This window comes from Rhinolophus sinicus, linkage group LG13 (assembly GCF_036562045.2).
Source record: "Rhinolophus sinicus isolate RSC01 linkage group LG13, ASM3656204v1, whole genome shotgun sequence".
Classification (NCBI taxonomy): Eukaryota; Metazoa; Chordata; class Mammalia; order Chiroptera; family Rhinolophidae; genus Rhinolophus; species Rhinolophus sinicus.
Window position 1 is genome coordinate 20,706,052 of NC_133762.1, and position 70,836 is coordinate 20,776,887.

The 70,836-nt window shown below is 46.8% G+C and overlaps 2 protein-coding genes and 1 long non-coding RNA gene across 4 annotated transcripts; 1 reads left to right on the forward strand and 2 right to left on the reverse strand.

Annotated features, from left to right (window-relative positions):
• Positions 1-1,600: 1,600 nt before the first annotated feature.
• On the reverse strand, positions 1,601-7,032 carry PCK1 (phosphoenolpyruvate carboxykinase 1). The gene is made up of 10 exons (XM_019748578.2): positions 6,880-7,032; positions 6,448-6,704; positions 5,768-5,949; positions 5,117-5,320; positions 4,809-4,996; positions 4,284-4,446; positions 3,629-3,853; positions 3,403-3,534; positions 2,937-3,032; positions 1,601-2,676 (listed from the first exon to the last, which is right to left on the reverse strand). The coding sequence occupies exons 1-10, from the start codon at positions 7,012-7,014 to the stop codon at positions 2,222-2,224; spliced, it is 2,037 nt and encodes a 678-aa protein (XP_019604137.2). The 5' UTR covers positions 7,015-7,032; the 3' UTR covers positions 1,601-2,221.
• Positions 7,033-8,416: 1,384 nt separating this feature from the next.
• LOC141568228 (uncharacterized) lies at positions 8,417-17,327 on the reverse strand. The gene is made up of 3 exons (XR_012491296.1): positions 16,069-17,327; positions 11,048-11,307; positions 8,417-9,124 (listed from the first exon to the last, which is right to left on the reverse strand). It is a non-coding gene; the product is annotated as an uncharacterized LOC141568228 (long non-coding RNA).
• Positions 17,328-28,182: 10,855 nt separating this feature from the next.
• On the forward strand, positions 28,183-44,209 carry CTCFL (CCCTC-binding factor like). 2 transcript variants are annotated; one of them, XM_074317769.1, is made up of 12 exons: positions 28,183-29,190; positions 29,725-29,882; positions 30,192-30,296; positions 30,745-30,961; positions 32,060-32,227; positions 32,526-32,659; positions 35,058-35,178; positions 35,857-36,006; positions 36,378-36,538; positions 39,416-39,598; positions 42,726-42,849; positions 44,030-44,209. In XM_074317769.1, the coding sequence occupies exons 1-12, from the start codon at positions 28,761-28,763 to the stop codon at positions 44,176-44,178; spliced, it is 2,100 nt and encodes a 699-aa protein (XP_074173870.1). In that variant the 5' UTR covers positions 28,183-28,760; the 3' UTR covers positions 44,179-44,209. The 2 variants fall into 2 exon arrangements, with proteins under 2 accessions (XP_074173870.1, XP_074173869.1); XM_074317768.1 differs by having other exon boundaries at positions 29,725-30,296.
• Positions 44,210-70,836: the final 26,627 nt, after the last annotated feature.

The window sequence follows — 70,836 nt, forward strand, 5'->3', positions numbered from 1 at the left end:
ACTTGGAGGTGGACAGAACACTCAGCTGGCACAGTTTGGGGAAACTGAGGCAGGAGCCAATGGCAAGTGTTGAGTCCTTTCGGTCCCCTGAAAACCCTTATTCTGTTTAAGGCACCTCCTCGAGGCTGTCCCCCAGGCTTCCAGGGTCTGGTGGCAACATGGTCAGTTGCAAGCCTACTGGGTGGGAGGGAGCTGCTGTGCAGGAGTGTAAGGAATTCCGAGATGGCCAGCTTTGCCTGCAAAGGGACAAAACCTGCTGAGGACCTAGACTAGGACACCAGGCCCGGAGCATGCATTTTAAAAATGGTGCCTAAACTCTGTCCTGGAAGCCTCTCTCAGGGCTCCAAGGAACTGCCTCTAAGGCCACCAGGGTATGGAGAAACGGAAGCCAGCTGGCCCCGGCCCCCCACTGCCCCCACCCAGCCTCAGGCTGGCGGCCTCCTGATTTGTCTCCCTCAGACATTCAGTTTCTGAGTCAGAGTCCATGCCAACCAAGTGTTCTGCGGAGAAAAGAAGGAACCAGTTTGAAAGCCACTGATTTAAATGAACACAGCCGATAGCACTGAATTCCATTCAACAGCTTTTCCAGCTCAGCGGTCTTGCTATTAGAACAGGACACTTTGTGAGGAGAGCCAGGGCAGCTCTCAGTTCCTTAAAGGGAAAGAAAATTCTGGCTGCTATTTCCCAGCCCCGTCAGGCACTCCTGGCCTCAGTTTCCCCATTGATAAGAGTGGAGTGATCTCAGCATCATCTTTTAGTTGAAGGGTGCAGAGGAGTTTAGGGGGATGAGCAGTTGTGAAAGAAAAGCTGAGGTGTCATGATGAATGTGAGAACAGGTCTCCAGCTGGCCTGTGGTGAGGGGTGGAGCCATTTGAATGGCCTTAGCCCAGAAAAGAAAACCACCTGAGGAATTCATGCTTATCTACAGAATGAATGTGCCCCCGTCAAGTTTATGGCTTCTCTGGATTGTTTCCCAACACCCGATAAATGCTGGGAGCTGAGGGACCAGGTGAGGGCTTGAGGCCGATACCAGGAGCTGCCCACAGACCTGCAGTGACATGCAGAAGACACCCAGTTAATGCTCAGGCCATGGAGATCCCCTCGGCTGTTCCTTCCAAAGGGTACTTTTCTCTCTACTCTCCTCCCCTGTGGATGACATTGAGAAAAGCGTTGCTCGAAAAAGAGGTTATTGACAAAAGCCTGTGAAACTGACTACAATATAATTCTAATGGAAGGCCAAGCCCCCAGACCCAAATTGTTGTCAAAAAGCACACTTTCAACTCTCCTGTTCCAGTTACAGAAGACCCACCTTTAAAGGTTTGTAGAATTATTATAGAACACTAACTAGAGACTTCTATACGCCCACTAGTGGTTAATTCAGAAAACCCACAGCGTGACGCCTTGTCACCTCTTGGTAACATTCTCTGCTCACACCTCCCGGTCAGACTCCTTTCTATTTTCTCCACCCCCCAAATCACACCTCCTTAAGGGTCATCCTGATGTTCCCACATGCTTCCTATGGCATTTGAATCACTACGTGTTTCATCAAAGGTCCCCTCTTCTTGGTGGATCAAAAAAAAAAGAAAAACAAACAAACCCATCTTTTCTATAAAAGTTTATTTTGTAATTTTACAAGAAGTGTTAAGGGAAAAAAATTGAAATTATGTAAAGGTGAGGAACAGTGGTATACAAAAATAATTTAAACACACATATTAATAATAACGCAACATTTCTTTCTAGCAATAACTAGTAAGTAATCTTGCCCAAGATTTTTCCAAAGCTATTAAATATATTTTAGATAATAGTACATAAACACACGTGCACAAATACACCACACACAGACACACACAGACACACACACACACACTCATATATACAGCTCAAGTACTTTTTCTGTGCATTCCAGCTAACTGATATAGCTAAAGTGAAAAAAACAAAAAGACTAAATGCCTGAGTGTCCTTAAGATTGAATACATGTGCACTGGATCGTGAATTTTGGAGACATACTGCGATTTCCCCTCCTAATCGTGTTAGTTACTAGCCTGTATTCTGGGGTCTTATCTAACAATTAAAGTGTGTCGTTCAGATCTGCTCAAGGGTGTGGTCGTCGTGGGGCTGCAAGTGGTGTCAGTTCAGGAAACTTCTACTCTCTCTTGCTCCCAGTAAGCACATCGACACAGATCAGAAAGGGGGTGATTTTAAGGGTGAGCTCCGGGCCTGATTACATCTGGCTGACTCTCTGCTTCAGAGCCAAGACCTCTCTCTCGATTTCATAGGGGAGGTCGGAGTTCACTTGCTCTTCCAGGTACGTCTGGATGTCTTCCACCTCCTTTTCCCAGAACTCCTTGGAGATATCAAAGAGCTCCTTCATGTTGATGTGCCCCAGGCCTTTCAGGTTCAGGGCCCCCTCCTCAGGGACGTAGCCGATGGCCGTGAGCTTGGCGCCGCCTTTCCCGTTGACCCGGTTGAACATCCACTCCAGCACCCGGGAGTTCTCTCCAAACCCGGGCCACAGGAATTTGCCTTCCTTGTCCTTCCGGAACCAGTTGACATGGAAGATCTTGGGCAGCTTGGCTGCTGGGCGCTGGGCCATGCTGAGCCAGTGGGCCAGGTATTTGCCGAAGTTGTAGCCAAAGAATGGCCGCATGGCAAAGGGGTCATGCATGATGACTTTGCCTGTTAACAGAGGGGGGAGGGGGACTCCGTTGGTAAATGATGCTCTCACAGGACACCATTGGTGCAGTTAGTGCTGACATAAGCCTGCTGGGTTTCCTCTTTCTCTCTACACAGAGAGAGATAGAGAGACAGAGACAGACGGAGAGAATGACAGAGAGATAGAGAGACAGAGATAGGAGAGACAGAGAGAGGCACAGAGACAGAGTGACAGAGAGCACCGGTCACCCTTCCTGTGGTTTCAGATCGAGACTTTAATTTACCTTTGTATTCGGCAGCCGCGGTGGCCTCCGATCTCATGGCCGCCCCCACAAACACTCCATGCTGCCAGCTGAGCGCTTCATAGACGAGAGGGACACCTGTAGCAGGAAAAAAGAAATATTCCTTAAAAGCTTTGACACTCAGACCCTTTGGCTGGTGATGTCATCTCACAGAAATGGAAAGACACGGCAGAACAGCATCGTTCTCATTCCGCTAATTTTTCATTCCCAAAGCTACAGGGCAGAAGACTGTCAAGGTTCCACCACCGAGGCCGCACAGCCAAAAGGAAAATGGATAAAGCATTGTTAGCTCCAGGGCCCACAGAGGCTCGAGGCGGCCCTACATTTGAGCTAATTATCCTGGATGTTTAGAAAGGAGGCTGGGCTCTTTAGCAACCTCTGACGAGATCACAGAAAAGGAGTGATTTCATGCCCCCGGCCCCCCCGCCTGGATGAAGGGGAGCCTCACCAGCAGGTCGGCGCCCTCCGAAGATGATGCCTTCAATGGGCACCCCCTCGGGGGCCTCCCAGGCAGGGTCCATGATGGGGCACTGGCTGGCAGGAGTGCAGAACCGCGAGTTGGGGTGGGCACAAGGTTCCCCTACAGACAGCAAGAGAGGAGAGGCCCCTTAGCGTCTGGCCCAGACATGTAGCCCCCACCAGCTGGAGGACCGCGGCCCTCAGAGGGGGCTTACCATCCTCGGGGGTCCACTCCTTGTTCTTCCATGAAGTGAGCTTGACGCCCGAGGCCAGCGGCTGGTCGATGCCTTCCCAGTAAACGCCCCCGTCACTGGTCTCAGCCACGTTGGTGAAGATGGTATTCTTCTGGATGGTCTTGATGGCATTGGGGTTTGTCTTCACCGAGGTGCCCGGGGCGACACCAAAAAATCCATTTTCTGGGTTGATAGCCCTTAAGTTACCTGGAAAAGTTTCAGCCAAAGAACCAGATGTGAACACTGAGCAAAGCATAACATATACTCTGATATCTTGCCAGGCTCACTGTGGTCCCAAATTCTCACATCTTTTTGGGTTTTTTTCTCTCCTCTTTCTCTTCCCACGATTCTATTTACAGCTCTTTCTTCCTCATCAGTTTCCCACCAACACTACTCGAACAAATTTATTGGGTAAATAAACAGCCAGCCACACAGGGCCCCGTTTCAGTCCAGATTTGATATGAAATGAAAGAATGCTTATTATATAGAATACGTATTTCTTAGACTTTGCAAGATCTGAAATAACAGGATTAAAAATCCCAACAGTGTGGATCTGGGAGAATTGGGCATGTTTTGAAAGCAGGAAGTTCATGTAGATCCCGTGATTATCAGCAACAGTTGGGCCTAAAAGAGTCACCTTGTTGGTCAAATTTCATCCAGGCGATGTCGTCCCCCACACACTCTATCTTCCACCCCGGGAGGGTGGGGTTCATCATAGCCAGGTTGGTCTTCCCGCAGGCGCTGGGGAACGCTGCCGCAAAGTATTTCTTCTGGCCCTCGGGGTTGGTGATGCCCAGAATCTGTAGGACACAAGATTCCTCCTTAAACTCTTCCTGCCTTTCTTTCCCAGCGGTCAGGACTTCAGCCTAGAAGTGTTCCTGGAAGCCCCCAAAAGTTGGGTCCCCCACATCTATTTCTTCGGGTATCAAAACAAATATATTGAAGGCTAACATCCAAAGGCTCTCTATCAGTCTGGCTGTGTTTGAAATCCTTGAGATGGGGCATCCAGAGCGTGCTAATAATTATTGATGGCATTTCCAAGTCTGTCCTGGGGGCATGTTGGGTCTTGCCTAAGGCGAACTGTAATGCGGTCTGTATTTGCCAGCACTCCGCCCCAGCCTGCAGCCCTCCACCGCGCACACTCCGAATTCCTGCGTCTTACCAGCATGTGCTCTGCCAGCCACCCCTCCTCCTTGGCCAGCCGGCTGGCAATCCTGAGGGCAAAGCACTTCTTCCCGAGGAGCGAGTTCCCGCCGTACCCACTCCCGAAGGAGATGATTTCTCTGCGGTCAGGCAGGTGGGCGATGAGCGTCAGCTCTGGGTTACAGGCCCAGTTGTTAACCAAAGGCTCTGCACAGAAGGACACATCGCACGTTAGTGTGGTCCAACCCCTGCCGGGGATGCCCGGGATTTAAGCCTAAGCTTACTTTGAAAACTTCTTGCTTTCGATTTTGGAAATAATGTACTTACTTTTTAAAGGCAGAGGGCACCCCACGGAATGGAGGCACTTGATGAATTCCCCGTCCCCCAGAGCTTCCAGGACCGGTGTGCCCATTCGCGTCATGATACGCATGCTGGCCACCACGTAGGGCGAATCTGACAGCTCAATGCCAATCTTGGACAGAGGTGAGCCCAGGGGTCCCATGCTGAATGGGATGACGTACATGGTGCGACCTGTGGGGTCAGCGGGGGGGGGGGGGGGAAGTGGTGAGAAACGACCTTGGACTCACAAACGACCAACATTGTTTTCCCAGGTGGACCCATTCTCATGGGACCCTCTAACGACATCATGCTCTACTTGCCACCAGCCCCCTGATTTACAAGAGTCCACTGGAAAGGGAACAGAACCCCAAAATGAAGGGGTTTTCAGAAATGTGCAATTGGGTTCCACCAATCTGTCTTATATCCACATGTGTAGAAATAGTTTTCATGTTCCTCTAAGACAATCTGTAAAACCCAAACCGAGATGTACATTTCCAACACATTGCCAACTTCACATACGGAATTTAAAGATCTCTGAGGGCATGAGAGTTCCCATTACTGTTACAATTACCATCAGGCTAGACACCATCATAGAAGGCTTGTTGATCTTTTGCCCAACCAAATACATGTTTTATTTACCTTTCATGCACCCTGGAAACCGGGCATTGAATGCTTTCTCGAAGTCCTCCTCAGACATCCAGCGACCCAGTTGGCTTTGGCCACTTTTGGGGATGGGCACCGTATCTCTTTGCTCTTGGGTAACGATGACCGTCTTGCTTTCAATTCTGGCCACATCCCTGGGGTCCGTGAGAGCCAACCAGCTGTAAAAATCAAAGACACACAGGTGGGATTGGAGAGGGAAGTGCTGTGACTGTGTGTGGCATCTGTGTCCTGGGGTCTGTTGCTCCGCTAAGCATCATTTAGGAGTGGACCGGTTCGTTCTTTATCACGTCCTTCCCACACTTCGCAGGTGCTGAGCGCACTGGTGATGTTCTATAGGTGTGGACAGCCACACCAGCAGGGACACAGTCGGGGAGACATTCACTAGACGGTGAGCTAGTCTTTGAGGACAGGGATTGTCTGACTTTCATTCTTATCAGGGGTCTAGTTTGCAAAGAGCGTTTGTTTGTTGTGGCCCTCAGTGAAGACTTGGGCTCTACGAATGTCATTAAATTAAAGTCTATATGGCTCTGGCCATTTTATTAAGGTTCATAAGAGTCTGCAAGCCCCCACCCCTGAGAGGTCTTCACCACCTCTTTCCACCAACACCGTGTTGGCAAAGGGGAGGCACGGAAGCTGGGGTTGGAGGCTGCACTCACCAGTTGTCATATTTCTTCAGCCTCTTGATGGTCCCCTCTTTCTCCATTTGGTCCAGCAGCTGCCGGTTCTCCTTCTCGGACCCATCGCAGATGTGGATGTGGTCGGGCTGGCACAACTTGACATTGTGCTCGACAAACTCTCTCACTGCCGCGGGCAGGCTATCCAGGGTTCCCTGGACGACTTTGGCGGAGAAGTTGAGGCCGTTGTGCAGCTGAGGAGGCATTTCTGTCGGGTGGTATTGAGGATCCAAGGTTCCCTGAAACAGAAAGCACAGGCTTCCTGAACAAAAACAACAGATGCCCGCCAAGAAACTCGATGTGCTTTGTTTGGGTGGCACACCCCCAGGCAGTTGTGGCTCTAAGGAGAAAAAGAAAGTGAGTTTGTGTGATCTCTGTCATTGTTCGAAAGGCAAATTGCAAAGCTCTACCTACCGTTCTTCCCTCTGGATGCTCTCGGTGAGCGATCCAAGCCTTCGTTTCAGACTCTTCCCTCTGGTGAGCGTCTTTTCCCAGTGGGAAGGCTGTGCCTGGTGTTTGGTGGCAGAACCTCCTGCCTTTAAATGCCATGGATGAGAAAGGTCCTGCCCCTGGCCCCACCCAGGAGGCTCGTCTCTGACGTCAGGGGCAGGTCTTTGGCTCACAGCCACAGTCAGTTATACTTTGGGCCAGCTCACCACAATAAACTCCAGGGAGATAATCATTGAACAGCTAGTTGTGGGTAAATTCTGGGAGGCCTCCAACCCCTGGAGCAGCCATAGCAAGTCCTCACACAACTTTTGATTGACTAAACTTTGACCCAGTTCACTGCTGATACAAAACACGTGGCCCTTCCGTTGACAGGCGGGAGGGATCGCGCACAGGCTGATGGGACGACCTCCTGGACAAGGGTTGTTGGCAGCACACTGTGTTTACTGATGGCTGCTGGTTGGCAGGACGCTATGGTGGTGAAGTGTCACCTCGAAGTGTCAAAGGCCCATGGGAAGAATGTGCCCAAATGCTGGCGAACAGGTGACTTATTGACAAAGGTCTGACCTAACTGGGAGCTAATAACCTTATTGAGTGTCCACTGTGTGTCCCCACTCCCTCCCACCCCAATTATGAGGGCTGGAATTTCTGCCTATTTTGCTTACTTTTGTAGGTACAGTTCCTGGCACATAATAGGTACTGAATGAGTAAATGGCGAGCATTGTTCTAAGTGCTTTCTATCACCTAACTCATTACCACCTTCTGAGGTGGAGCCCATGTACAATCCTATGCACAGACAAGGAAACTGAGGCATGGAGAAGCTGAGTAGCTACTCCCAGCTCCCTGGGTGGTGGGCAGCAGAGGGAAGATCAGAGTATGAGTGTGCTGGGCTCTGGAGCACCACACCAGACTGCCCCTTGTGAGGTGCCAGTGCCTTTTCTGGAACCTTCCATGTATTCTCCAAGTAGTTCTGTCTGGGTGCAGTTACTCCTAGAATCGACTATCCCTTTTTGTTGCCCTTGCAAGTCTGAGCATCTGGGGAATAGAGGGGGCTTGGCGGTTTTGCTAGATTACACTTGAGCAATGAGACCTTTATAACAGCGCTAAAAAACAAAAAAAAAAGAATTTGCTTTGCAAGCCATCAGAGCTTCAGTCCAAGTTAATGAACCATGGAGCTATTACTGGTGCATTGAGAACACCGGGTGAGAAGTCAGGAGAAGGGGGCCAGGCCCCGACTTCAACAGCCAGCCAGATGGCTCAGGGGGAGCCCCCTCCCTCCAATGAAGCCGGTTGGGGACTTGCCCAGCTCCCCCATGGGATGTGTGCTGATGTAATTCTGTGACTATGTCTGTAAGGAGCTGAGGCAAGTAGTAGACATTAGGAATGGCAACCTCAGGCCAAGAGTATTTAGAGGACTGTCCTGCAGAACTTCTTTCCAATTGCAATGTTACGTTAGGTGTACACGTCACCAACTTGCAGCAAAACTATCAACACACTGCTATGTTTCATTTATTCAGGTTTTTATTCAGCCAATTGAAGCTTTCAGTATAAATACAGATGTTTTGTTTAGTTTAAAATTATCTCCCATTTAGGGCACTAGAATTCATTATTAGTGGCATTGTCAGCCACACACAAGTTCGTGTCCCGTCTGAATTCACCACGATGTAATGCTTAGGTACTGAGGGACTTTCTTAGCATCTGATGTCAGTGAAATGAGCCATTCCAATGCACGACCATAAAGATGCAAGACACACATTTACACGAGCGTGGCTCATCTCGCCAAACAGGTAGAGATGCCTGTTTTGCTGATAAAACTGCAATAGGTTTGATTCCCTCGGAGAGCACATAGGTAGAAAACAAAAATGAGAAATGTTTTGCAGTTCTAAACATTACCCATCAATTCAAGGTGTTTCTGTTCTGAGTCCTCCAGGACAGAAACAACTAGTTCAATTAAAACGTAGGCACTGCGAGTCACCACCGCCCTTCATGTCATCTTCTAATTACCGTGCAGAATGGAGCAGTCAGGACAGCAGCCTGGAAACATGGGTGGGGCCTGCCGAGACTCAAAAGGTGCCAGCAGGTGAGGCGAAGAGGTGGGGAACAGCTGCCCTCCAGGTGAGCAGTGGGAAACAAAGCCATGAACCTGGAAGGTGTCTCACAGAGGATTCTGAGGACAGTTTGATGGTGACACACATGAACATTTCTTGGGTTCCTGAAAGCCAATTAAAAAAGCAGAAATTCACAGATGGTGAACAGAAGGGTCAAAGACCATCAACACCAGTGCTTGGAGTTCCTGTAGAGTTTAGATCGGTGGTTTCCACACTGTGGCCTAGGGCCTGGGGGACCCCAATGAGCCTCCTCACGGAGGAGGGGGGAAGGCTGAGTGAGACGTGCTCCGAGCCCGCCTCACCCACAGCACGTCTGACTTTACTTGTGGTGTATATTGGATCTTTGAACAAGGGATTTCACAGCCTGAAAAAGCTGGAAATCCACCAATCACAGCCAACTCTTCCATTGGAGAAGTGACATAGCTGAGACCCAGACAGAGCCAATAGGCCATTTCCCCAAGCTAAGGCTCTTAACTGTAAGCTCATGACCCTCACCCCCACCCCACCCCACTAAGGATAAGGGTGATGGGATAGGCTCATTCCACCCAGGGAGCGACCACAAAAATGCCCCTCCGTTCAGGAATCTGAATTCATAAGAAAGCATAACCTTTTCCCAGTAAAGAGAAAAGGGACAGTGTTTTCCAGAAGGTGATAAGAAAGTAACAATGTAAATGCCACATCTGGTCCAGGAGCCAAAGGCATGTGCGCAAATCAAATCAACTCTGAGTCTCCACTGCCAGGGAGGTGACTCCAGGGGAGCCCGACTGGCCTGGCCGTGGAAGTTTCCAACGCTCCTGACTGTGCAGTGACCGGCCATGGAATCACCCGTCCTGGCAGTTCTGCTCATCCACCCCCTTGTGTTTGCCAGGGACAAATATTTAGATGTTCTACATGTATGGGGTAATCTTTAATGCCTTTACAGTCTGGAGGGTATTTGTACAGAATTGAACGTGTTGATTTCCTGCTGTGGAGCCACAGAATTATATGACGGAAGGGGTCCTTAAAAGAGTGTGTTCATCTAGCTTAATGGTAGGGAGGTCTCCTTCGGGGGTGATAAACTGTTTTGGAAGTAGATAGAGGGGGTGGTTGCCTAATACCACGAATGTGCTCAATGCCACTGAAATATACACTGTAAAATGGTTAATTTCATGTTATGTGAGTTTTATCTCAATTGAAAAGGAAAAGAGACTATGAGGTCCAGTGTGTTATTTTGAAGGTGAGGGGAAAATGTCAAAGTGTGGAGGCAGGAATGTTGTGGAGGGGGCTTTTCCACAGCCCACTCCAGGATGCTGGCAGGTCTGCAGCGCTCCCCCCGCCCCCCGCCCCGATCCCTCCTCTTTCCACTTCTCTCAATAGCCTCTTAATGTTTTAAGACATTAATGTTGGGCTGAATGTATTCTCACCCAGCAGAGAAGACAATTTCTATCATTAGGGAATCTTCCCCCAGGAGGGGCACGATTTTGTTTGTTTGCATATTCTTTCCACAATGAAGAAATCAAAACGAACCTAGAAGTAAACCACTTCGCTTCACGCGTGTTAATCAAGTATGATTTTTGCTGCCAAGATGTACACAGAAACTGTTAAATGAATCCTGACAGCCAAGGTGTTAGAACCTTTCTAGAGGGCTGGCTGTCTCCTGTTACAGTCACTAATGACCCATGGAAACAACGAATCCATAGGGTCTTATTAATTTTCTTAGAAGATTTCTCCATCGGGCTGATGGAGAGGCATGAAGGAACGGCGGCCATGCATGACGGAAGGGGTGCACGTGTTGGAGTGGAACGTCACACGCATCCGTCCGGTGAATGACTGTGCCCTTCAGAGACCAGTACCACTGCTGGGGGATGCCAACCATTAGCTAATATGGAGGCTGTGATACAGGGCGATGGTGGGAGAATCGTCTAAACCATTTTGAGTTGGGTGACCTGTGGTTTGCTGCCCAAAGCATCCTAACTACAAGATGCCATACCCCGGAACCAGTGGGTTCCGGTCCCAGGTCCCCCAGAAACTTGTGTCACGCGCCTCACCTCTGCAGGGTGAAAGTGGATGAGATGCGTGCCGTGCTTCCCTCCGTGCAGTCCTGTCGATTTATCACTGCACACGCTCACTGCCGTGAGGATTTGAAGGTCACGGTGGGTTTGGTTTTGGTCTGATTTCCCTGTCACCTACTGTGGATGACTGGTGACACTGTGTTTGCTGAGCCTTTCTTCTTGTTGGGCTGGGACGTCCCGGTTTCCATGCGACACGTGCATGTTGAAGGGGAAGGTGACTTCAGAGTACAACTACACTGGGTGGAAAGGGACTGCAAATCAGGATAAAACAAGATAAAAAACCTCGCATTTGCCCTAATTTTATAAACCTTCTTTAGGTTGGTGGGGTAGATAGTATACCCAGCTTCTAGCCCAAATCACCAGTGTTCCACCATGCCCCTCTGCTTGCCTGCGACTTTCCGTGTTGAGGGCACTGGCTGCACGGTGGGGCTGAGAGTGCGGTGTCACCTGTGGTCTACACATTTTCTATGACCAACCGAAGAATGGCAGACTGCCTGGCGCTGAATGTCCTCGGATGGGTCACTTGTCCTCTATGGTCTCAGCGTCCTCATCTCTACACTGAGACGGGCCTTCCAACGTGAGGCGCCCTGGATTTTAAGTGCTCCAGAGTGAGCAAGTCCATTTTCTGAGGGAGTTTGAGGCAAACAGAGTGAGCCTGGATTTGCCACCAAATACTGTTCCAAACACACATACAAATAAGATAGCAGCCCCAGGCACACATAGGGCAAAACGAACCCGCATGGTTACCACAAAAACAACCAGTGGGCTTATTTTTCAGCGAGAAAATGGGTCCACTTTGTGGTGCCATTAATTCTAGTGGAAACAACAGTAATGGCTCGGGAACTGACACTCCCCTCCCTTGCGTGCCCAGTAAGTGTGCAACTTCCCCACTCCCTGTAAAGTCACAAGTCAGAACAAAAATGTCTTTGCTGATCCGAATACTGGTAAACACCTCTAGTGGGAGATGCGTCGTGACAGCTCTGATGAATGGTCAGGTTCCTTTTCCACCTGGCCCCACGCGTCCCAATCACAAGCTGCTGAAAACACCTTTTTTACACTCGCCCTTTGCTAAGTGCTGAGTCACGAACAAAAGCCCATCCCCGGGCCGGGTACCTAATTTTTATTAATAGTATCTTCCCTCTATCAATCATTGTTAGCTAATGGGTACATGTGAAAAAATTAATTGAAACATGGCAGCTCATGGCACGTCCCCTCCCCAATGAGTTCTATGGCTCTGGTTGCATCACAGATCTGCCCAGTGACTCGGGCTGGCCAGACTCAACTTGCTGTGACAGAGGACACTTGCTCCTTCAGAGGGCTGTTCCCTATGCTAGCAAAGGTTTCTTAATTGTTTCCTGACACCTCATCTTGTTCCCCAGAAGCGTTGGGGTGGCTGCAGGCTGCTGATGATGTGGCTGCCCAGGCTGGTCCATGGGCCAGGGTGAGCTGCCCTGTCTCAAGAATTCACGTGGCACCGAGTTATGGCTCCGTGGGCTCTTCCTGCGAGGCAGGCCACTGTGTTTTCACCCAAGCGTGTGGGCAAAGGAAGAGAAAAATGAGTCCAGGGAAAGGGCGAGCTCTGGAGCAGGCTCTTCTCCCTCGAGTCCCGCGTACCTTTCCCACAGAGCTGCTACATGAACCCAACCTGAACGCTGCAAACCCAAAGCCCGACATTTGTCCCCACTGGACCAGCAGCATCTTGGGAACTAGATGGCCGGCCACAGACCGGTCCTTTGGGGGTTCCTGTTTATTTCTACTCAGCAAACTACAATTTTCAGGATAAACATTTAAAGAGAACTGCACAAGCGTTCTGAACGCCGAGCACTTCTTTAAAAACTTCATGCTGGACCACAGACCAGCGTGGTTGGATTTTCAGTGAGCTGCCCTGTGGTGGTAGATAAAATGTTCAGGGGTTTGGGGGGTCAAAGCATGTTTTTAACACTTGTGCATTTCAGACGCCTCTGCATACTGGCTGAATGCGTGAAGCCCATATGAGCAGACTTAAGGCTTTGTTTTTTGGTTTGTGTTTTTTTCTTTTAGGTGAAAATCCCCGGTGTCCTTTATGTTAAAATGAGTTTTCACATTTGCAGAGAGAGAGAAACAAAGAGAGAGAGAGAGAGAGAGAGAGAGAGAGAGAGAGAGAGAGAGATTCAGTAATTGCATTCAGTAAACGACCACATATAAAGGAGCTCGTGAATTATTGAGGATAAATTCTTTGGGAAACAAAAGAAACTTTTTGGACTTTCTTTGTTGTACTTTTAACAATCAAATGTGGTGCTCATCAGACATCTTCCTGCGAGCTGTCACATTAGCTAAATGAGCGCACAGCTGACATTTCCAGAGGAGCCTGCTCGGTAAGTTCTGCAAAGGGAATATTGTGTGCTGCTTTAATGGGCGCCGTTTGGGTTTTTCAAAATAAAGGTTTTGAGCACTTTAATTTCGGAGCGACTTGCTATAGTTCAACACAGAGATTTAGAGTGCTGTCAACTGCTTTGGAGAAGAACAGTGAAAAAAGTTTTGTGCTTCTCTACAAACAGAGGAACACTCCACAAGTGACATTTGAAAGGCACTGATGGTAGATAATAACTACTCAAAATATACTTAGAAATGCTTAGCTCCTCATTGTTCTTTATGTATCTAATTATTCCAGGTATTGCCATGTCAAAAAAAAGTTTCACGTGACATACATTGATCCTTTAAAAAAAAAAAGTCTAAGTCAGAGATGAAATCAAACTTTCCAAGGGAAATCGAGGCCTGCATGGAGCATGACCAGCCGCATGGGGACGTCGTCATCTCTGGCTGCAGGCGCTTGCATTTTAACAAAAAGGCATTTATTTGTTGCACGTTTGCCCCCTGCTGCTCCAGTGCACTTTCTGCCATGCCTGGGACACTTATGAACGCATGTCTAAGTGCAATCCATAGGCCAGACATTATGCTAATGCTCTGAGGGGTGAGACGGCAATGGGAAGGTACGGAGAGCAACCAGAAGAGTCCTGAAAATTCAGCCCGTTGTTTTATAACTTATTCCATCTGCTAACTTCACCCTCCGTATCAGACTGTGGTCAGCCCTTGGGAGCTCCAAGGATCTCCTCAGAACACCAAAATCAGCTGCCTTTTGTGAGTTAAACTCCGTCACCTTCATTCCTGCCTCAGGGCCTTTGCACGTGCTCTGCTGCCTGCCTGGAGCACTCCTGGTTTGTGCATGGGCCAGCCTTCTTGTCACTCAGCATTTCTTGGCACCCACCAACCCATCGTCCCCTCTTGTGTTTCCTTCCTGACATTTATTCTTATTTGATACTAGCATCTTTATTTGTCTGCGTTTTAAATCCTGTTGTCCATGACTCAAATGTGAGCTCTGTGCTAGACAAACACTTTGTCAGTCTTTCACTGCCCCAGCCCCGGCCATAGTAAGTGCTCAGTAATAGTGGATTCAGTTTACCTAATCAACCCCTTTGCTTGAATTCCCTAGTCTTGAGCTGTGAGGTTCTAATTTGCTTTCAGAAGGCCATGGGGTCCCAGCCCAGCTCTGGTTCCCTACAGATTAGCACACTGGCTTTCTTACTCTAGAGATTAGCCTCACGTGTGGGTAAGAGGAGCCCACCTCTGGGAACCATGTACTTCCGGTTGCTCACAGTGTTGGGTTTAAGGATGGAAGCTTGGGGTCATAACACTGGGGTATGGAAAACTCAGCCGGGAGGAAATGGCCCCCTCGATGAATCTGGGGGGCAGCCCTGGGACCTTGCCCCAGGCTGTCTCCCCTGCCCCTCTTATACCTTGTTTGGAATTCTAACAAATCATCAGGAAGTTCCCAGGTTTTATTTATATGGGATATACTTTACCTCTCTCCTTTTCTGAGACCCCAGAGCCTATTCATACGATAATTCTTTTAGAAAACAAAATTTGAAAACAAGTGTCTTGCCAGGAATAAACAACAACAGCACTAAAATTCGACTCATTGTAAGTTAGCCGGGTGACCGCTATGAGAGACACACATGGGCATCCAGCTACATATGCACACAGCTTCTCTGAGAGCTTGGCAGAATCGGACTTTCTTGAACACATTCTCCACCAAGGGCAGAACGTGTTCACCCCTACTTGCCCCGGGGCTGCCTTCGGAAATGTGTGGAGTTTGGGGGGGTTCTCATAGCAATAGGGAAGCATGACAGGCATTTAGTGGGTGGGAGCCAGGGGCACTCTGTGTTGTGCAAAGTGCCGGACAGGGCTACATGCTTGTCCAGCCCCAACGCCTACAGTTCGGGAGGGGGTCACTGAGGGTGCACCCCTCTGGCACGTGTAGGCATTCTGCGTCCGCATGGCTCATAGAGGAAGGTGATGTCTTCCGTCAGGCATGCCAACTTGTTCCAAGCCCCATGGCTTTGAAATCTCAGTACTGTGCCATGAGTCATTGGAGATAGAAAAGCGTGAAGCAAAGGTACACTTTATATTAGTGATTCATTTATGTTTTTGAAATTAAACAATAATTTCCCTCCTGCTCTGCTCATTTATATAACCATGCAGTGAAAACTCTTATGAGTCAGGAAGGAGAGAGTTGGCGGGGGGAACTTAAGTTCATCTTTTATCATGGGACAGTCAGTCACTATTCACCAAATGTCAGCCAAGAACCCCCAAACTCACACTGCTTACTGGGACCTTTCTCTGGTCATTATTAATACATTTGTTCATTTGTTCATCAAAACTTTCAGGGTAATTTACTGTCTGAAAAGAGAGATGATGGCAGAAATATAGGTTTGTTGCAGAAGATCTATAATATAAGCATGAATGAGCCACATTAGAAAATATTTAAAAGTTTTTCAATAGTGAAAGTATAAAAATTAAGGGACGAAAAGAGTAAAGTTTGTGGTGGTAAATTATAATATGCTAATAATATATAGGAAAGGAAATGAACTATTCGTCACTTTCAGTAAAATGGTTATTATACTAGTATGGTATTATAAAATTGATAGGGTTATTATAAAATAATAGGGAATCTATCTTACCTTTTGTTGCATTAAGATATAACAAAATAACACTCCGAAAACAAATTATGCCTCCTTTGATCCTCATGAAACATTAGCTAGGGCTGGGCGGTCCACTAGAAACTTCCTTTGTTTTGTCGTGTGTTTCTTTTAGTGAGGATCTGCCCAGAAACTGCTTGTCCACAGGCTTTGCCCAAGGTCCTGCCCCAGGACAGACAGAAAGACAAATGTTGGGGTCTGAGCTGGTTCTTACACAGGAAGTGCACAGGCCCGCTTGGAGTATGCTGGCTGAGAAGCGGGCATCGGTTTCGACGTCGACATTCCTTTCTTCATCTGGTCATGACATTTGAGGACCTTCTGGAAAGAGACTGAATCCGTCCTCAACCTGTAGAGGTCACAGTGGCCGAGCATGGCGGCACGACTGGGCGTGCGCACTGAGAAAGGAGCCTTGTCTCTCTAAATCCCACTCTTGCCAAGACACCAGGGCTGAGCTGCTCTGTGAACCCATCTGGTTAGCCATTTCCGGTGTTTGAGTGGGGCAGGAACAAACTTCCTGAGTTTGTTCCCAAGACACACGAAGGCACGCTTTTTAAGATATTGTTTTGACTGAGAGCCTGATAAAGCCATTGCCAGTGGAGAGAAGAGAAAGGCCACCGAATGCCAAAGAAGACAGAATGTTCAGAGTGGCCCCGTCTGTTTCCTTTCTGGTGATAGGACAAATGATATCAATGTCATCCAAGTTGTCTAGGTGGTCCCCGAAAACCTTTCCCTGTGTCTGGGCCACCCTCCGGCCCTCCCTGGGAGAGGCACGTTTAGCCATTTATGCAGCGGCTTCAGAAGAACGTGCCCAGAGAGGGAGACACGGGGAGGTCCGAGCATAGCGTCCTGGCTGTGTGTGCTCAAGCAGGCTGCCTCCGTGGCCCTTCTGACATGGAGGAATAAGAACAGTACCTACTACCTAGTGCCATGTGAAAATCAAATCAGATCCTCCATGGCAGCCCACAGCTGGGTGCTCAGAGCCCCTCACTCACGTTAGCTGTCTTTATCTACTATTCCCTTTCTGAACAGGAAAATCAAGGGCATCCAGCAAAACCCCAACACCACCCTGGCCCCGCACTCCATTGACAGCTGCAAACTTTGGCAAGTCCCAACTATCCCCCTCAGAGAGGGCAACCCACAGAACCCTCCGGTGCCACTCAGCACCCCCACCCCCAGGAGCGCCAATCTCAGACCGTCTGATTGTATTTCCAGATGAAAGCACACTTATCATTTGTCTGGCTTCTTAATTTCTCCTAAGACAAAGTGACAGGCTCCTCTGTTCTCCCCTCTGTGTTGGCTTTTTATTATTTCTTCCTTTATTTTTCCATCTCGCCCACTCTTCTCCGCTGTTCAGCCCCCTGCTGTATTCGATTGTCACCTCACTATTAGCCCACTGTCTGCCTGGCAACCCACTATTATGTACTTATTTTATTACTTGGTTTCCTACCCTGATCTTGTGATTCATTTCTAACCTTTACTGACTGTAACACAACTCCTTTGCCTTCTTTCTTTCCTCCTCACCAGCCTCCTCAACCTTTAACTTTCAGATGTCAGTTTCAGTTAGAGCCTGGTGTCGTCATCGCCCTGGAAAACAGTCTTATCTGCACCTCCACACTGACAGTCTTGTTTTTCACTCAGAGCAATCGGTTTAATCAAATGAAGTGCTGTACTTGATGTTTTCAAATCCCTTCACATATGAGCAGGAGAGATAAACAGGAATCAAGACGGGAAATAAAGTGATATTTTGGTCCCACAGGCAGATATTGGACCCAAGACAAAAGTCAAGACACTCCTCTTTTAACCTGAACTTGGTGATTGTGTAACCAGAGGTTACATAAAAATAGGTCAATGGTCACAATTCTGATGATCCATGCATGGGGGGGTCAAGTATTTTTAGACGTGCATGGGACAGTTTAAGAAGAATTAGGAGCTTCTTGTTTTAAGGATGCCACAGTCCAAGGAAACCCAATGTATGAAACATCCAAAGTCATATAACACAAACGTTCTCTTCATGTAAGTACTGGCAAGGAGATGTCAGAGTGGAATTTCCTGGGGTGATGCTTGGAAAGAAAGCAGACAGCAGGAGAACCTTGGAAATCGTAAGATCTTTAGAATTGGAAAGGAACACACGAGTCATTTTACCGAACTCTCTAATATTTAGATGAGGAAACTGAGGCCCTGGGAGAGGTTGAGAGACTTGCCCAAGGACTAGCGCCAGGTCTCAACTCTGAAACCCAAACTCTTTCCAGCAACTCAGCATCTGGAAGTAGAGTTTGTGTTAAAAGAAATAATGATTTTTTAAAAATCCTGTCCCAGGTTTTTATGATCATGACCTCCTATGCACTCACTCTCTTCCTCTCTCTCCCCCTCCATAACAGCTTTGTTGAGATACAATTCACGCAGCCTAAAATTCACCCTTTCAAAGTATACAATTCAGCGGTTTGCAATATATTCACAGATTTGTGCAACCAACACCCAATCACTTTTAGAACATTTCATCAACCCCAAAAGAAACCACTTACCCCTTAGCAGTCACTTTCTATTCCCACCTTCCCCTTGGCAACCACCAATCTATTTCCCATCTCCTAATTTTGCCTGTATGCCCTCAGACGTGGTGTAACCAGACACCAAACATCGCTGGGCCGACCCTATCCTGCTCAACAGACACTGCATCTCCTGCCTTAAACTTGACATTATCTCTAAATGGCAACATGTTTTGTGAAATGTCCCTCATGACATTTCCGCTTTCCTACACAGCTCCCTTTCTGTACAGTCTCTTAAAGACCTTTTCAGAACTCTGATATGCCAACCCATCCATTTTCATTTTGCAGACCTAAGAGACCCTGTTGATAGTTTTTTGTATGAAACATTTCTGCTTTCAGTCTTTAGACACCCCCACCACGCCTCTCAAATTCAATCTTTGTAACTGTGATAGGTAGGAAAACGAAAAATTGTTGAAAAATAATGAAACTGGACATTGAAGAAATTAACATAGCTTGTTAAAGCCAGAAACTGAATCTGGCCCAGGTCTGGTGGTGTCTAGTCCTGCGAGCTTTCTAGTAGACCACATGGCAATGTTTCGACTTACTAGAAAAACACAGGCAGTTGGTGCATGTGAACACGAATTCAGATTTCCTGTTACAATGATTTATTTTCCAATTAGAAAAAAACAAACAGGTAAAACAGGACAGTTAAAATTGGGTACCCCAAATTAAATTGTATGGTGCATCTATAAAAAGTGTCATGCTGTGGACATTACATATCTGAGAAATGTAGAACGATTGCTCTAGTAAGTACGACAAAAGGAAGTGAGCTAAGCAAACCTCGTCCATTCTATATGTCTAATAGGAATTCTGACAAAGGCTGGATTCGAGTTTATCTTTTAAGATCTTTGAAGGATGCCTTTGCTAAGTAAACGGACAGTGTCAATAAGATTTCTGGTGACTGTTGAAACTACGGAAGAACACAAGCTATTTTCAAACACATTAAGCAGAGCAGCGCTTGTGTATGTGCTTACCTCTCGGTGGGGCTTGGAGATGGACCTAAAATGAGTAACCAATAGAGAGCTCACAAAATGAAGTTCCGAGTCATTCTTATCTGTTTATTTAATATTTCCCTAAAGAAGTTTATTAAGTCATAGATTCCGTAGCCCGGTTCTTGCTCACCTTGAAAGCAATACAATATCTTTTTTTAATTGGAAAATAATTTGAACTTTTACTCAGTCAGCCAGGCCTTCCCAGACATTGGTCCAAATTACAATGGGACAAACGATTCTGGTCATGATATAGAGATTTACAAACTGCTGAGTTCCGCTGGCAAGGAACATTTTAAATTGGACAGTAATGCAGACAAATATAGGCGTTGGGATCATGGACCAGAAAACGGAAGCTCAGGGACATTAAGTTAAGCTCTGTCCTTAAAAACTACTTTGTGGTAAACTTCAAGAGGCCGGGTGAGGTGCGTCTGTAATTTGGAACAATGTTGTCATGGGAAAGGAGAGAGACGAGGAAAGAACCTGCAGAATCTCAGTTAATCTGCTTGCAAGCACCACTTGGGGAATATATCAGTCTCCATTTTGCAGAGGATTCTGTGATCCAGTGTGGTTAATACATGTCCCCAAAGTTATAATGCTAGCGAATATCAGGGGCGTCTGCCCAAGGAAAAAGATGAGCCCTCGAAAGAAGCAATTCCATGCAGAAAAGGTTTGTCCCTGCAGGGCCAAGAAGTGTCCTGCTCCAGGCTGCACTGAGGTTCAGGAAGCTGTGATTTACTCAATCAATGGCAGTGTGACGCCTGTGAACGAGGAAAGGATGACAGGCAGAGGCGGAAGTCGAAGGCTAGGGGGTTGTCTCTGAGGGCAGAGGCCAAGGCTTGTTCTCCAGTAGATTATCCCCCCAGACACTCGGTTCCTAATAGCCACTTGGTATATGTCATCAAATGGAGAAAAGAGAGCATAGAATAAGTCTAGCAAAGGGAGAACCAAAGCAAAATGTTGGGCCAGTGGGAGTTTGCAAAGGCTTCTCCATGGTCCGGGTGACATGGTCTGCTACACCAGAGCTTCTCAAGTGGGGGAGTCCACCCCCTGCCCTGGGGACATTTGGCACTGTCCAGAGATATCTTTCGTTGTCACAGATGGGTGGTGTATTGGCATCTAATGGGTGTGGGCCGGAGATACTGCTAAGCACCTTCCAGTGAAAAGGACAGTCCCACGAGAGAATCATTCAGCCCTAAGAAGCAGCAGGACCAGGGTTGAGCAGTTCTGTACTAGACAGGCCACCCCTTCATTCAATTTCCTGCTTGCTAAACGACCGTCACCTCCTGGGTGTTTTGCTTTTGTTGCTGGTCGTGCCACCATAGGTGCAACTATTTCTGCCACCACAACCACTCATATTCCGAGTAACAAGGGCAGCTTCCATTCATTTGAGCCCTCACGATATCCAGGTACCACGATCACCGCGCTACCTGCTTTCTAATATGATATCTCACTCAATACGACAACACGTCTATGAGTTAGACAACGTTCTGATCCCAGTTTGTAGATGGGGACATGAAATCTCAGCAAAATGAAGCGACTTGTTTCAGATGACTGCAGCCAGGGTCAGAATCCGTGCACCGACTCCATTGCATTTGGCTGTGTCATTAAAATCATTCGGAGCTTCTTCTTGGACCCAGCAGTTTACATGTGTATTCTTTACTCTTCACAACTACCCTGAGAGTAGGAGGCAGGATGGCTATCTTACAAATGAGGAAACTGAGGCTTAGAAAGTTTCGGGCTTGTCTGAGGTCATTCAGGGAGCTGGGATCCAGTACTAGGTCTGTCTTTCCACGCTGTCATGGTTGTCTTTCATCACGGTAGCTGCTGGGAATGGGGTACCCTGGATGACAGAGTCAGGGTCTGTTTCCCTAGAAAGGTAGTGTTTGGGCTGTAAATTAAGAAATTGGCACCCTGGTTGATAGGGCAGTGCCTTCTGAGTCTGGTTAGTTCCCCTGTGGAGTTCTAACAGAATCAAATTTCTGGGCCTTCAAGGCTGTAAATCAGGCCCGGAGGCCGTGCAACAGCTCCAAGGCAACCAACCCCCACATCTTCAGGAACATTGGTCCCCCTGTGCCATCAACCCATGACAAAATGCAGCAATTAACAAAATGTCACACTAACAATTGCAGAAAAAACACAAATGCCACCTTATCCGTATTAGTGTGTATTAGTCTGACATTTTTGCAGATAGCAGCTGTACAGAGAAACTTCCACACGCAGATGAAAGGACTTATGAAAAATGCCCGGTGATATCTTTAGGCATTATTATCTAGAACAGGCATCGCTCGCTATTACATCCTTACCGTTTGTACTAACAATTCAGACTCAGGAGTGTTCCATCAAATAGAGATGAACATTCCGATATTGCTAAGAACACAGACGTCCTTGAAGCAGGTCCTTTCATCAGTTCTGCTGGCTTGACTTCCACGGCCAGCCCTGTTTGAACTCCATTCTCTCACAGCCAAACTCTGCCCACCACTAGCCTCACATTAGCAGAAGAAGCAGAAAACGAATTGGTTTCTCAGCTGCTGAGTCCCGACATCCATCACTAAGCTACAACCACCAGCTCCTGACTGAGCAAAGGCCCGTTCATGCCAAGGCAAAGCGGCAGCAGTCTTTTGTCTTGGTTTATTTGACGACGGCTGGTAATTGGAAAATTGCCTCTAAATTCATCTTCCAAAAAAAAAACAGCTGAAGTCCACTCTAATTGCTGAAGAGTGCTTAGTCTATAAGTTCCTGGCAGATTGCTGGAAAGAGGCCAGAGAAAATTCTCAGGAAGAAAGCAGGCACACGGTGCTAAAGCCAACGGGAGGAGGAAAGGTGCATTGATACACATTAAAGACGGAGCCCTCCACCTTGATTCTCGGAACTACTCCCTGTCCCTGTCCTAGAGAGTCGGTGCGCAAGAACTAAACGCTTGCACAGGGATAATGACTGAAGAGACTGAGCTTGGGGCGTTCGGTCTGCTGAGTTTGCTGCAAGAGTTACAAGTGCATCGACATTTGGAGTCTTCAGGTTCATTCAGCAGAGAAATGCCAGAACATGCTCAAGGCTCTGAGGGCAGAGGAGAACCAGAGAGCCCTGCTGTCCTGGACTTACGTCCTCAGAGGAAACTGACAACATACAGGCAAACATTTAACAAGGAGTCAGAGGAAAGAGATAAGGAAACAGGAGATTGCAATAGAAATCATGTGTCGGGGCAGAGAGTACTCTAGATAGTAGTTAATGGGAGAAAGTACGGGTTACGTCTGAGGGAGGAGATCCCTGAAGAGACCCCTATGTGTTTGGCATTTATGAGGCAGGCTGGCGTGTGGGACAATGGGGGCAGGAGGGAGGAGAAACTGCTGACAAGGGCTGGCGTGGATAGCTACTGCAAACCAGGTAAAGTGTTCCAATCTGAAACGAAGGAACCCACACCTGCGCCCCCTTCTAGATCACATTTTCAGGGTCAACAAACAGACAGCTAATGTCTTTATGCTTCAGCCCAGGCTGTTTAAAACAATAACGACAAAACAGGCCCCCAAGTGAGCGTCACCATGAACAAACAGTAACCTGAGGAGGAAAAGGTTTCAGCAGCCGTAATGTGTGTGTCATTCAAGGGCGAGAGATGAGGGTGAGCTGGGCCATGTCTGTGAACTTCACAGTTGTGAGAAAATAATTATGGCTTCCTCAGAAGCCCAGCTACAGACAGCGGCTTGCCTCCCCTGCAGCTGAGGTGTGTTTAAGAGTGGTGAGAAAAAATTTCTACAGGGGACAGAGGGGGTTAGGTTCTGAAACGGTTAAAATGATAGTGTACATTCCATATGAAAGTCCTGCAAGAAGTTGAAATAACTCCTCAATGTCAACACTGCAGGCCCAACATCGCCAGCTTTTCCTTCTAAGTTGTTTAGTTCACAAGAAGACTTAAACATTTTTTTTAATTAGTTGCCACTGTTTAAAACTCAGGAAAATTTACTAATACACCCCGATCCTGGCTTCTCCAGAAACGTGAGATGACAAGGTATATCTATCAGCAATATTTCAGCCCTTTGCTGCAGTATTGTTTGGCCATTTCTTTCCCGCCCTTCCCTCTCCACTCTGGGCCTTCCTAGCCCCACTCCTTCAAAAACAAACACAATTTTAAAAATAAAAAGGATAGGCTGGAGGGAGAAGGAAGGTCTAAGGACTGTGCCCTGGGACCCCTGACTCTCACTAAAGGATAGGGGGAGGAGGAGGAAGCAGCAGCAGCATGAGGAAGGAGAGGCCAGAGGTGTGGGGCTCCAGCGGGCAAGTCCTGTTAGTTTCTTGTTGCTGTTGTAACAAATTGCCTCAACTGGGTGGCTTAACGCAACATGTATTTATCCTCTGTCAGTTCTGGAGGCCAGAGGCCTCAAATGGGTCAGCTGGGCTATGTTCCTTCTGGGGACTGCAGGGAGAATCTGGCCGTTTCCAGCTTCCGGAGGTTGCTGCACGCCTTGGCTCGTGGCCCTTTCCTCCATCGTCAAAGCCGGCAGCGTGGCATTTTCCAATCTCTTTTTCTGCTTCCATCATATCATTGTCCCTTTCTGACTCTCTCTTATAAGGACCCTTGTGATTACATTGGGTTCACCCAGATAACGCAGGAAAATCTCCCCATCTCAGCATCCTTACCTTAGTCACATCTGCAATGTAACCTTTTGCCATGTAACCTAACATAGTCACAGGTTCCAAGGAGTAAGATGGAGACTTATTTGACAGGGGAGCTGGGAGGGAGAAGAGGGAAAGGGACACTATTCTGCCCACCACACAGGTGAAGAAAGTATATGAAAGAGGAGTGAGTGACCAACAGCATCAAACGTCCCTGTAAGGTCGAATAAGAAGAGTACTGAGAACTGAACATGAAGCCATCAACGTGGGGTTACCATTGACCTTGATGAGAACAAGAAAGGAGTAGCTTCTGCAAAAAGCAGCACCTCCAAAGTGTTCTCAGTCCTGGACAATACCGAACATCACTCCTCTTAGGTTTTTAGAGTAAAATTGTCAGCCTCTAATTAGCATCTAATTAGGTATGATCTAACCATGCCACCGAATTTAGCCCTTTTTTTTTAATGCTAAACTTACTTGAGAAATATAAAACCGTAAAATAATATCTTTTTATCCATTCTCTGATATAGGGATGTCATTTTTTAAAAAGCAGATTTAATTTTAGAACTAGCAAAAGAAATCTAAAAAGTGAACTGCAAAAAGACTTGCAGAATGCCAGCGACATTAAATAATTTTATTATAAATAGCAACTGTTAGCCTAAGTGAGTGAAAATAATAGCAAAATAGCTAGCATTTATTTTCCAGCTACTGTCTCCCAAGCACTGTTATTTTTAAGCATTTGACACAGATTATTTCATTGATTCTTCACAATAATAAAATGAGGAGGTTCTATTATTAGGCTCAAGTTATAGATGAGGAAATAGAGACTCAGAGAGGGTGAGTAACCTGTTGAAGGCCACACAGCCAGGAAGCTGTGTGCCACTATTACTGCGATGGCATGCTGCCTCCAGGTGCTAAATGACAGCTAGAAGCTCAGGATGCAGATACAAAAGGGACACAGTTCATAGCTCCTCAGAATTTACTTTAGATTTCTGATCCTCCAATATTTTTTTCCCAACAACAAAAAAGTAGATCACCTTTTCTTCTGCACTAGCTATGTCTACTGTTTAAAGGAATTATGCAGAGTCCTTCACGCTGGCCCCTTCAGCCCCCAGCCCCCAAATTAACTACCGTGAATGGGTCGAAGTACACATTTCCAGCTTTTTGCCCCAAGAAGCTTGTTTTCAGATTACATTTAATCAGACTAAGTGTCATAAGCTTTTATTATGTATTTATCTATTTATGTAACCAATGTTTCTTCATGTATAAACAGGACAAGGTAGAGTTTCTAATGATCACGTTCTGGAGAGTTCTAGAACACCTAGTACACTTTTACATAACAGTCCGATTCCCATGCTTGCACTCGGCCTCTTCCCATCTCGTAAACTTTCCAAGTGGTTTGAAGAATTCTCTCCTGGGCCTCATTTGTCCCCAACCTCCCCACCCCTATGGCCACGCCCACAAACAGCGCTGAATTGCTCATTAAATAAAAGCACATTCTCTCTGTGTTCATACCAAAGTTCAAAGTGTAACGATCCAACAACGTTTGCCGCACAGGTTACCTGGAATGTTCAAAAATGGACACCCCTTTGCAACCCATTGGCTGAAATCAGAGTGATAGCAATATCACTTTAGGCAGAAGACCTAGGCTGTTTATGTACTTTTTGGGTACAAGTTATCTTCTTGACACTAATCACATAAGACTGGATTAAATAATAGTTTACGTACCAGTTGCTAGTCAGGCTTCAGAGTAATATAAACAAATAAATGCAGAAACAACCAACCACGCAGAAGAAAAACTCGGTGTCAACTCTCTCATTCTAATATTCGACAAAGCCGTCGATAACTTTCTGGCTTTTTCTCCTTAGAATCGAGATGATTACCGTAGCACTCGGGGTACCTCCTAGCCTATTACATGTTAACTTCTCTTTACCTTAGGCAGGCCCATAGCCCATCTTGGGAGACAGCACAACCCATGTGACAGTTGGAAATTCTAGGTGCCAGATTACCTTTCAGAAGGCCCTCTGAGCACCCCATTTCCCAACAATGGAGCTACCTGAGTGCATTATAAATACCTACTGCATGAAGGAATAAAGGTTGAATAAAGTAAAAAGTCTCAAAAGGGTTTCTTAAAACGAAGAGGTCAGAGATGTCATTCAATTGTTCAGGTAAATATCACTGAGGAAAAACAAGAGAAAACTACCGTGACATTTCTTTATGTAAGACTCCAAGATATAAAAATCAAGGTCACGCTTCCTGTATGCTAAGGAGACAGTAAAAAAGAATGGTCAAGGGCGACGGACTCCAACATTCAACTGTTCCAGACAGATGTTGAGGGCCCTCTCTGTCCCAGGGCCTTTGAACTTTCTTATCATAGATAGTGTGTTCCCTCAGGTGTCAATAAACAAAAAGCATAATAAATAGCAAATTATGCTGTTTAACACAGAGGTGCTCAGTCCCCAGCACTTGAGCAAGTTTCTGAACCTTCCCAATTCTTTCATGGTGAAAGGGGGATTACCATACTACGCCCTCCTAATGTTGTACGCCCCCCACCTCCAGCTTCTGAAAAAGGGTTCCCTCAGGGGCTCCAGAGTGACACACTCTTCAGTGGCAGGTTCCTCAGCCGGTTCCCCTCAGTGACTCCCAGGAATGTTTGACAAGAGCAAAGAAAAGCAATAGATCTTCGATGTGACTTCCCACTTTAGGAGAAAAGCTTAGAAAATTGCTGATTTGTCTTCCCTGCTTTATCACCTTCTGGTTCCCTTCCCCCATGTCACCTTTCCCTCCTCTTCAAGGCCCCTCCCCTCCCATGTCTTTCTCCTCTGGAAGCCCCTAAGGTTTCCCCTCAAAGGCTCCCTCAGTTTCCCCCTTCCACATCCCTCCTCCCACTGGCCTTATCCCTCCTTTCAAAATTGTGTTTTTAATTGGTAGCTGCAATTTCTATACACCAATTTATAATGTAACTACTGGCAAAACTTTCTAGCTGCCTGAGTGTTAGAGCAAGAATGCAAAATTACCTGAGAAGGCACTAAGTAAGTGGTGACTGCTCAAGCAGAGAAACTCATTTAAGTGATTTAAAAGAAGTTATTACAAGACACTGTTTTCCTAGTGACCTTCAAATATTTATCTTCTCTGTACAGTCTACATACTGTAATAGACACCCAGACACAATGTCAAAACCAGCGAGCCAAACATCTAACCGACAAGTGCATGACTGTTGGTACATAAGTTTCTTTTAAAAGTGAATTCAGTTCCATCCTTTGTATCAAAAATGAAAAAAATATATATTTAATATATATTTGAGAACATACCATGCATAAGAATGTGAAATAAAATTCAAACAGCTACAAGAAGGGGCTGTTGGAGAATAAATGGACAGACACATAGAAAGCCCTTTTATGGATATAGAGTTCTCTGACTGTGGATGGGAGAAAAATTATTTGTTGATATGCTCAAATAAAAGCAGACCAGATGAAAGCCCTTTCTCCATGAGGTTTTGGGGCCCCGTCCCAACCTCTTCCTCAAGTTTCTGCTTTTCCTCGGAGTTGTTTGGGTTGTTCCCCCAGCACCCAAATATATTTATTCACAATCAGCAAACAAGAAAATTCCATTACAATTTTACGAAAATCCTGAAAACAAATTGAAAAGTGAAAACAAAATAGAATGGTTTCCTGGAATGTTGTAAATTGTGCTTTGAAAAAACACCAGCGCACTGCAAACGATTTAAATCCTTCCTTGGCTCCAAACTTGTACTTATTTTGTACCTAGCTGGAGAAACGAACCAGGCTTCTCTGGAGACCATCAGAATGATTAACCTCTATTAAAAAGAATTTAAGGTGAAGTTCACAGGAGAGCAACCCCTTTAGAGTGAACAGTTCGGTGGCACGTGGTGCTTTCACATCCTGTGGCTCCTTTGCTTTTTTAAGTGTCTGCGTGCTGCCTCTCCCCTCCTTCTCCACTCGACTTCACTTGCCCTCACCGTCCCATCTGCCTTAGAGGTGTTCTGGACAGAATTCAATCAAGTCTAAAGAGCTGGGAAAGACTTAAACCACCACGGGCGTCCAGCCCCCTCTGGCCTTCTGCCTCAGGCCTTCCTTGGCCCTCTCTGCTCCCATCTCCCCACCCCTTCTCTGCTGGACGTCCCCACACTCCTTTCCTCCCCCTTGCTTCCCCGTGTCTCCTCCATAATGCACTTTTACCCCTCAACTTCTTTCATTCCATTGACTTCCATCCCCCCTATGTCTTGGGTTCCCTCCTGTTCTCCATCAGGACCCCCATCTTCCTCTCCTGCCTCCCTGTCTCTACCCCCGCACCCCCCAATCCTCTCTGGAGCTTCCTACAGATTCCCTCCTCCCCTTCCCCTGTCCATCCACGCCCGCCTGCTCTATCCATCCACCCTGCCCCATATTTCCAAACTCCGTTTAGTGCTCCTCCCTTCACTCCCCCACCTTGCCCATCTTCCCACTCCAAGCCTCTGGGGGCGGGCCCTGAGGGTCCCTCCTTCCCCTTCCACTTCCATCCTCATCCTCCTGCCCTCATGTCACAGCGCCTCCTGCTGGTCTCCTCTCCACTTGCAACCTCATCCTTCTTCCCCCAGGTCTCAGCGCCTCCTGCTGGTCCCCCTCCACTTGCAACCTCATCCATCGCCCCGCCCCGCACCCCCCCCCACGCCAGGTTTCTCAGCGCCCCCTTCAGGTCCTCTTCTATTGCCCCTCCTCATCCATTCCCCACCCCCAGCTCTCAGTACGCCCTGAAGGTACATCCCCCATCGTCCGTCAACCCCCTCCCCCACATGGCTCCGCCCCTTGCACGCCACCCCACCCCCCTTTTTCCGCCCTGCGCCTGCGCACAGCCGTCCTGGATCCTCGTGCTCAGGGGGCCTCTGGCGGGCAGTGGCCTGCTGCAGGCAGCTAGAGACCGAACCTACCAGGACAGGGTGGGTCAGGCACCAAGGCCACGCCTCCCAGGTGAAGGGCGCTGCAGGGGGCAAGCCTCCGGTCTGCGTGTGTGGGTGGGTGGGAGGGATGGCGGGAAAGGCCAAATCGGCTACGCAGAGGGGCCGGGCCAGGGAGGGGCTGGGAGTGGGGTTCGCCCCAAGCCTGAAAAGTGCACGTGCCTGGCCTCGGAGTTGCTCAGGCAAGTGATCCTGGGCTAGAGGTTCTAGTTCCGAAGCCTGCGTGGCTCAAACGGTGCTCAGTCTGGAATTGTGCAGTGGTGGAAAGCTTGCTCGGGCCCCACCTTGCTGCTAGGCCTAGAATGTGCGCGTGTGGAAAGCATGCCCAAGCCCAAATCTGTTGGTTCCAGAATCTTCTGAACCACCTGCTTTAGCCTAAATCCTGCTTAAGCTCAGCCCCTCTCAGTGAATCAACTTAGCCTTCACCCCTACGAGGCCTAAAGCCTGCTGAGGCCAGAACCTCTTCAGACCTTGATCAGCCCCAAAGCCTGGTAGGCCCAAACCCCACAGTGCCCTTGTCAAGACCGCTTGCTTCTTTCTCAAACAGGGCAAGTCAGAATGGCAGGGACAGAGGTCTCTGATCCTTTGAAGCAGTTCACCAAAATCAAAGAACTGGAGATCACGCCAGAAAAAGCCCCTGAGGAGGAGGAAGAGAAGGAAAAGGACGGAGTGTGCAGAGTGAAGGAACACCCAAGCCCTGGAGAGGTGGAGGCCGGATGCACCCATGGGGCCCTGCAGACTGGGATCCCGGAGGGAGGGCAGGAGCTGGTGCTCGCCACCACGGAGGACAGTGAGAAGCACGTGCTGGCCCTGCAGGCAGTGCACCTCAGTTCCGAGGATGTGGGGTTGCAGGAGGTGGGCTGGCTGCCGCCACAGCACCAAGAAGGGGTGCAGGCTGTGATGCCGCAGACCAGCAGTGGGCTGCAGTCGCTGCTGTGGCTTGGGGACGGGTCCCAGCAGAGCCTGCACCAGTGCGTGGCCATTAACCTGCACGATGAGATGTACTCGCTGCAGGAGATGGAGCTGATGGAGTTTCATGTTCTGGAGGAGCACGTGGCTGTGGCCGGTGAGGACAGTAAATCTGCAGCGAGCCCTGACGAAGGCATGGGATTGAAGAAGGTACTGCTGGTTTTTAAAAATGGACCTCTTCCATGGGGGAAAAAAACAAAAACAAACGGAAAGTGATTTTCCTTTTAAGTTGCCCTCAATGCGATATAATATATGGACAAGCAGTTTAAAGTTAAACACTGTTAAAATAATTCCCAGGAAAATCCTGGGGGACCTCGTGTTCTTTTTTTAAGAGTTTAACAAGTTACGCTAATTAGAATACATACTATAAGGTGCATTGTGGGTGTTTTGGTCTTTTTTTTAAATAGTGCTTTTCACCACGAAAACCATTGATGCTTAATAATTACGGTTTACACGTATCAGGTACAGTGGACAATCTTCTGGGCTACTTGAACTTTTTTGTTCTTTCTGTGTTTGTCAGTTTCATCCAGGCCAAGAGTAGAATCAGATTGTAATTCATAGTGTTGTGTTTGTTTGAATACTCGTTTTTGTTTATTAGTTTGAGAGAGGCCAGGAGGAAATCCAGCCGCTGGCTGAAGGACGAGGTGATGAAAAGCAATTCTTCCTAGTGGAAGCAAGGCCGGGAGATGAAAGAAGAAATGAGATCGTCCTGACAATTTCAAACTTAAACATTGAAGAACCAGAAGACAAACCTGCATCCAGTCAACCACATGTGGGAAAAGACAACTCTGCAAAAATTCAAAATAAGACCCAGGGTAGGCCAGTTTATTTTGGGTGAGACACCGTGCCCGGAATGGGGCGGGTGCGTATGTTTAAGGGCAGGAAATGGTCACTACAGTTTTAAGTGGTTGACTTTTAGTTGCTTTTGAAATACCAGACCACGGGAGATATTTTAAACCGTGTTCTGTGTTGTGAAGCAAATCCAAAAGAGTTTTGCATTTTGCACACACATGTTTTGAAAATATAGTAAAAATGTTCCTGCAAAGCACTGTGCTTGTAAAGAAGGTTGGGCCCTGATCTTCCTAGTTGGCAGCCCCATTTTTTTTTTTTTTTTGATGGGGGGTGGAGGATTGGGGACAAGAGCAAATTCTTCAGGACAAGAAGGAAGGGACGTGTAGGCCAGGAAATAGGACTCAGAAACCAGTAAGAGGTGCGATCACAGTCCCAGGCAGCAGGACGTGTCCTGTGGGTGTAGCTTCCTAATGAGGGTGACGGCACCAATGTGTTGTGAGAACCACATGGCTGGGTGTTCAAAGAGGGACCTCAGGCCAGATTAAAGAAGGACCTTGAAGTTATATTAAAGCCATGTTACAATTTAGATTAAATGTCGGCAGCCCACAGGATGAATTTGACCCTCAAATTATTTGTTCGGCTTTAAAAAAAAAAAAAGTTTCTCACTTGTTTAAATCAAGAGAGTTCACACACACACACACACACACACACACACACACCCATCTCAGTTTCTAGCTCTTTTTTAAAAAGCCATGTCTGGCAACACTTGGCTCTGTTTCCTCCTTCCAGCAACGGGTGGCCGGGGCTGGGAAGGGACTCAGTTTAGAAAGTCACACTGCTCCCACTGTCCCTTCTTACATGTGGTCAAAGCCGTTCATTTAGGGTATTGCCTCTGGCTACAATAGGTGGTTGAGTTTGAAACCCTTGCTATGCAGTAGTTTCTCATATATTTAAAACGAGAGATTATACCCCCAAATCCCCAATTCCTAGCTCATTTCCAGGTTTTTAATATATTCACAAGTTTGTGCAACCATTCCAGAAGGTTTTCATCACCCCCCAAATGGAATTCGAACATTTAAAGAAAGGTTTTTATGAATAAACTCTGTATCTCCTTCCTGCAGGAAAACGAAGTTTCCACTGTGATGTGTGCATGTTCACCTCTTCCAGAATTTCAAGTTTAAATCGTCATATGAAAACACACAGCACTGAAAAGCCCCACATGTGTCACCTTTGTCTGAAAGCTTTCCGCACTGTTACTCTTCTCAGGAACCACCTCAATACCCACACAGGTAAATCCACTGCGAAGGCGGTTTCCTTGAATGATGTGTGTCCAGACTTTAAGAATGTGAATAATCCAACTATGTCTACGTTATTGTTTCAGACTTTAGTTTTGTCTTCTTCCCTTTCAGTTAAAAACATTGACTCTTACAAAGATTTTTCTCACCTTTACCAGGGGCAGTTATGCTTTAAAGAGCCTCTTCTCCATTTTTAAAGCATTTTGAGACTGAGTGTAATTTATAAAATTAAACGTTTTTAGGGAAATTTGTAGTTAATTCTTGTTTAAAAAGATAAACTGTGATTTTACAGGAACCAGGCCCTACAAGTGTGCTGATTGCGACATGGCGTTTGTTACCAGTGGAGAGCTTGTCCGACACAGACGTTATAAACACACTCATGAGAAACCCTTTAAATGTTCCATGTGCAAGTATGCGAGCGTAGAAGTAAGTCCAACTCTTGTACATAAAGCTTCGTGGCGTCTTACTAAGAAATTGCAGTAAAAGTTATGTGAAGTCAAATTCACAGTAGAATCTCTTACAAAATAGGTTTTATTAAAGATGTTATTCATACAAAATCTATGCAGGAAATAAGACTCATTCTGTTTTCTAAATTGAAAATAGAAATTGGATTTTTTTTCTTTGATTACCGTCTAGTGAAAGCAATAGGTAAGGGTGTACAAATTACAAATGAAACCACATGGGTACTTGTGAAATAATTCTCCAATTGTGTTCAGAGTTCTACCTAGCCTTTTATGTGGCGCTTCGTTCCACAGAATCAAAATGTATTTACTCTAGCATGGAACACAGACCCAGTCTGAATTAGCTTACCTCAGTGGCACTCGATGAGATACAAAGCAACTTGCTTGAAGATTTAGACATACCGTGTTTCCCCGAAAATAAGACCTAGCTGGACAATCGGCTCTAATGTGTCTTTATTAGAGCCGATTGTCAGACTAGGTCTTATTTTCAGAGAAACACGATAGTCATTTGTGTTCTTCTTACAGAGAAACCACCTTTTTCAGACTTCAGGTATGTGTCCTGGTCATTTCAACTAGATTGTTTTCTTTAGCCCTTCTAGCAGCTTTAGCAGCTCTAAGTGAAAGAACAGAACATTACAATTACTGTTAGTGTCAGTTTTCGACAGTTATTTTTGAGGTCTCCACTGTCTGTCAGGATGTTTGCTGGGCCCTGATTCTGAAACCAGTTGGGACAGGATAATACACTCAAGCGGAATTAAGCTAAAGGGCACACAGACTCAAGTTTAAATACAGTAATGATGCAACCGCATTTCATAAACGAGGACATTTCATGGACTGGGTTAGAATCTGATTCCAAGAATTCTTTTCTGCTCTTCACTATTTTTAAAAAGTATTTCTCATCTGAGTTAAAGGTGGTGGGTGTAGTTTGAAAACAGAAAATGAAGGTTTCAAGGGGCAAAGCCATCTCAGACGCCTAAGCTCGAAGTGGGCTTTTTGTTGGTGTCCTGCCAGCTTTCAGAGTAAACTTCCGAGGTCCACTGAGACCCTCCTCCAGGGTCAGCAGTCCGCATGCAGCCAGTGGACTGGTTGACCTCAGCATACGGACCCTCCACGGCTGCCATGACACCACCCCCCTTTTTGCAGTTTCCAAGTGCTGCCATGCTGGTCTGCTTTAAAGGGGGACAGCCTAAGTTCCCGGCACCCCCACACCATTTCTTTATACATATGCTAGCAGGAACACATCGGAGCTGTGGTACAGATAACACAGGCTTGTGAAAGTTTGAGAACTCCCTTCCTCCCCTCATCTTCCCTGCAAAGCCGTCCAGGGAAGGTTTACACACGGCCTTCTTATCACTCATCAAACTTTTCATGCTATAATTTTAAAAATTATTTTTGTTTTGCTCTCTGATCTACTTGAAGATATCCACTTTTCTTCTAAAAATCTAAATTTTCCCATTTGGATCTTGGTTTCCATTCTAAGTCTTTTATTCTTGAATGTTCTTCGGGCTTATGCGCTTGTCACATGTTGGGGGACCAGACCAAGTGTAGCCATCCTGAGATCACAGGCAGGGCTGCTGTGGGCTCTCTAACATCTGTAGCCCAAGTGCAGTGGAAGCCTTCTGTTCAGCTGAGGGGAGATAGATAACGGCCTACAGGTAGTGAGCCCAGAATAAGGACAGTTCTGGACGGCAACAGAACAGTCAGGCAACAAATGCTCAAATGGGAGGTAATACGTTCTTTCCCTTTCACCTAATTGTCTGGGATATGTAATTAATCAAATTAGAATTTCTGTTCTTCTGCTTAAAAGTTACTTATTACAAAGAAACTAGGAACAATAGAGGCTTGTCTTTCATAGCAAGTGAGGCCTTCCTCCATTCATGTACCAGCAAGGCCCGTAGAACTTGGAACTCTGAAGTGCCTCAGGTGGATGTCGGCGTTAAAGCGCTAATGTTTCAAGACTCTCACTCGATTTATGCAAACAAAAACGTTCTGGCCTCGGTGCTTCTACGGCGTGGTCTAAACTTCACAGCCGTATTGAGCGTAAGTTGCCTTAGAAATGAAAATAAAATTATGGGTGGCACTGAAAAGCAAGATTTCCATTTTCTCTGTGTAAAGTGAAGTTGAATGTGAGAGTCTCTTGAAACGACTGATTATTCCCAAAGGATCTTATGCACACACATCAAATGAAAAACATCATCCGCTATAGAAAATAAAAAGAAATGGCTTTCTCATGTGTTTCAGTGTGGGAAATGTGTTCTGGCATTAATACCGGACTAACTTAACTACTTCTTTATAATGCTGGTTAATTGGATCTACAGCTCTCAGGTTTCTCTGGTGATAAATACCTTCCGTGTGTTTATTAGGCAAGTAAACTGAAGCGTCACATCCGGTCACACACGGGCGAGCGTCCCTTTCAGTGCTGTCTGTGCAGCTATGCCAGCAAAGACACCTACAAACTGAAACGACACATGAGGACGCACTCAGGTACAAGTCCCTCAAGCTGAAGGCCAAGTACCTAAAGTACAGTTTCGTTTTCAAAAGTGAGTTTGTAAAAACTTACTCTTCAGTGGCCAAATTAAAATCCAAGTGTCAAAGTGACTTTCTCCATGCCCTTTTGGCATGGGGAGTCTGATCTGTACCTTCGTGTTGATTTAGGGTCCAGGGAGCCCCCATAAACGCTGCGCTGTCACCCCACTGTAACAAGGAAGATGCCATCAAGGATTTGCTTCCCTAGGTTTTTTAGGATTTAAAAGTGGCCTCCTTAACTCACCCTTCAACTTGAAGGCAAAACGTGCAGCAAAGTATACTGGTTTCATAGTGCACTTACCCTTTATATTATGTTTTATAAAGAATGTGTTCGCGTGTATTTCTTAGGTCTTTAAACCAAGAATAGGACCTAGGGATCTGTCTAATGGAGGAGTAGCCACCAGGTGGTACAAGAGTTGCCCTTCGGGCCATTGTCCACAGGTGTGCTTGGTGTAACATTGTCGGGGCTCAATTTAGGAATTTTGTCCTAATTGGGGATAAACAGATGAGAAAGGGGTTGAAGATGGAACTCAGGGAACAAAAGACAAGCTTTCAGCTCTGGGTGTCCTTTGGTGAGGGTCGGGGCCTGTGGGTGAAGCTACTCTGCATAGGGTCCTCTTTGTCACCGTATCACAGGTGAGAAGCCCTACGAATGCCACGTCTGCCACGTGCGCTTCACCCAGAGTGGAACCATGAAAATACACATTCTGCAGAAACACAGCGAGAATGTCCCCAAGTACCAGTGTCCACATTGCACTGCAGTCATTGCAAGGAAGAGCGACCTACGTGAGTACATTAATGAACTTCCTGCTACAGGGAAACGGGGAGCCTTGGGCCTGACTCCTGGGAGGCAGCCCAGAAGTTTTCTTCTGGGAGTCCTATGGTGCCACCTGGTGGTTGGATTGCATACGTGCAGCTTCGTAGCATTTGGTTGTCACAACTGGGGAAGAAAGCATGCTGCTGGCATCTAGTGGATAGAAGCCAGGAATGCTGCTCAACATCCTGCAGTGCCCAGGACGGCCCACCCAAGAAGGAATCAGCCAGCTCCAAATGCTAATAGTGCTGAGAGTGGGAAGCCCTGGTTTAGAGGGTAGGGGGAGATCAGCCTAATAGAAAATAATACTCTTCCCGTATATAATGTCCTGTAACTATTTTAGGGGTCCATTTGAGCAACCTGCATAGTTACAGAGATGCAGGGGTGAAATGCCGCTACTGTTCTGCTGTCTTCCACGAACGCTATGACCTCATTCAGCACCAGAAAACTCATAAAAACGAGAAAAAGTTCAAGTGTGAATACTGCAGCTATGCCTGCAAGCAGGTACTATGTTTCAGTCAACTTGGGGAGGTGGCGGGAGGCAGTGGAATATTGAAGAAGGGAGGGCTGGAGTGGGATTTTCTATCCCTTTGAATATTGAACGAAGTTTTGCTTTAGGAAAAACTATTCAGAATAACCAGAAGGCAGCTATGAGCCGATAAATTAAAGCAACAGTGCTTAACAGTTCATAGACCCTAGAGGTCCTCGAAACCAATCAGGGCCATAAGATCAAAATTATTGTCATGAATTAATGAATGCCAGCACATTCTTTGCCCTTTTTGCTGTGTTGACATCGGCACTGATGCTGCAAAAGCGATGGAAGTGCCTTAATATGCATCCAAGCAGTGACCCCAGGCAGGACTGGTCACCACTGTGCTCTTCACCTCCATGCACTGGCAGCAAAAATAAAGGGCAGTTTTACTTAAGGAAGTCCTTGATGGAGCAGTAAAAGTTATGAACTTGACTCAGTCTTGACCCTGAGTACCCACCTTTTCCACATTCCAGGAAGTTGGTGTAAAGCACCTTTGCTGTCTTCTGCGGCAGGATGGTTGTTGGGAGGAAAGCGCCTGTGGGGTTGTTTGAGTTGCTTGCTCAACTAGCCACTTTTTCACGAACCACTATTTTCATTTGAAAGAAAAGTGACAAACTCTGCTTATTCCGTTGTGGGACATCTGGCGGTAGCCAAGACCTTTTTCTTGAAAGTAAATAAAGTGAACTCATCACTTTCAGGAAAACACATGTTCCCACGGATACACTTTCAGCTTTCAAGGGGAAATTGGAATTAGAATTTTGGAAAATATATCCACCACCATGAGCTTGACATCTTTCTAATACTTAAAGACTTTTCTAATGAGATTGGAGTGACTTGAAGAAAGCAGTTTTTTATATAGTATAAGGAAATGTGTCCACATTCAGAAGCTCTCTGTAACTCAGCAAACTGTTTTGCAAATGACCAATCCATTATTTTAGAAAAGCACACGTGGGTAAAAGATCCGTTCAAAGTATAAAACAGATCAACAGATTGTAATGTAACAGAGTACAAAAAAACCACTGGCATAATCATTTTAGGTGCCACATTTTCACCACTTGTTGAGTTTTGCTGTGGTATCAGAGAAGAATGTCCACATTAGTTGAAAAAGCTACAATCCTGCTCCTTTTTCCGGCTGCGTATCTGTCAGAGGAGCTTTTCTTCCTCTGTCTCAAGTACAACCACACACCCCGGCAGACTGAAGGCACAGACGGGGCTGACAGTCAGGCTGCCTTCTTTTCATAAGGCTGCCAGTCTTAGAAATAAACATATGGGATGACCAGTTAAATTTGAATTTCAGATAAACAACTACCATTGTATAGAAATATGTTGCAAATAGTGCAGCCTATATTTTAACTAGCAGCCTTACCTGTTAGGCCAGATATAAATGTTTTTGTTTTGAAAAATACATAATAATGTATTTATAGAAATACGTTAACATGTAGTTGGTTTGTCGTTATTTTTAAATGAATAGGTATTGTTCATATTTTTTAACTTCTCAGTTTTGATTTCTAATACAGTCAGTATTAATAGATACCACCCCATAAACAAAAGTTCCTTGGGGTGTTAATTTTTAAGAGTGTAAAGGGTCCTAAGACCAAAAGCTCGAGAACTGTCGACTTGAAGCATTGGATGTTCTGCCCAGTTACCAAAGGTGGGAGTCGGTGCTTATTGTGTTTCTCAGTGTGGGCTATAAATAGTTAATGCTTTGAATAAGGAAAAGAGAGTTTTCCCAATAGACTTTGAGCATTGGAAGTTTCTGAGTCCCAGGCTCACATTTGTTCAGATGAACCAGGAGAGCTTCCTGGAAGATGGACAAGACTTGGAGAGGAGGAGGGAATCCCAGGGAGGGTAAACCCCAGTGATGGGGAGCAGAGAGCAGACCAGGCACCTTGAGGCCAGAGATGAGCCTGGGCGCTGCTGGGCACTCTGAACACTTTGCTTCCAAATTGCTGGGCTCCCAGGTTGGACCTGATTCCCAGCAGGAAGACCAGGCAGTGCTCCTGCGGGGAGGGGGGCGAGGAGGGGTGAGAGGAGGGGTGTATGGGGAAGAGGGTGTTCATGAGAGGAAGACTAGGAGAAAGGCTGTCAATCAGGTTATTAACAGTAATGCAGACGTGGTCGTGTAGTTCATTTGAATAATCATCGCTTTTAAATGAAAGAAAATGTGCTTGACTGTGTATGTATATATGTACATATATATACACACATACATACATATATGCGTATGTATATAACTTAACATTATATATAGTTTTGTTCTGATTCCCCAGATTACTTACACATCTAAATCGCAGTTAAAATTTCTGGTTATTTCTTTGCTAAGAACAATTATTTCCACCATTATGCTTTGAAGTCAATGTTAAGATTTGTTATCACGCTGTCCGGAAGTGGAAGGGGAAACATTTGCTTCATGTATTTCCAGCCCCAAATGTCCACTGAATTTAAACTCTGAGATTCAACTTTTAAATTTGCAGGTTCCATCTGCCCTTTGTAAACGCAGGTCATTACAAATAATTTAAAACAAAGCCTCCAAATCATGAGCTCTTTTGGAAGGAAAAATGATTGTTTCAGTCCCCAGGGTATATTCTCCCATATCCCCTGTGGGACTGTGGGACCAGCTGGGAATTTTGAGAATTTTGTAACCTCATGGCTGGGACTATGTTTCATAGAAGGCTAGTTGGTGCTCCTCCCATAAGGGTTCTGTGTTGAGAATGTGTTTGCTGTGATTTTTCTTAATAGTGAGCTCATCTTTGGGAAGGAAAAGAAAGGGTACATGATGCATAATGTCTGAGACAAAATAAAATCCCTGTATATAGCTAAGCTGTTTGTTTTCTTCCCGTTCCTCTTAGAAACGTCATATGACAGTTCACATCCGTACCCACACTGGAGAGAAACCATTTGTCTGCCACTCCTGCAATAAATGCTTCCGACAGAAGCAACTTCTAAATGTTCATGTCAAGAAACACCATAATACAAATTTCATCCCAACTGTGGACGAGTGCCCCAAGTGTGGCAGAGCCTTTTCCTGCTGGGTAAGCTTACTTAAGTCACCACAAAGCCCCCTTGAAAAGGTCCCTATATCTCACAGGCTCAGTGCCACACTAGGGGAGTTTAAACCCGATTATAGAAACTTGCCAGGAATTAATATATCATCTGTCATGCCTTAGGGAAATGGTTATTAGTTTCTTGGCATCACAAAACTCTTGAAAATCTTATAAAAGTGTGGTCTCCCCTTCTTGTGAAAGAAGACAATCCTACAAACACCTTGCAAATAGTTTTAGGGAGTTCTCAGACTCCCCCCAAAGTCTACAGACAAGAGAACCCTTGATTTCAGTGTAACATTTTTAAATTGTTCCTGTGAATTAGATTTAGGCTACTACACAGAGAGAACGCAATTTTCAAAATGTTTCGTAGGTGTCCTTAGTATAGTGTTGTGGATACTCTGCTAAGAAAAGCATTTACTCTTCAGTTTTAGTCTTTTTAGGTATTGTATTAGTTACCTATTGCTGCATAACAAATTACCTTGAAACTTATGGATTCACATGACAAACATTTATCATCTCACATGTCATGTGGGTCAGGAGTTTGGGAGTAGCTTGGTTGGGGGGTTCTGGCTCCAGGTCCTTCCTGAGGTTCCATTGGGATGTCGGCTGGGGCTGCACCACCTGATGGCTGGTGGGGCCACTTCCACGATGGCGCCCTCCATGGCTTTTGGCAGGAGGCCTCAGTTCCTCAGCAAGTGGACCTCTCCGTTGGGCCGCTCGAGTGTGCAAGGAGGAAGCCACAGTGCCCTTTGTCACCTATTCTTAAAAGCGACAACATTACTTCTGTTCATTCGGAACAAATCACTAAGTCCAGCCCTCCCCACTCAAGGGGTGAAACATGAAGTCCCTTTAGAAAGGAGGCGTATCAAAGAATTTGTGGACATTTTACAACCACCACAAATGAGTAGCTAGATCGTGACACAATGTATGCTCCAGTCTAACTTTATAAAAGTTTTGAATTACCTGAACCTGACTGTTTCTGTGAGGGAAGACTTCCTCTTTTCTCTTAAAATGGGAGGGTAGTTGTGGTTTGGGGGTAGCATAGTGGGCTGACCACCTCGGGAGCGTTAGTGCTATTCGTTCAAAATGTCAAATAAAAGTGGTGGCGATGCTCCAGTAGCCTTCATGCTGAGTTAAAACTGTAAAGAGTTAACATTGTAAAGAAGCTGCCCTTCAGTGTGAAAAACAAGAAAGCACACTTGGACTTCCATCTGGAATATATAAAGCACTCTTGTAACCCAGTCATAAAAAGACAAACACCCAGTGCAAAGCAGGCGGATGATCTAAATGGACACTTCTCCAAAGAAGCTACACAAATGGCTAATAAGCTCATGAGAGATGCCTGAAATCCTTAGTCACTAGGCAAATCAAAATCACAATGAGACACCCCTAGAACCAGCCATTGGGGCAGCCACAATGAAGGGAACCAGATAATAAAAGATGTGGAAAAATTGGAGCCCTCAGGGGTTGCTGGTGGGATTTTAAAAGGGTGAAGCCACCTTGGGAGACAGCCTGGCAGTTTCTCAAATAGTTAAACATAAAGCTACCGTGTGAGAACATAAAGCAGTTCTCCTAGGCACATACCCAAAAGAACTGAAAACGTGTGACCACACAGAACTTTGCACACCAGTATTCAAAGCGGCATGAATCATACCAGCCGCAAAGGGAACAGACCATGGAACGGAACGGTGCCCAGAAGTTGACCCCCCATAATCAGAGTCATCTGGTGTTTGACAGAGGAACCAAGGCAGCACGATGGGGAGAAGATAGTTTTTTCAACAGCTGGAGCTGGAACAACTGGACAGTCACCTCAATAAATCTAGACACAGACCTTACACCCTTCACGAAAGTGAACTGAAAATGGACCACAGACCTAAACATAAAACACAAAACTATAAAACTCCTTGGAAGATAATATAGGAAAAAATGTAGATGACCTCGGGGATGGCAATGACTTCTCAGATACGACACCAAAGTACACATTTACTCCACTTGTGTTTTAAAAGTTGGCTCTGTTTTTGGTTTTGTTGGTGAATTCAAAACTGACATCAGAAGTTCTTAACCATGAACTTCATGAACTGTAGGGAGATTGTGGGTGTGCTGATGTACGTGCACTTTTCTGGGGAAGGGAACATTGCTCTTAAATCCTCAGAGGCATTCTTGACCCCCACAGGCTTTGTTTGTACATAACCATCATGGAAACCAGGTGCTGGCACACTTTGTCTGTAAAGGGCCAGATAGTGAACGTTTTCAGCTGCTCAGGCCACACTGTTTCTGCCCCAGCTACTCACGCCGGGGGTTGTGGCACAAATGCAGCCATAGGTGACAAGTCATAAATGAAGGAACGCGGCTTGTTCCAAAACACGTGCTTTATAAAAACAGTGGGCAGACTTGACCCCTAGGCCGTAGTTTGCCAACCCCTATGGATAAGCATAAAATGGAAGAAGTGTAAATAACTGGTAACATTCCCCCTCCGCTTATATGTGAATCCAGGCCGGCCGAGGCCGAGACTGAAGTCAGATGGAAGTTAGGTGGGATGTTTTATATAATCAGCTACTCTAATGACTTGTCACCACTGTCCTATGTTAGCATATGGACTTTTCAAATAGTGAAAATTTTCTAACTTGTTTGAAATCTTCCTAAGTGTTCATGGATACAAATATGTCGCTAGGCGTGGCTAGGAAATCTGTGGCTTCCCATGTTAATTCCGAATGTCATACATAGTTTTCATGACTTCCTAGCAGGTCAGGAGAGAAAGTGGCAGGGCAGTAAAATCTCTTGATATATTATTGATTTTCATAAAATCGACTGGTATATTGAATTTCTGATTTAACGTCAAGCCTCACTTTGGAGAGGAGATGCATTCCAGAAAAATAAGTTTTATCTTCTTGCTGATGTCTGTAATAAAGAAATATTTAAAATAAGCTAGCTCTTGGCTAGACCGAAACATGACGGAAGGATCACCTCTAAAAACTCATCTTTTTTGTACAAGATTATGAAAGGTACATGTTACCCCCAGTTTTCCCCAGCCTATGTCTTTAACTCTGCGCTTTTAAATGACATTCCTTCAGTGATGATGACTTTCATTCTGTATTCTGTGTCATTTCTCCGACAGAATACTATGCAGAGACACTCAAAGAAGTGCAACTCTGGCCAAGAAAAGTCCACCACTTCAGGAAAAGGAAAAAGAATGAAAAAGAGGAAGCCAGCCATCCTGAAAGAGGCAGTAAAGAGAGACGGTATCTCATTTCAAACGAACTGGGTTTTAATTTGACAGTGATTTTCTCGTTATAAACTTTCCTGGGTGCTAAGTGTTCCTATGCAGGGGACACTCCCAGAAACCTTAAATGTTAGACCCCAAAATGCCCTCTGCCCCAAGCTCAGCTCTCTGGCTGCTTCCTCCCACTTGGGGCAGGTTTTGAACTTCATTTCGCCCCTTTTGGTTATTGGTAAAGTGGGTTTGGTTACGTGCTCAGGACTGCAGTGAGGACCAAGTGGGAAAGTGAGTTGGGAGCCCTAAGCGGTGTCCACACCTGCCCACCACATGGGCTCCTAGGGGGACATTTTTGTGGCCCTTGGCTTGTGGCTACATCACCCCGGCCTCTGCCTCTGTCTTCACGTGGCCTCTCCTCTGTGTCTGGCTTATAAAGTCATCTCGAGATCCTTAATTATATCTTCCAAGACCCTTATTTCACATCAGGTCACACTCACAAGTCTGGGGGGTTAAGATGTGGACATGTCTTTTTCGGGTTCAGCCCACTACAGTCACTGTCATTTATTGGAGAAGACCAGGGGTGTCCAAACTTTTTTCAACGGTTTTCACCAAGGGCCATATGCAGTAAAATACACAAACAACCAGGCCACTCACTCGAGGTGAAGTACGTATTGCCTCACCCAGTTTAAGTAAACTAAATATATTTTTGGAATTTGCTGCGGGCCAATTAAAAATGGATTGCAGGCCTGAGTTGGCCTGCGGGCCGCAGTTTGGACACCCCTGGAGAAGACAAACAGGTGAAATCCCACTCCTAGCCCAAGGCCAGGTCACCTGGACCACATGCTGTAAGTGGGACAAATCCTGAAACATCATTGTAAATGTGTGACTTATCAGCTAATGAGGCACTTAAAGTCCCCCTCTTGACACCTAAATGGGTGTTGGGTTTTTTTTTTTTTGTTTGTTTGTTTTTAAGCAAAGCTCCGCCACAGAATGACCCATCCCTAACTGTCTGTAGAGCTGAGGTTGAGAAACCCTGACATCCAGCAGAATGGAGATGGGAACACTTGTCCTGAGCTATCCCTGGAAAGATTGTTTTCTAAACTGTCTGCTGCTAAGTTAAAAATTCAGCGATTGTTTCCAAAAGAAATTGGCACTGATTTCTTGGCTGTATTTTAAATGTGCCAACGCTGTGCTTTTTCCCCAAGACGCCGCTGCCGAGGAGGCAGTCCTGGTGAATGGAAAGCGGTACCCAGGAGAGGTGGTTCCTGTGGGCTGTGGAGAAACCACGGTGGGAAGCGAGGACATCGAGGAAGACGTGACCTGTGAAATGATTCTCAACATGTTGGATAAGTGAGAGAGGTTCAGATTTCATGCTTGGAGCACGTAATTCTAGAAACTCTTAGCATCTGCTTTGAAACAATTAAGTTCATGACAATGGATGGTCACAATTTTATCAAAAGCTTCAGGGAGTGCCTAGAATTGTTTGCCTATTTTGGAGTGGTTATTTCAAAAAAAACATTGCAGGTATTATGTAAAGGGCCCCACATCTTGAATTGGAGGATAAACCCCTCAAACCTATGAATTCATTCACTCGATCCTGGCAAGGCGGCCCCACAATGAATCAGCAGTGATTTGGGGATGACACTTATTTTGATCGCAGTACAGGCTATTTAGTCTTTCGGCAAACAGTCAAAGCTGGGAAATCTTATGTTGAATTGTACACACCCCTGATATTTCTAATATGATTTTTAAACATAAAATACTAATTTTATATCCTCTTTTACACAAATGAATTTTCCATAAAATCTAAAGCCATCAAAATACTTTTAATTAGTTCTGAAATTCAATGCAAAAGACCGTAAGTTATACCAAGAACAACAACAACAACTGAGTAGAAGATGAAAAACTCTAGGTTGGACAAGAAAATGATGTTTAACATATTTTCCTTTGGTATATGAGTAAAGTTTACTTTTAGGTTTTGTATTCTTTCTTAATTATGTTCTTTGGCAGGTAGGAAACCCCCCGGTTACATTCCATTATTACTTATGAGAATAGCAGTTCATCACCCTTTTGTTTTGCTAAAACAACTTTGTTTATGTTTTTAAAAATAATTGGCAGGGTGAGAAGAAACATAAAAATCTGATAATGAAAATGTGTACTTGTAAAGAATTAGTACTTTTTTGCAACAGCCTATCACTAGTATTTCTCTCTGTACCAATTGAAGACCTCTTTTTCCACCTTAGAACAGCATTAAGTACTTAATTAAGTACTTAACTTTAAGTACTTAATTTAAAGTACTTAAGTACTTAACCTTAAGTACTTACGTCTCTTTAGTACTTAAAATTGACTAGTACCTATCTTTATAATGAGCCATATTCCTCTTTCTAGCTCAACACTTGCTTTCACTGTGAACTTTTCCCCCCCATTTTAAAATCAAGAATAGGTCCTAAATTCAAATTATTTTTTTAAGCTTTATTGAGGTATAATTGACACATAAAATTGTAAGATATTAAAGTGTACATCATGGTGATTTGACATACGTCTACATTGAGAAAGAATTTCTCCCATTGAGTTAACTAAATTCAGATTCTTAAAACGCTGAACTGTTATTAAAAATACCGCAAACCCAGAAGCCCTGGATAAGGCAAACATGTGGAAGCAATTTCCCAGCAGGAAGGGCATTATATTCTTTTCATGGCAGCAAATAATTGAATTCACGTAGTGAGACTTCAGGTCCATGGTCTGTTATATGCTGTCATTGTGACTTTTTGAACTTTTGTAATGGTTTCTTATTCTTTGACTGTTGTTTAAAGATGTTTTGCATGACTCAATAAAATGACTTAAAATTATCTTTGTTATAGGTGAATAGTGATTCTTAAAAATGTCTTCTTTGCCTGGTGAGGATGTGGTGAGATTGGAGCCCTCATACACTGTTGGGAATGTAAAGTGGTGCAGCCCCTCTGGAAAACAGTAGGATGGTTCTTCAAAAAATTAAAACTGGAGCTACCATATGACCCAACAATCTCATACCCAAAAGAATTGACAGCAGGGTTTTGAAGAGATGCTTGCACACCCATTCATAGCAGCCTTATTCACGACAGCCAAAAGGTGGACACAACTCACATGTGCATGAATGGCTGAATGGGTAAACAAAATGTGGGCTGTGCAGACAATGGAATGTTCTTCATTCTTAAAAGGGAGGAAATACTCGTACACACTACAACCTGGGTGAACCCTGAGCACACTGTGCTCCTTGAAATCGGCCAGTCACAAAAAAACAAATGCTATATGATTCCACTTGTATGAGGGACCTAAAGCAGTCAAATTCACAGAAACAGAAAATAGAAGGATGGTTACCAGGGGCTGAGGGAGCAGGGAATGGGGAGTTGTTTCATGGGGACGGATGAAAGAGTTCTGGAGATGGATGCTGGTTGCGCAAATCTGTGAATATACTTAGCACGACTGAACTGTACACTTAAAAATGATTAAGATGGTACAATTTCATATTTACTCTAACTAAAATTGTTTTAATTTTAAAAGAACAGATATATAAGAAACATGTTTGAAAATGCAAGTCCACTTCGTGTCTAAACACCATCAAAACCTCCTGATAAACAGTCTTCTGTAGGAAATTGGTGGTGTTTTGCATGTATAACATCTGGATGAGAATGCAATTCAGGTGATCGGCTTCAATTCAGTTATGTGTCCAGACTCCCACTAGATACCTGGAGAAACTCATTTGTTCCTAAAGTGCATTATTAATGCCTTGGATTTGTGACAGAAGCAATGACAATAGTCCCCACAAGAGGGCAGTTGTTTCCCCCCCACCCCCACCCCCCAGGACGTGGAGACAGATGACAGGAACGCTGAGTTTAACAGTCTCTAGCTGTTTGCTCAGTTTTGCACCACACAGAAAGATAAATACAAAGCGGTCTGTCTTTAATAGTAGCAGGAGGATTTCTTGCACTTGACGCTGAGAAAGGGGCCTGGATAAAACCTGGAACTGACACTTCTGTGGCTCCGAGTTTCAGAATGCTTGCGGGGGGTAAGCCACCTTTGCAAGCCTTCAGCTTAAAATCATTTTGAGATCCAGCAGGAAATCATTCTGGAAGGTACACCTCTTGCACGAGTGAACATCTCTGTTTTTTGGGGGAGGGTGTTTAAATCACAACGTTGTTTGACAACAGTTTCACTGTATAAAGGATGCTTTTTAAACAAACCTAAGACCTGGCGATGCCTCTATTGTTGGGATCCCTCGCGGAAAGAATTAGCTACCCCAGGGGTCAGTCCTGACAAACAGAAGCAGTGTATGTTACAAAGTTCGACAGCCTACCTTTGGAAAATGGCAAGCATTTCCAGGTGTCATTTTCAGTATAAATGTTATATTTTTTGATAACCGTCGATAATCTTACTGAATAGCCCCTGTGGATGTATGACTATCAGTCATTAATGGGCAGTGTTATTCATACTTAATATGTTCGATTACAGCCTAAGGACATTTGGCTTCCCTAGTCAACTATTTCTACACTTTTCCTGATCAAATTTTTATTGCCGATTATTTTTAATTGAGGGTATCAGATAAAACAGATTTTACGTGCAGCCCAGTTTCCGATGCTACTTGAGTAGCTTTTGTATCATTTCCAAAAACATGACTGACTATGAGTCTCATGACTTTAAATCACTGTCTTTGATGGAATGCACCATTTAGGATTTCAAAGACACATATGCTTATTGTTTTCTCCGCAGTTGAAGATAGAATACCATACAGGACGCTCACCACGCTTGTTGAGACAAAAACTGCAGTTGAAAAACCTCTTAACTGAACCACGACGGCTGGAAGCCGGCCACAGGGGCTGTGTAGGAAGGCCGCAAATAGCACTCCTGGTGACATGTTCCTCTTAGGAGCAGCCAAAGGAGCGGAAAGGCATGCTGCTGTCATTCCTGTTAATGGAGTATGACAGTTTGTATATGAGTCCAAAGGTCGCTGATTAAAAGACTCCTCCTGATAATTATTATAATTACCGCCCAAGGCCTGAAGTAGCAGGATCAGTAAAGTAATCATGGGAAATACTGTGCTAGACAATGAATTACTTTATTTTAAATCAATCAGTGTCAGTCGTGTTGTCTACAGGCAACACCCCGTCCTCTAGGGTTCCTCCTGCTCCAGTGGCAGCCTGTGCAGAGTGCTGGGTCTTGCTCAGGGCAGTGAGACCTGTCAGTTGGCTGAGCACTGCTCCCTGCGCTGGCTGGTCACCTGGTCACTCCATCTGCCTGGGCCAGCGGGGTTCCTCCTCCTGAGTCGCCCCACCACCCAACACACCGGCCATCTTCTGATCCCATACTCTTGGGGGGAAATTCCCTCTTCTTGGAGACCCCCGACAACCATGGTTTGTAGTTCTCTCAGGATGTTCGGATTACCTAGGGACCATGTGAAAAAATACAGGCTCCTGGACCCCCAGGCCCATGGAGTTAGAATTTTGGGGGTAGCACCCGACAATCAGCATATTTCACAGAACCAGCATTTTCCAGTTTTGTGGCAAAGCCAGCTCTGGGGACCACATGCGCTCCAGGCTGCTTTCTTCCCTGCTTTCACATTTGTTGGAAAAACTAAAGATGCTTTCAGTAACCAGCCCTCAGCATTTCACTCTGGATAGTTCTACCCAAAACAGTGACTCAGCCTCCCTCTGTCGGCCTGTCTACTGGTGTTTGTTCCAGAGGGAATGGAAGAAGGCAGAGCCTTTGGAAGTGACATAGGACCCATGCTGGGGAATTTGCCAGGCCTCCTCCATGGTTTGGCACCAAGATCACACACTCAGGTGCCCTGGGTGCGAACGTGACAGCTGTGTTACAGTGGCAGAGCATAACCCGTGACAAGGCGAAGAAACAGCGAGAAGACTCAGGATCTGCTGACAGCAGAGGAGTTCCTATTCCAGGCTGACAGTAGCTGTGTCAGGCCGAGTACGGACCGTTTGAAAATGCATGTGTCTGACTTTGCATACTTGTGTCCTAGGTCTGAGGAACATTCCGCTTTGAGTATACAGTCCAGCTCAGAGCAAGCACAGCTGGTGCTTCTTAAACATTATTCTTACCATTTATTGTGACGGGATAATCTCGGCATGGATGGTTGGATGGATGGTTGGATGTGTACAGATAGATGCTTGCTCTTTTTTTTTTTTTTTTTAATCCCATGAAGAATCAGAAATGAGTCATGGGAAGGTGGGGCCTTCGAATGTTGGCCAAATGAAAATTAGTTTACTTACCACAACTTCTTATTTACGTGAAATCGATATTGCAATTCTTCTTAGTGCTATCTTCCAACAGTGCATCTTTTTTCTTTTTCTTAAACATTTTTTAAATTTTTTGAGGTATAACTTACATACAGTAAAATCCTCCCTTTTAAGTGTACAATTCTACAAGTTCTGATAAATGAAGGCTCATGCACCCATCACCACAATCAAGACAGCGTGTCTCCATCACCCCAAAATCCCACTGGGCTCCTACTCCCAGGCCCTAGCAACCACTGGTTTCTTTACGTCCCTATAGTTGTCATTTCCAGAACATCTAGAAGGAATCATACACTATGTATTTGAGTCTGGTTTCTTTCACTCAACATATTGACTTTGAGGTTTCGTCCTGCTGTTGCGTGGCTCACTTGCTCATTTTATTGCAGAGTAATATCCCATTGTATGGACGGACAGACACTCCACAGCTTGTTTATCCATGCACCAGTTCAAGGACATTTGAGTTGTCCCCACTCGGGGAGGATTATGAGTAAACCTGTCATAAACAGGTGTGTACAGGCTTTGTGCAAACCTATATTTTCATTTCTCTTGAGGTGAGATTTCTGGGTCATAGAGTAGATGTATGTTTAACTTTATAAGAAACTGCCAAACCTGTCCCCAGAGTGCTTGAACCATTCTGTTCTCCAGCTGCCCCACGTACCCACTACCTGTGGAATTGTCAGGGTGTGTTTTGTTGCATTTGTTTTGTTTTCAGCTGTCCTAGTAGGTGTGTACTGATATCTCATTGTGGTTTTAATTTCCATTTTACTAATAACTAGGGACTATGAAAATTTTTCCACGGGCTTGTTTGCCATCTGCATATCTTCTTTGGTGAATGTCTGGTCAAATCTTTTAACCATTTTTAAAATTGGGTTATTTGAAAGTTATTACAGATTCTGGACACAAGTTCTTTTTTATTATTTTTTTATTTTCCAATTACAGTTGACGTACAATTTTATATTCATTTCAGGTGTATAACACAGTGATTAGACATCTATGTAACTTACAAAGTAATCATTCTGATAAATCAAGTACCCATCTAACACCCTACATAGTTATTACCCTATCATTGACTATATTCCCTATGCTGTACTTTACATTCCCATGACTATTTTGTAACTACCAATTGGTACTTCTTAATCCCTTGGCCCTCTTCACCCACAAACACAAGTTCCTTATCAGACACATGTTTTGCAAATATTTTCTCCCAGGATGTCTTTTCTTTTCCTTCTCTTAACAGTGCTTTTCAAAGAGCAGGTTTTTTTAAAGGTTATTTATTTATCCTTTTTTTTCCCCATCAATGAATCATTAGTTTTCGTGTCATATATAAGAAATCTTTGCATAACTCAAATCACAAAGATATTTTCCTAGGTCTGCTTCTAGAAGTTTTATGATTTTATGTTTTGCTTTTAAGTCTGTGATCCATTTTGAGTCAAATTTTGTTTATGATCAAGGTGTGGGTTGAGGTTCATTTTTTTGCATGTGGATGACAATTGTTCCAGTGCCATTTATTGAGAAAACATTCTTTGTCCATCTAATTCCCTTTGAAGCTGCGCTGAAAGTAAATTGGCCACACGTGTGGGGAATCTATTTCTGGATACCATTCTGTTGCACTGATCTAGGCTTTCATCAGCCACACTGTCTTGATTACTGTAGCTTTAGCATCAAAATCAGAAAATATGAGTCCTCCAACTTTGTTCTTCCTTTCCAAAATTGTTTTGGTTTTTCTAGATCTTTTACCTTTCTATATAAACTTTCAAATACACCTGTTGACTTGTACAAGAAAATGTTGCTGGGTTTGGAGGAGGGAAGAATTTATAGATTGTTTGGGAAGAATTTAACGGTTTAACAACATTGAATCTTCCAATCTGTGAACACAGTATACAGTATAGCTCTCTATTTATTTAGGTCTTCTTTGATTTCTTTCATCCTTGTTTCGTAATTTTCAGCATACAGATCATGTACAGATGTTGGGTTGATATCAAAGTGTTTCATGTTTTTTTTTCCCCCGGGTGTGTACTATTTGTAAATAGTACTATTTTTAGATTTTTTATTTCTCATTGTTCATTGCTAATATGGAGTAATACAGTTGAGTTTTGTATATTGATCTTGTGTCCTGCAATCTTGCTAAACTCACTTGTCATCAGTTCTGGTAGTTCATAGATTCCTTGGTGTTTTCTATAGAGGTAATCATGCAATCTGCAAATAGAGACAATTTTATTTTTCCCTCTCCAATCTATGTGTTTTTATTTTCTTGCCGTATTGCACTAGTGAGGACCTCCAGTATGATGTTTAATAGGAGTGGTAAGAATGGACATCTTTGCCTTGTTCCCAATTTAGAGAAAGAACACTGAGTTTTTGCCATTAAGTCTGATGTTCGCTGCAGGTTTTTTGTACATGCCCTTTATTGGGTTGAGGAAATTTCTTTTTATTACCAGTTTGCTGAAAATTCTTCACGAATGGATGTTGAATTTTGTCAAATGCTTTTTCTGCATTAAGATGATTCTATGCTTTTTCTATAGTCATTACAATGACTGATTTTCTAATTGTTGAACCAGTCTTGAATTCCAGGATAAAATTTACTTGGTCGTGATGTATTATTCTTTTTATATTTTGCTGGGTTTGAATTTGATAATATTTTGTTGAGGATTCTTTCATTTACAGTCACAAACAATATTGGTCTACAGTTTTCTTTTCTTGTAATATCTTTGGCATTAGGGTAATGCTAGCCTCACAAAATGAGTCGGGAAGTATTCCCTGTTCTTCTATTTTCTAGAAGAGTTTGTATAGAATTAGGATTATTTCTTCCTTGCATGTTAGTGTTTACCAGTGAAGCCACCTGGTCTGGTGTTTTCTTTGTTAGAAAGTTTTAACTGCGAATTCCATTTCTTTAATAAATATGGGCTTATTCTGGTTATCTATTCTTTCTTAAGTGGAATCTGGAGCAAAATAAAAGCTGTGCTCAGGTTTCTACCCCACTACTTGACTTCCTGGACCCTGATTTCCTCAAGTAATTCAGCATACATAAATCAAATGCCCTTGCTAGATGCGGGGGAAACCATGAGAAATAAAGTATGGCTCTTGCCCCACAGATGCTTACAATCTCTCCTTTCTATTACCGTGTTTCCCCCAAAAATAAGACCTAGCCGGACAACCAGCTCTAATGTGTCTTTTGGAGCAAAATATAAGATCCAGTATTATATTATATTATATTATATTATATTATATTATATTATATTATACCCAGTCTTATATTATATTAAAACAACCCCAGGTCTTACATTAATTTTTGCTCCAAAAGACGCATTAGAGCTGATTGTCCAGCTACATCTTCTTTTCAGGGAAACATGGTACTTGGGATTCCTGAAGAGCAGACCAGACCCCGGACATGTTATCAGGCCTGCATTCAAAGGCTTACTAGTAAATGTTTAATAACAGCTTTGGGTGGGAGAGCCCTATCTGTAGCGTTTGCCAGTTTCTGTGGTGTAACTATCCCCACCGTGGCAGGGTTTCAAATCACCAGGGTGGTTCACAGTGTGTAGTTGGGAGGCGATACACAAGGGCACACGGTTACACAGCATTTCCACTGTACAGTAACAGAAGAAGTACACACCCCCAAGGGCATGGATAGCTGTAAAGTGTAGCAAAGTAACTAGAGGGTGATAAGTTCTGAGTACTTATTACCTTGGTTTTTAATATAATTCATTTAATTATAAGTGTATCTACCTAAATTTTAATACTGGCCATGTTTCACAACTGACATGCAAATTTCCTGACAATTCAGCCATCAGCCTGCAAGTGAGGGAGGGGGGCGTACGGTGCTCTCATTGGCCATCCCTGGCCACGCCCCTCTCGGCTGAGGGGTGGAGTCAGCACCCAGTGGGGAGCAACAATGTTCTTGGAACATCTGAGTGACATTAGGGAAGGGAGAGGGTGGATGTCCAATTCTCAGAAACAGTGAGGGGCCACCACACACAGCTTCAGAAGCCCCTGGTTAACTGTGGAATCCCGTATGAGCAATGGGGTTTGAGGCTTTTCAATCTCAGGATATAAACTTTCTGGTGTTCAAGATTTTCAAATTTAAGAAGTCATACACACCTGTTTTAAACAGTAAATATACACCTTTGCATAAAGGCAGAGTTACTCATCTCTCCAGCCTCCAACACCACCCCCTGGGCCCTCCCACCCCCACCCCGCATTGCCATTGTTAGCCGCCTAGCAAGGCTCTTCCCACACCCCTCTCCTGGCTGTGAGGTCTCAGATACACATGCGGGGGAGGGGGGCAAGGGTTGCTTTTGCGGAAGTAGACTCGGACCACACACGTGATTCTGCAACTCGCTTTTTCTCACTGTGCGATAAATCTTGGTCTTCTCTACCAGTCAGTAGACAGAGTCCCGCAAACGTCAGGGTTGGCTCTGGCTGCGCTGGCAGCTTGGGGGCCTTTCCATTCATTGCTCCTACTGGGGGCATGGAAGTGCAAAGACCTCTTGAGATTTCTAAATTTGGTCAGAGTGTAGGAGGCGGTGCAGGGTGCGTCTGTGCTAAAAATACCAGCCCGCGTCTGGGGTGGAGGCTGCATACTCAGAGCAGGCAAGGTGGGAAAGCCCGGGTGGCAGCACATCTGCATCCGGGGTCCTTGACAAAGCCTATTCAGGTCTCCTGCACGGAGCCTGTGCCTCTAACACCGACACCCACAGCCCAGGTCACAAGGGAGGCAGTGGTGCCTGTCCCCAGGTGACCGGGAATGGTTACAGAAGCTGCCCCAAATTGAGTTACTTTCCCCCCATGGTCGTGTTACCCCATCGTTCAAAACCACCTCAGGATTTGGACCATACCTGGATACCCCCCAGGGCAGATACTGACTTATTTTCAACTCACTATATTAATATAACCAAATATGCTGATTTTTAAATAAAACTTTACAGCACTTGTCATAAATAGTAATGATATATGGAGAAATCGATAATATAGGTCACGATGATACAGAATCTTATTGTTATCAACACTGCTCTGTGCCCAGTACGATTCTCATACTCCACAATGTCAACTCACTTAATCCTGGAAACACCCCCGGAGGCAGGTGCAGCGTGCACCCTTTCTACCAGTATCCCCATTTTGTAGATGCAGAAAGAGGCTCAGAACAGCGGCACCTTAAAATAGACACATCACTACTAAGAAGAAAGACACGGACTATCTCTATCGGCTCTCGAGATGGGGAGACTCTGCTATGCTGGACTTTGAATCTGAATTTGCTTTCTGCATGTGCTTCATTCATTCGCTCATCTGTTTCTTCAACATGTGTTTGCTGAGCACCTACTGTGTGCAAGGCACTGGAGAGGGGGAGGGGGTGGGATTCTGCCCCTCCCAGGAGACGCTCTGTCTCCTAGTGGAGAAGGGTGCATTGACAGGCCTGTGGTAGGTGCTTCAGACCATGGTGGGGAAAGGAGAGGGCATTCACCAGCCAAGGCTGGGGGGGTGGGGAGCAGTGATGCTGGACCAAGTTTCTGAATTTTGAAGGATGAACAGGAGCTAAGTGAAATAAGGGAAGAAGGGAGGAGAAGGTGGCGATTCAGGCACATCAAAACGATGGATTAAAGTAAATTTCATGTCTTCAGTGGACACCCCTATTGTTAACAATCTGAAAGAAGAATTTAACCTGTTTCCACATCTGCAAGATGGGAATAATGGTACCAGCTTCGCAAAGTGACACCACCGTTTGGAAAGCATTCCAGCAGTGCCCGCCACAGAGGAAATGCTCAAAATGTCACTGACAATAATGGTGATTTTATTACGGTGTTTGGCAAGTGATAGTGTTTTCCACTTGCCATAGCAGTGTTTTTCTTAAATGTATTTGACTTTTCAAATGAGTTAAAAAGTGGCAGCCTTGCAGCAAGTTTAAGTAAACATCCATACGGTAGTGTTTGTCCTCATTTGCATACGTCCTGGAATTTTACAAGCACACACGAAAATTAACCTGTAACTTCCACATGTCCCTTTTGTCCTCCTGAGGCTTTATTTAGAAAGAAGTGGATATTCAAGACCATTCCTTTAAACTAATAGCACTTCATTTACTTGATGGGGGATTTAAATTCTTTACCAAATGGCAAAAGCAACCTAATAATGTGCAGCATTTCTAAGTAGCACAACTCACAGCGTGAGGCTTTCTAAATCTGATTTAGACGCAAAACAGCCATCTTTCACCCCTGAAGTCCCTCTCTGCAAAGCAATGTGGACTTGCGAGGACACCTACCAGAGTAACCAGCCTCCACCAGGAGAAGCTGAGTTTTTCCTCACTTCTCCCACTTCCATGTGCTCAGCACGCTGGCAGTGAGGAAGGTGGTGTTTGGGGGGAAATTAAAATCTGGAATTATTGTTTAATCAGATGACAGAAGAAAGAGCATAGACTGGGGAAAACCAACCTGGCCTCGGATTCCAGCAACTGCCTCCCAGGGGTGCCAAACTAGTTCCTGCCTCTGAGCTGCATTTCCTCATCTGAGAGATGGGGTACTGAACCTCTCAGTGCCTTAGTTTCCCCGTCTGTAAGACTGCCCATCTCTTGGACTCTTAAGATCGTGAAATGAGATAATACAGGAAACTCTGCTTGGCACAGACCCTGGTACTTAGTGAGTGCTGAGGGAATGTTTTCAATTATTATCATTATTTCATCTATAGACTGGGGATAATCCCGTCGTGGCTGCAAGTGGTTTAAATATCACATGGAATAACACTGGGCTGAACTGTGAACAAAGCATCCTCCATGTGAGGGGGTGGTGAAGTCCAAGGTCAAAGCCATCTCAGATGGACTGTAAAAGGGTAAAAGTTACTACTTTTCCAAACTTTTCTCCACAGTAAGTGCACACCTGGGAGAAACCAGTGCCTCCTTCCTTGCCCCCACCTGCCACCCCCCATGGCCAGTCACACACACATGTGGCCCAAACGGAGCCCACGGCTTACACAGGACGCACACTGAGCCCACAGCGGGAGCCACACTTTAGTGGCTTGAAACATCACACATTTGTCCCCTTACAGTTCTGGAGGTCAGAAATGGGTGTCACTGCGCTAAAATTAAGGTGTTGGTTGGGCTGTCTTCCTCCTGGAGGCTCCAGGGGAGACTCGCTGCCTTTTCTGGTGTGTAGAGGCCACCTGCACTCCCTGGCTTGTGGCCTCTTCTTCAGTCATCAAAGTCAAGAAAGGCCGGTCTTTCTCATTCTGACACTGACTCCTCATCGCCTTCTTCCACGTTTAAAGGATCCTTGCAATGGGCCCATCGGGATAACCCAGGATAATGTCCCCATCTGAAAGTCAGCTGATTAGCTACCTTAATTATATCCACAACCTTAATTGCCCTTGCCGCGTGACATATCACAGGTTATAGGGATGAAGGCGGGGGCCTCTTTGAGGGGTCGTTATTCTGCCAACAACAGCACCCGTAAGTGAACCACTTCACCTCTGTTTCCTCATCTCTAAAAAGAGTGATAATGTCTAACTTCCATGGATACTGCAGTGAGGAAAAAAGATAATGGGCCCGAAGCCCAGACCTCGAACTAGCCACCTGCTGATACAGCCAAACAAAGGGCAGGATCGGTCCTCTCCCATCCCTACCCGCCCCTTTAAAAATCAGAATTAGTTGTTGATGTGACGACCAACACCACACGGAGTTGTGGCTGCCCCTTTAGGGCAGACCATGGTTCCCCAGCTCACACAGTCCCCACCAGTCCCTATTGCACTCACTCAGTTTGCTTCTTTTAATTACATGGCCCGCCTAGTCCCTGGAGGGAGCTCAGTTTGTGACATTTGCTAACAAATATCCAGTATGCAGAAGATGCTTAGTAAAGGACAGCTAACATTATTTCAATTCACAAAAATCCATTCACACAGTGATCTTCAAGTTGGGTTGTGCATTCGAATTCCGCAGGGAACTTTAACAGCTCTTAGTGTGCAAGCTGTACCGAGACCAGTAACACCAGACCCTCGGGGGTGGAAGTCTGGCCAGCAGCCAGGGCCCCAAGCCAGGGCATTTTCAGACACTCACTGAGAGTCAGATCTCCTCAGGGCCGAGAGAGAAGAGAGAAGAGAGAAGAGAGAAGAGAGAAGAGAGAAGAGAGAAGAGAGAAGAGAGAAGAGAGAAGAGAGAAGAGAGAAGAGAGAAGAGAGAAGAGAGAAGAGAGAAGAGAGAAGAGAGAAGAGAGAAGAGAGAAGAGAGAAGAGAGAAGAGAGAAGAGAGAAGAGAGATGGAGGTCTGAAGCCTAGGGCTATGGAGCTGACGTCCATCCCCAGCGGTCCCCACACGGAGAGGATTGTGAGGCAATAACAAAATGCAAAACGCACAGGACTGTAATAATGGGCCTTTGCTGCCCACACGTCCACTTCCTGCAGCACATACCTGAGGGGTTACCTGGACACTTCTGGAAGCTTCCAGCACTCAGGCAATCCTTCATGGCGACAGTGTGGGTCCTTAGACCAATGCAGGGCCGACTCCGGACTCTTTCGCTTCCTCTATTCGCACAAGGCTGGGCTGCTGCCGCCTCTGGAGCCCCCTCCTGGCTGCTCTGAGTGGTTCCCGTCCTTCTCCTTCTGCTGCTCCTTCCTTCTGTGGGGAGGCACCCATATCTGAAGGTCCTGGCGACTCAGGAGCAAGATCAAAGCGTGGTCTTGTCACTAGTGATGAGAAAGAAGCCAAACCATTTATTAAATGTATTGTTCGAGTCCACAGATATTCACAGCGCACCTCTTGTGTGCAGGGTCCTACTCTAGGTGCTGGGGACAAAACACCCTGAGACCCTCGACCTTGGCAGAGCTTACAGTCTAATGGCAGAAACAGACCAAACAGAAATAAGTGAAAAGCTGGTGGGGCAGATGGTGGGCCATGCTGTGGAGGAAAATAAAGGGGGGGCGGGGTTTAGGGAGCACTAGGGGGGGAGCAGGGGTTTCATATGGTTTCTCAAAAGGTGGTCCAAGAATTTGACATTTGAACAAAGGTGCTGAATCATGAGAGAGAGACACCAAGCAGGGGAGTAGCGTGTGCAAAGGCCGGGAGGTGGGAGTGGAGATGCCTGTGGCGGCCCCATCGCAGTGGCACCTGAGGTGGGTAGAATGATCACCAATGTCATAGATGAAGAGGCCCAAAGGTCGCCCTTATTACTCGGTCAGAACTGCTGGGGAACAGGTGAGCCTCCCACAGTGAAAAGCCTCTCCTCTGCCATTGCCTCCTGTGAGCCCTCAGGTGGAGGGGGATCCCAACTATTGGGGTGCAGTTTGGGTGGCCTCCAAGACCCCACCTGGCCTCAGACGCCACCACACAGGGTGGGGGAGAGGAGAGCATAAGATGCAACATGGACCCTCAGGAACCATCTCCCATTCCAGAACCCCCCCCCCCCCCCAGCCAGGTGTCTTCATGATCCTGGAAGCGGGTGCCACCTCTGTGGGCTGCTTGGGAAAGGGACACCTGGCCAGGGCCTCTGACTCACTGGGGGCAGGGCGGGGGGCTGCTCCCTGCCGGCCTCAGAGCCCTGCACGGCTGGCACTAGTGGGGAGGCATGAAAACGCCCCGGGCCCACCCTCCTACCGCTCGCTCCCACTTGAGCATCACTCGGGAGAAGGTCCTGGCGACTCAGGAGCAAGAGGGACAGCAGGACCCCCAGCCTCATCTCACTGGCAGGCCCTGCTACCCCTGACTCATCTGTAAAAGCAGATGGAGAGTGAGGTCGGCCCAGAAATGGGGGTCCCTGTGACTGGCTCCACCCCACCTGCAGGGCATACTCCAGGGTCAGAAGAGATAAATGACACCCACTCCAAACCCCTGTTGGGCACCGGGCCAGCTATGACTGTCCTGGACATGAGGGGGATGGGTGAGAACCGGAAGGGAGGGGAGGGGGGAGGGGCGAAGAAGATAAACGAGGAAGAATAGAAGGAGGGAGGGAGAGCCAGAAGGAAAGGGAAGTGAGAGGGGAAAGAGAGGAGGAAAATGGAAGGCGGGAAGGAGGAAGTGAAAGCCATTTGTGTCTCTGCACCCCCCCAAGGGGATGCAGGCTCCTCTCCAGTCCGTGATGGGGGATCCCTAACTCGATGGACGTGTACCCCCACCCCCACCCAGTGGCTTTAGCCTCCCTTTCCAGAGAAGGTGGCAGAATGGGGCCTCATGAGGCCTGGGAGGCAGAGCCGCCCCTTTGCATATGCAAAGGGGCTCCTTGTCCAGAGGGGAGGTCAGGCCAAGGTCTGGTGGGGGTGGGGGCTCAGAGATCTTCAGCTCCCCCCTCCCCCAGAAATCACCACCCTGGCTGAGCTGGTTGTCCTCACACTCAGCCTGGCGCTGAACAAGCTGCTTGACCTTGAAGCCAGATCTGCCAAAAAAAGTCATGCCACTTTGCTTCCAAGAACCTAACCTAAGGTCACAAGGGAAGAAGGAGGGAGAGAGGGCAGGGCAAGGAAGGAAAGAGAGGAAGATTGTGGGTGTTGGATTGTATTGCTCTTCAGGATAGCAAAATATTAAAACAACGGAAATAGTGAGCAGTAGGGGAGCCAAGCTACAGAAGGAGGCAACGTGGACTAAACCCTCCGCGGGAATCCACTGAGTCTACACAACCACCTGTGAGGTAGGTCACCACCCCCATTTTACAGATGGGGAAACTGAGGCTCCCTAGTAGGAGAAAGAAGCTGGCGAACCCAGGACACCAATACCTCTGCACACCTTGTCAACGGAGCTAAGAATCCCCGGAAAACTGCTGCTGTCCACCTGGGCATCGCAGGGCAGCACCAGCAGCTGACTGGCACAAGCATTAACAGCCCCCGTTTTCGTCCTGATCCTTTTAAGGCGCAGCACCTGCTGTTGAACTCTGGTGCAAAACGGAACCCGGCTGAGCCATGGTGGTGGGGTTACAGTGACCCCTCCCTCACCTTTATAAAAATGTCCTTAAATTTTCTGTGAACATTTTTTTAATGGAAAAAGAGAGGGACTTTGAGAGACTGCGTTCATTTGAAGGGAGAGGTATTTACACAGAAGAGAAAACATTTCAGCTGGGATGGGGTGGGATTTTTAAAGGGACCTCACACCGCAGCTGCACCTTCTCATCTTACCCGTGAGAACTCTGGCAGCCCTATCCACCTAGCTAGTTTGTGACCAGTATTCATGCAAAGACCCTCCCCCAGCAAGTGCCCCCGCCCCCAGGGATCAAGTCATCCAAGGGCCACAAGCTCAAAGGCCTCCTGGGTCAGGCCAGTAGAGAGAAGAAGGGACCTCATTTTCATGTGAACATTCCCCATTGTTCTTACATACTGGCCACTCATTTGCAGCTTTTAGGAACATTTCCATTTGCTGGAAAATGGGGGTCTGCGGCTGGATTTGCTGCAGGCGTCCATGTCCCCTGTGGGTGAGCTGCTCTGGGTTTCCTCTCGGTCCTCCTGAGAACAGTGTGTCTCCCCGAGGCTTTCCATGACTCAAAATAGCTGGAAGCAGGCTATTTTTACAGGACTGGTAGCAAAGGTCTGAGAGCCGGGCCAGGTCAGTGCTGGCTTGGCTTTCCTTTATCATCCAACACTGAGCTGTGGGACAGGGGGTGCCGGGGGGAATTCAAGAAGCCCAGAACGTTCCTCCTGGCGATTGTCTGGGGAGAGTCGGGGCAGGGCACCCATTGGCTATAAATAGGACTGTGTGCACAGGTGGGAGAGGCTGCAGGGAGTAAAGCTAGACCCTGCTCCACAAGCTCCATCTGTGCCTCTCCCAGACCTAAGGGCCCATTTCCTTGACATTTGCGTGGCAGTTGCCCAGGTCCTCAGTCAAAATGCATGCAAATCCAAGCTCTGAGCCCTCAGGTTAACCCCTGATGGGCATTGTCCAGGAGAACACTGAACCCAGTGGAGGGGAGGGGGCTGGTGTCCCTTCATTCCCCAAATGTGTACTAGGCACCTCCTCTGTGCAGGCTGGATTACCAGAGTGAACAAAAGCCTGCGTCAGGCGGGAGCTTCTAAGCCTCACTGTGCCCACAACGCCCTGGGGGTCTCGGTGAAGTGCAGATTCTGATGGGGGAGCATAGTCACGGGCACCCCCATGTCCTGCCCATACCCTTGAGGTGAGGTGCTTGCAGTCCCAGAAAAAACAGGGCCTGCACCACGGGCTTCATACGGTATGAAATCCTTTCACCTTCCCTGCATGCTGTAAGGTTTACACAATAAAAACTTGGTGGGGTGGCAAGCAGCAGTACTGGAAGCTTTAGATTTGGAAATTCAAATAGGTAAACTCCAGCCCACCAGCCCCCATCCATTTTGGTAAATAATGTTCATTGGCACCAGGGCCGGTGCCAGGGCCAGGAGAGTGAGCCAGTGCAGGGCTGCGGTCTTTGTTGAACATTTTCATATTTTGTACATTGTGGACTTTTTTTGCATTGGTTTTGATTAAAAAAATGTTCATTAAAATAGTATTTATCTTGATGACAGCGTTTTCTGTGCCCAATGGAAATGCCTCACTTGCCTTACCTTAGCCCAACCCTGCTTGAAGGGTTCCAGAAGGTTTCCAGGCAGCTGCATGGAACAAACACAGGCTCAGAAATGACTCTGCCCTGCTTATAAACCTCACTTCTGTCCCCTACTGGCTATGTGGCTTTGGGCGGCGGCCTAAGCTCTGGTGGCCTCAGTTTCCCTGTGAAATGGAGCCAGTGACCCTCACACCACCACCTGGCAGGGATAGTGTGGAAATTAAATGAGATATTATACACAGAAGCTTTCTGGAGGGCTGAAAAATACTAGTTATTGTCAACTAGATAACAAAGTCAAGTTCAAATTCATGGTGTGGAGGCCAAAAAGATTGAGGGAAAACCTGCAAGGAGCTGAGCTGGTCATCACCAGTGAATCTTCAAATGGGTCTGGAAGGATAAGAGTGGGCTGAGAAAACCCCAGGAGACATCTGGACAAGGCTTGGAGAAAGGAATTCTCCAGGCGGGCAGGACCCAGACAGCCACGTGCAGGGGACAGCGGGACAGCTCGGAAACCCTGGCTGGAGAGCTCCGTGTGTCTATACACAGGCACCAGAGGCCTTCGCACTGTGACTGGGCAGGAGGGGAAGTCCCAGCCTGGCACCGACAGCAACGGAGAGCAGTCACCCTGCCAGTAGCAACCTCCCCTCATGCCAGATGCCAAGCGAGCAGGGAGGCACTGTCCCAGCACAGTTTCCTTTGCAACTGACACTATGCGTCATGTAGGAGGTCAGAACCTGGGCTTCCGATGGTCCAGGCCTGTTGGGAGGGAGATACCGACGAGGCTGGCCTGGATGCTGGAAACCTTAGAAAATACAAAGCAGAATATTTGGCGGTGGGTGTCAGGGAGCCAAGGAAGCAGCGATGGCCAACCTGGGAAATTTCGGGTGGAGTTTCCAGAACCACAGGGAACCCTGTGTTGAATCAGTCCCTCCCTGCTTGTCCAGGACCCTGTGTAACCAGTCACATAGGGTTGGCGAATCTCGGGATACACCATCTTAGGGTGCGTCCCCTTTGTGTCCCCGGGGATGGTTGTACCAGCCGCGGGCACCAACACACAGCCTTGTCTCCTTGATCTGGGCTGTCAGTATCCCCTTGTGCAGGTGAGAGGAGCCAGGCTCAGAGAGGTGGTGTAACTTGCACATTGGTCAACACCTAGTACTCGGTGTGTGTGTGGGGGTTTCACACCCAGCTCTGTCCTGTTCCAGAACAAATGCTTTTTCCCCACCGGCATCTTCCTCTGAGGACTCATTTCCAGCCAAAAGCCTCTCAAATGACGCTGAATATTCTCCTGCACCTTCCGGTTTCTCCTGCTGTCTCTTGGCATTGGAGAACTTGCTTCCTCCAGGACCACACACCTGAGCCTTCTGCTGTCTGTCCATCCACCTGAACCTGTTGTCTTTCCAAAGAGCTTGGGGGGGGGGGGGCTGCCTCCAGGAAGTCAGGCTCATGGGGGTTCAATGTTGTGAGGAGGTCTGATTTCAGCAAGGAAATTGGCCAAGTGAGATTGCAGGATGTCAGAGAAGTTTCCTCAAAACTCATGAAGCAAAGGAGGTGAGAGGAGGGCGTTACACCCTCCAGGGAGTGGCCCGGCTGCCCGGAGGCCCAACCATAAATGCAAGATGTTCAACCTCCCATCTACAGCTGCGGGGAAATGTGCACACAACCCCCAGGCCCTGCCCTCAGCTGAGATGAGGATGTGAAATTTGGTTGAATGACAAGGTGGAATAATTACTATAATCACAGCCATTTATGGCATCTTATATTAGCTTCCAGTGTCCACTATAACAAAGCACCACGCATAGGTGCCTTAAAACAACAGAAATTCATTCTCTCCCAGTTCTGGAGGCAGAAGTCCAAAGTCAAGGTGCCAGCAGGGCGGTGCTCCCTCTGATGGCTCCAGGGGAGAATCTGTTCCTGTTCCTTACAGCTTCTGGTGGCCGCAAGAGTCCTGAGCTTGTGGCAGAGTCCCTCATATCTGTGTCCGTCATCATATGGTCCTCTGTTGCAAGTCCTCTCCCCTTCTCTTTTCTAAGGATTTCTCTCAGTGGATTTGGGGCCCACCCTGATCCAGGATGATCTCATTCCTAGATCCTTAATCACATCTGCAAAGACCCTCTTCCCAAATAAGGTCCCATTCACAGGTTCCAAGTGGACATATCTTGGGGGCCACCATCCAACCAGCTACTGTACCCACTGCTGCCAGATGCTGAGTGAGCCAGGGAGGTCTTTTGGAGCAGTCTCATTTGCATGTGCTTTTTTGGGGATGAAAACCTGAGTTTCCGATGACCAGGAACTGTGAGTTGGCTGCAAAGCTGCATCTCCTTTGGTGGTGGTTTGTGGCTGCGGTTCCCTGGGATTTCATTTGTCACCAAGTGAGAGGGTAGGAGCGAGGGAGGGAGGGAGTTACAAGTGGCACATCCACTACCCTTTTGAGATATTTTATGTGGAAGGAAAGGGTGCACAGCTAACATACATTCCATTGGGCTGACCCAGGTGGGTCTTCCCTGGTTTCTGCTCTGTTTCTGGGAGGCTCTGCGACCAAGGAGACAGTCACCTCTCCTTGAACCCCACCCACTCCAGCCCACAGGACAACTGCTTTGTGTTGGAAACTGGAACAGGGTTATTCCCTGACTGAATCCCTGAGATGCAACGGGGTCAGGTAGCTGCGTGCTGGGGTCTTCTGAGCGCACGCGCTCTCCTGGAATCACAGGGGGCTAGTCACATTTTCAATGACTGTCTAGTGGGAAAAGTGAATCCCTTGTAAAAATGAAAATGTGACAGATAGGGTTCAAGTCCCCGTTGACCGCCCCCGTTACTGGTCCCCATGGCCCTCCCCAAAATGAACTTCAGAGAGCTCTTTGGTGTGGAGACCTCCATGGGTCTGAGAGGTAGATATCACACCACCACTCTTTGCATTAAAAAAAAATAATTATCTATCTATCTATCTACCCATCTATCTTCTAATCTATCTATCTATCTATCTATCTATCTATCTATCTATCTATCTATCTATCTATCTATTCTCCCATAGGAAATACACAGTATTGTTCTTTTTCCAGAGTGGCTTAAAAGTAAAAACAATGCCATGTGGAGATCATGTTGCCCCTGATAGGATGTGATAGGAAGGGAACTTGACCTCTGTGGTCTTTTTCTAAAACCCATGACTGTGGTCTAAGCATGAGAAAAACATTACACAGACCCAGACTGAGGAACATTTCACCAAACCCCCGAACTGTGTCCCCAAAATGGCCCAGATCATCAAAACAAGGACTGATGGAGAAACTGTCACCCCCCAGAGGGCTAAGGAGACATGAGGACTCAATGCCATGGCATGTGGATGGGATCCCGGAGCAGGAAAAGACAGCGCGGGAAACTGGTGAACTCTAAATGAAGTCTCGAATGCAGTGACTACAAACATACCAGTGCTGGTCTCTGAGTTTGGCCAAACCCTGGTCATGTGACAAGACAACATGGCGGGAAATTCCAACTGAGTACGGGATCTATGAGAACTCTCTGTACTGCCTTTGCAACTTTTCCTCAGAATTCAAGGGTACCCCTTGAAGTGCACAAAGGAGCCCCAGGGAGCTGACATATACAGAAGTGTGCAAAGCAAAAACTGAAATTTCCTTTCCAGACCTTCTGCCCCAAATCTACTCCCTAGTACCTAAAACCTGATGTGTAGGTTCTTTTCTTTCTTTCTCTTTTTTTTTTTACAAGAACTTTCCAATGCCAGATTACCTCTCCTTGTGAAGAAGTCCTAAATCGGGGGCGGGGGGTGTCTTTTGGAAAGATATACACTTGGTCATATTTCAAATAACAAAACCCACATGGCCTGAGCTTCCGCAAGGCACCAGGTCCTCTGCCTCCTCATATCGCCCCACCCAGCAAGAACTGACATTAGCCTTATTTTCAAGAGGAGCAAACTGAGGCCCTGAGTCCCAGCCAGAGGTGATGGAGCTGGGATTCAGGCCTAGGACCCCGGTGGCCAAGCCTGTGCCAGTCACCACCACACAGCAGCACCTTCTGGGGCCTCTCTTCCACTAAGGGCCATGCCCCCCTTCCCCTCCCCTGCCTCCTCTCCTTCCCCTTTCCTCCTCCAGGACCAGCGGCAGCTGTGCCTCCTGGGAACCGGCTAAAATGCCTGGGGTCCAGACTTGCTGGGTCAGAACATGAATTATCAGGAGCTCCTGGGCACTGATGAGCACATACAGCCTGAGAAGTCTGCTTAGACCGCTCCCCTAGCCATGAGAAAAGGGACACCGATGACAGGTCCCCGTGCCAGGACAGAAACTAGAGGAGGCTCCATGGCTGGGCTCAAGGACATTTGGGTCTCACGCTTCTGCCAGCCACTTAACTGGCATCTTCCTCTTTGGAGCCCAGAAAATGGCTTTTAAAAACTTCCTTAGAACCAGCCCTGGGAACCGTGGCACAGCAAGTTCCTCATGTCCCCAGGGAGGCCACTCTGGCAGCCCAAGCGAGGCCAGGAGAGGATGTATGCAGAGGCTGGCTTCAGGGACTAACCACACGTGTTTCCGCTGTGTCCCCACCAAGGGGTCCTGTGAGTCCCCGACCCCTGACCCCAGGGATGCAGCCACAGACCCCAAGCAGTTCGGAGACTTCCACCGTCTCCCGCACAGAGCAGGCGCTGGGGAAGGGAGACTGCACACAGGAGGAAGATGTGGATGCAGGACACGCTCTTCTCTCTTCCCACATCCACGGCGTCACCCCTGCCCCTTTCGGTCAGGAAGCTTCTGGTAAGGATCTCGATTCCGGACCATCCGAGCCACCCACAGCCTGTGTGGCCCTGGTGAGCGGCTGCACCTGTCTGCCAGCCTCAACCTCCCCAGCTGTGACATGGCGCTCACCATGACGTCCACTGCACAGGGGTGTCCGGAGTGTTACTGGAGAAAGGTATCGGTATCGGTACAGGAAGGAATTCAAGGGCGCACCGACGTAAGCCACGGAAACAAAGCCAAGCAAGCAGTGATTTATTAAAGGACAGGAAGAGAATACACTCCCCCAATAGTGGGAGTGGGCAGGCCAGGAGGTGGGTAATGGCTTGGAAGAACAAAGAAGCTTAGGGTTTTATTCGAATGAGATCACGAAATAGTCAAGATGTAGGGGTGGGATATAGGCGTTCCCAGGGGAGTATGCTTTCCTCACGGACTACTCCTTCCCATCAGGAGGTGGGATTCCCTCGTTCTTACTGGGCCCCTGTGGGAACTGTCATGGTGACACAATGACACAGGGGCGGAGATTTTCTCTGCCCGCAATGCTGATAGGATTATAATCCATTACAATCGGCTATCGCTGCACCTTTTCTTAAGAATGATCTCACCTCCTCTCTGTCTCCTCTCACATCCTTCTTCCTTTCCTCCCCGCGGCCCTATTCTTTCTGCGTGAGGTAGCATGAACACTAAGTGATATGCTACAGTGGCAGGTCAGCCTGGCTCCCTGCTCAGACTCAGTGAGTGCTAGCCAGAGAAAGGTCGAAAACTGAGGAAAAAGCTGGAGGACCAAAAACGGGGCGTGGCAGAGCCCCGAGATGCGTTGAAAGGCAGCTCTGAGGGAGCCCCTGAACCAGAATGAATGAACTGTCCCCAAGGGGCCACATCATGGAGACACCACTCAGGAGAAAGCAGACATTCCTGAATGTTTGTGGAAAACAAGTACTCTTGCCACAGCAGCAACAATATTAGGCCTGGGGCCGTATCCATAATCCAAGGGCCCAGTGAGAAATGAAAATGTGGGGTTCTTGTTCAAAAAGTATTGAGAATTTCAAGACAGTGACAGCAGGCTATTAAACCAAGCATGGGGTCCTATAGAGTTCAGGGCCATATGCCAGCCTTGCTCAGAGGCCTCTCTGCCTTCACAGACTGAAATCAGAGACCACTATTAAAAGATGCCTTCACCCAAGCAGCCTGGCCCCTCCAACCTCCCCCAATGGCTCCCTGTTGGTCAAAGTGCAAATCGATTTAGAGGTCAGAGTGGCCTACACTATTATTGAGTTGGGCAGTGGGAGGAGGTGAGGGGGCTCTGGGAACAGTCAAATTGTCACCAGGCAGCTGTAGGAGATAAGCCAATCAATGGCCGACAGCCAGCAAGCTGCCAGCATTTGCCATGATACCAGAAATGGCACTTCTCTGGTTCCCGGGGTCCTGGAAGAAAATCAGCTCACACACAGGAGACATCTGCTCTGCTCCAGGCAGTGGGCGGGCACTTTGAGCTTTCTACACTCGCCCGAGGCACAGTGCAGGATGGAGCCTGGCATTGGGACACCTTCCTAGGATGTCCTGTGACGCCTCGGTCAATGGCATCCAGGAGAACGGGCCCTGAGCCTGCAGACTCAGGAATATACACTGGGGAAAGCTCCTGCCGAGAACAAGGGACCACTAGGGCCTTCAGATGGGGGCACACAGGGGAGGGGAAGGAGATGGGCCCCTCAGAACAAAACGAAGGCACCCTGGCATGGGCTACACCGCAGAAGTAGCCAGGACCCCGGGGGCTGGGAGGCCAGGTGGCAGGAGCAGTGTCAGAGCATGGTGGAGGGGTGAACTGGGCTCACAGAGGTGGCTCCAGACAGAGACCAGGCCCCATTCTCGGGGTGTCCAGACTCTGGGATCATTCCACAGGACAGTGCCCTCCACCAACGTCCCACGCCAAGCAGAAGTCCCCCTAACAGACATGATGACCAACCACGGAGCCCAGCCACACATCCACCCCCGATGCTGCTCCACTTGGGCTCAACTAACCTGGCAACAGCTCTGTGACGTGCCACTATCAACAGCTACATCCTGCAGAGAGAGGAACCACCGCCCTGGGGTCACACAGCGGGTCCCTGGCAAAAGCCGTCTTTAACCCAGATTTGAGTTACAGTCGGGTTCCTCCATCTTGGAAATGAGGTTTTGGGCTCAGAAGCTTGTCTCCTGCTGTCACAGGTGAGCAGAGTGTGTGGATTTTATCTTTTTATTTTTTCTCTTCTCTTCTCTTCTCTTCTCTTCTCTTCTCTTCTCTTCTCTTCTCTTCTCTTCTCTTCTCTTCTCTTCTCTTCTCTTCTCTTCTCTTTTCTCTTTTCTTTTTGTACAGGTCGCAATTCCCTTCTTGGGGGATAAAGGAACGCTTCCTGGAGGAATGATGACTAAACGGAGACAGACATAGAGGGTGAAATGAAATTATTGTAAGTTACAAATTTTCTTCCTCATTTAAAATCATAGTTGAGGCCATAAGCATTGCAGTGGTACTCTTGACTGGATTCTTCTAAGCCAAATGAAATTTGAATTTTGGAGGGAATTGCTGGGCGACCTCCCCTGTGCAGGGCGGGCTTCACAGGTGGGTGGCCTGGGTAGTCACTCAACCCGTGCTCAGAAGGGCCTGCACTTGGTTTAATGCTCTGCTGTCACCATCTTGAAATTCTTACTAGTGTTTGAACAAAGGCCTGCATTTTCACTTTGCCCTGGGCTCGGCTCCTGCCCCTGGGTGGTGTGGGTTGGGGAGGTGTTTGCACCGCACCATTTTGTCTCACCAAATGTGCAGACAACTGTCATTTTTGCCACCACTCTCTGCCACACACACACACCCACCCCCACTCTCCAGTCTGCATTCCCACATCTTCTGGAAAAGCACTTAGAAGTTCCTTACAGGACCCCCTATGCTACGTGAATCCCAGTGGTTTGGGTGGGGAGAGCCCACTCCCAGAATCGAAGGGTGGACATGTGACTCAGGCCTGGCCAATCAGCGTATTCCACCCTCTAGGACTCAGCAGTTGGTTCAGCGATGAGAACATGAGCCAAATCGATACAATCTGAGTTAATTTTATGAAAGAGTTGGGAAGAAAGAATCTGACGTTCTGTTGGAAGGGAATGTGGAAGGATGTAAACCTTGAGCTGCGAGGGGCCAACTGGAGAGAAAGACAGCCAGAGATGGCGAGAAATCGAATCCTGAAGATAGCATAGGAGCCCCTGGATCCAGCTGTGCCTGAAGTCAGACCCAGATCATTTCAGTTACATACAAATTGTTTTTCTTAAGTCAGTTGAGTCAGGTTTGGTGTCACTTAAGATAGAAAGAGCCCAGAACAATAGACTGTCTCCTTCTGTTGTGAAGGTTGTAGCTCCACAGGGCAGAATCCACACTTGGCTCTCAAACACAGTGCCCAGGATGTGAAGAAATTCCCAAAGCTGGCCAAGGGAAGGCTTTGCAAGGGGCCTGTGCCTCTCGCTGACTTTTCTTTCTAAGCCAGTTTGGCCAGGTGTCCTTCCGAAGAGCGGTCTCATCTTCCCTTGCAGCCCAGGAGAGCCAGTGTCCCTCCGGGAGGCACAGCCCTGCCCTCTGGTGCAGGCACCCTAATAACCCCTCCCCTTGACCGAGGGCGGGACTGTATGTGATGTCTCTCTCCCATAAGTGAATTATTAGTTGGCTGGGAGTTCATCGAAAGAGAAATGAGCCTGGGTGGGCCTGAGCAAATCAGGTGAGCTCTTAGCCGGGACAAGGCCCTACTGTAATCAAAGATTGGAAGTGTGAGAGGGCCTAAGAAGGGGGTCACGTGGTAAGGACCTGCAAGTGGCCTCTAAAAGCTGAGAGCAGTCCCAAGCCCACAGCTAGAGGGACAAAGGGGTCAAGCTCTGAATTCGCCAACAATTTGAGGGAGCAAGGAGGGGCGGGTCTTTCCCTGGATGAACCTCTAGATTAGAACGCAGCCCAGCCAACACCTTGACTGCAGTTTTGTCAGACCCTGAGCAGAGACTCAGCTAAAACACTCTGACTCCTGCCCTGTGGACACCCTGAGATGATAAATGGGTGTTGTTTAAGCCACTAAATTGGTCGTCACTTGTTATGCAACATTAAAAATGAATGCATCTTTCGTTCGCCTGGCTCACTCCCTCTCTTCTCTCAGGTCTCTGCTCAAATGTCACCGCGGCAAAGGCCTTCTCTGAACCCCCATCTCTTTTCTTTTCTTTCCTTTTTGGAGCTCCTGTCCCTTCACCCTCCCATCTCTTACCCACTGTAATGGTCTTTGTGGCCCTTCCACCTGCCATAGCATGTACACCACGTGCTTGCCGAGCCATTACCAATCCCCGCTTTGGACCTGGAACTCCAGGAGAGGGGCCTTGGTCTGTCTGGCTGTGGGTGCCCCTGGGCCCAGAACCTGGCGCATGAGAAGGACTCCATAAACATTGGCTGAACAAATGAATGAGTGAGTGAATGAATGAATGAAGCAAGCGATGAAGAGCCATCTAACTATAAAGGCGCATGAGTGCTGCCTAGTCG

Bases quoted from the DNA above. Each gene is read 5' to 3' on its own strand.
- PCK1 (XM_019748578.2), bottom strand. From the start codon at position 7,014: ATGGCATTTAAAGGCAGGAGGTTCTGCCACCAAACACCAGGCACAGCC. The intron at 4,997-5,116 runs GTAAGTACATTA...CCTTCTGTGCAG, and splicing joins GTGCCCTCTGCCTTTAAAAA to AGCCTTTGGTTAACAACTGG. The intron at 3,033-3,402 runs GTGAGGCTCCCC...TTCCTGCTACAG, and splicing joins CGGAGGGCGCCGACCTGCTG to GTGTCCCTCTCGTCTATGAA.
- CTCFL (XM_074317768.1), top strand. From the start codon at position 28,761: ATGTCACAGCGCCTCCTGCTGGTCTCCTCTCCACTTGCAACCTCATCC. The intron at 29,191-29,724 runs GTGAAGGGCGCT...TTTCTCAAACAG, and splicing joins ACCAAGGCCACGCCTCCCAG to GGCAAGTCAGAATGGCAGGG. The intron at 35,179-35,856 runs GTACAAGTCCCT...ACCGTATCACAG, and splicing joins ACACATGAGGACGCACTCAG to GTGAGAAGCCCTACGAATGC.